This window comes from Netta rufina, assembly GCF_964035555.1.
Source record: "Netta rufina genome assembly, chromosome: 14".
NCBI lineage: Eukaryota > Metazoa > Chordata > Aves > Anseriformes > Anatidae > Netta > Netta rufina.
In genome coordinates this window covers 3526846-3598934 of record NC_140137.1, presented here as the reverse complement: position 1 = coordinate 3598934, position 72089 = coordinate 3526846, and positions in this window count along the sequence as shown.

Here is a 72089-nt window from a genome sequence, read left to right as displayed (position 1 = left end):
CGGGAAACTACAGGCCTGGCCTGTCAGTTTGACCTCAGTGCCAGGGAAGCTCATGGAGCAGATCCTCCTGAGAGTCATCACGCAGCACTTGCAGGGGAAGCAGGCGATCAGGCCCAGTCAGCATGGGTTTATGAAAGGCAGGTCATGCCTGACGAACCTGATCTCCTTCTATGACAAAGTGACGTACTGGGTGGATGAGGGAAAGGCTGTGGATGTGGTCTACCTTGACTTCAGCAAGGCTTTTGACACCGTCTCCCACAGCATTCTCCTCAAGAAACTGGCTGCTCTTGGCTTGGACTGGCGCACGCTTCGTTGGGTTAGAAACTGGCTGGATAGCTGGGCCCAAAGAGTCGTGGTGAATGGAGCCAAGTCCAGTTGGAGGCCGGTCGCTAGTGGCGTCCCCCAGGGCTCGGTGCTGGGGCCAGTCCTCTTTAATATCTTTATCAATGATCTGGACGAGGGCATTGAGTGCACCCTCAGTAAGTTTGCAGATGACACCAAGTTAGGTGTGTGTGTCGATCTGCTCGAGGGTAGGAAAGCTCTGCAGGAGGATCTGGATAGGCTGCACCGATGGGCTGAGGTCAACTGCATGAAGTTCAAGGCCAAGTGCTGTGTCCTGCACCTGGGGCGCAATAACCCCAAGCAGAGCTACAGGCTGGGAGAGGAATGGTTGTAGAGCTGCCAGGCAGAGAAGGACCTGGGAGTGATGGTGGATAGTCGGCTGAATATGAGCCAGCAGTGTGCTCAGGTGGCCAAGAAGGCCAACAGCATCCTGGCTTGTATCAGGAACAGTGTGACCAGCAGGGCTAGGGAGGTGATCGTCCCCCTGTACTCGGCTCTGGTGAGGCCGCACCTCGAGTACTGTGTTCAGTTTTGGGCCCCTCGCTACAAGAAGGACATCGAGGTGCTTGAGCGGGTACAGAGAAGGGCAACGAAGCTGGTGAGGGGCCTGGAGAACAAGTCCTATGAGGAGCGGCTGAGGGAGCTGGGCTTGTTCAGCCTGGAGAAGAGGAGGCTCAGGGGCGACCTTATCGCTCTCTACAGGTACCTCAAAGGAGGCTGTAGTGAGGTGGGGGTTGGTCTGTTCTCCCACGTGCCTGGGGACAGGACGAGGGGGAATGGGCTTAAGTTGCGCCAGGGGAGTTTTAGGTTAGATGTTAGGAAGAACTTCTTCACTGAAAGGGTTGTGAGGCATTGGAACAGGCTGCCCAGGGAAGTGGTGGAGTCACCATCCCTGGAAGTCTTCAAAAGACGTTTAGATGTAGAGCTTAGGGATATGGTTTAGTGGGGACTGCTAGCGTTAGGTCAGAGGTTGGACTCGATGATCTTGAGGTCTCTTCCAACCTAGAAATTCTGTGATTCTGTGATTCTGTGATTCTGTAATGCATGTGCCCCTTTTGAAAACTGTCTTTTCAAGCAGCACATGTTTTGGCCCATGGGACTGCAGTATGTAGAGCCCTGTTAGGAGACTGGTGGAGGGCCATCTGTGCTCTGGTTGAGAAGACTTTAGTTAATGTGGAAAAAAAACAACATGTAATTGCTCTCTCCATGGCTTCTATTGTAATTTGGAGAGTACTATGTGAAAATAATGCAGTATTGAGAGCTGGCAACAGCCAAAAAGGTAACTTCATCCACCCCCATACTGGTACAAGATGGTTCTCAGCTACACGCTTGGGGCAACAGTGAAAGAAGTTAGACCAAATGCTCTTGCCAGGTATACTTCTCACATGTACAAATCCCTCTGCATCACATCCTCTCCTTCTGCCTTACATTCCTTCCTTCCTTCCTTCCTTCCTTCCTTCCTTCCTTCCTTCCTTCCTTCCTTCCTTCCTTCCTTCCTTCCTTCCTTCCTTCCTTCCTTCCTTCCTTCCTTCCTTCCTTCCTTCCTTCCTTCCTTTCCTTCCTTCCTTCCTTCCTTCCTTCCTTCCTTCCTTCCTTCCTTCCTTCCTTCCTTCCTTCCTTCCTTCCTTCCTTCCTTCCTTCCTTCCTTCCTTCTTTCCTCCCTCCCTCCCTCTCTCCCTCTTTCACCCCTTCCCTCCTGTCCTTCTAGAGTTTTGTTTATTTTATATGAAGTATAAATTCCTCATGATAACAGGTACCTATGATTGTCTCTGTTTGTACTATGCCTAAAAATGTAAGCTATCAAACAGGGTCTCAGGGAACTATAATAATAGCATTGAATACAATAGTCATATGGAATAGACCAGCTGAAACTAGCTGCAGAGGTCCCAAATGGTGAGGCATCCAACGTCTGTCTCTGCAGATTATTCCCTTCCCTTAATTTTACCTTCACAGAGTGCTTTGTTTCTCACTTTCATTTCATTAACTCTAATGAGTTAACTTATTAACTCCTTTTAACCATTTTCAGTAATCTTCTACCTTGTTTTGTTCTTTCGTTCTCTAAAGACTGCTAAACAGCCCATGCACAATATTGGAGTTAAACTGAATTTAATTTTTAAACAACTAATTGTAGAGCATCCCAATTGCAATCTGTAGCATGTAAAAGAAAGCCTCACCTATCTGTGACTTGATGTCTCCATGCATCTAAACAAACATTACACCCTTTCTCAGCCATGCAGTTTTATAAGATCCTTGTCCATTTTCACCAGAAGCTTTCAGCCTTCTACAGACTCTATGGATATGGAGCTCTTCTGGTTTACTTTGCTGCAATTTATGTTTCTCCTTCACGGATCATTATCACTATTGTGAAGCCTAGAATAATCTTACTATTATTGCCTAATGGCATATCAACCATACATCATAATGGTGTATCAACCATTCCTGTCCTAGCGAGGTGGTTGATGCCCCCTGCCTGTCAGTGTTCAGGAGGCATTTGGACAATGCTGTTGTTAATATGCTGTAACTTTTGGTTAGACCTGAAGAGGTCAGGCAGTTGGATTAGGTGACATTTGAAGGTCCCTTCCAACTGTACTGTTCTATTCTGTTCTGTTCCACTCCATTCCATTCCACTCCATTCCATTCCACTCCATTCCATTCCATTCCAGTTCTTGTTTAATAATGGAATATTTAGTAAATATTGAATTCGTCTTTAAGGAAAAATGCTCAGCAATTCTAGAAAAAGAACCAAAATGCCCATTAGGAGTTAAAATACGTATTCAAGATGCTAATTTTAAACATCAGTTTTGAAAACCTTGACTGAGATCCTTGTTTTATGAATATAGTTCATAAACTTGTTTTATGAATATGATTACAAGTATGGGAAAAATATACCTAGTAATGCTTGAAAAATTAAGATTATTTTTAACCTTTTAATAAATACCTCATGAATCTAAAGCAAAACTGTATCTAATTATTAGGTTGGTTTGTTGGAAAAAAAAAAAAAAGCAGACAGTTCAAAGAGGGTTATACATGTAGTTCATCCTTCAGATAAAGTTTGCTATTATTACAAATGTTATGAAATAGGATTTTGTTTGTAATTTCTTGCTCCATGCATACTTGAAAAATACAAATATAGTTAAATTTAAAAGAGGAAAAAAAAAAAGATGGGAAACCTGTACACAAAACCCTGAGATGAAGTGGTTGACTCTTCTCAGCTGTGTGATCTGCCCCTTTTCTTCACAGATGTTTCAACAAGTAAAAAATGTCAACTTTGCAGTTATATCTATCATGTCACCTTGTGGAACACAGGATACAATTCTAATTATCCTATACTGGGATGTCTGAGAGATTTGTTCCTTTTTTAATATTGATGAGTATCATTATAGTTTTGGCCCAATAACTTTGCCCATGGGGACATTCCAGAAGCAGCCCATGTCTTTGATGAAAGGCAACGTAAATTCAGAAGCAAACTGTCCGCCATATGCACAATGGTCCTCTGCTTTTCATTCTCCTGTAACAATATGGCTCATGTGTATTCAGGAGACTTCAAAAGTGTAGCCCAAAAGACTGAGACTCGGAGTGGTCCTTTTATGCCTTTGATGTACAAAGCAAATTAGCCTGAACTCATCAGAGACTCCTGATGACAGGGGCTGGGCCAATCTTGGAATGATCAAAGCATTCAAAGTCAGTGACATTTGCAAGGAAATTAATGATTCCTCCATAAAGGTTTTAACCATCCTATAAACAGGATAAATGTAGAAATCCTTAGATGGATGGTACCATTAAGTACAGCAAATGTTACTGAAAATAATCACAATGGTGGCTCATTTATTAAGAAACTGTTCCCTATGTTCATTTACATTCCACTGAACAGATTGTACAAAAGCTTTTTTTTCTGAGTCTGGTTAACGTTCTCTGAAATGAGAAATTACACACTGAAAAGAAGTACTTTGTGTGTGTCATGTCACAGAATTACAAGCGATCATTATCCAATCTTTGGGACACAGAATTATTACAGATTTATCAATTGTTTCTACTGATGTAAAAGGTCTGATAATGGCACAATGTGCCTGACTAACAAGAACTACTATAATGAAGTTAAATGCTTTAACTTGTTTAACGATTCTAGTAACAATTATTACTTATCTGGGACCGGAGAAGAAATCGTAAAGTATGCTGTTATCCCAGATATGATTGGAGGTTAAAGACTGAACTGTAAATTCAAGGTTGGCATTTGCTTTTTAGAAAAGATTTGTTAACACTGTTAAATATGCTGAAGTCATATTCGTTCTGGCACAAGATAAAGCAACCAATCAAGTTTTTTCAGCAGAGGATCTCTCCATGCCTTTGTACTCCGCTGCTTTATTTAATAACAGCTACAAGGTGTGTAAATGATTAGGTTCACTATGTAGTTCGAAGAGTGTTTTACCTTTTACTCTGTAGCCTCAAGAAATTCTCCTATCAAAGAAAGATATAGGAGAACAGTTGTTCTCACTGTAATTAAATATGATTTTGACATATGGGCAAAAGAAGGAGGAATAATGGAGAAACACTTTTCCCACATCTAGTAAGTGCTGATGTTGCTTTTACTGGTGAAATGTCTTGTTTTCAAATCTGTGTGCATGCAACCATCAAAAGCAGACCAGAAACACTTGTTATATTACAGGAGCATCAGGGCAATGAATCATGTGGTGCTTTTTGGTACTCAGTGTAACATAAAACTATAGGTTTAGTAAAGTGCCCACCATTAGTAAGGGAGTAGTCACCACAGACCACCTCCATTTTATTTTTTTTGTTTTTCAACTGGGTATATCATTCAGCAATTTTTTTAAATACTTCTGTTACAGGCTGTTCAACTATTTAGGCTCTGTCCCAGGAAAACAACAGTTGTGCCACTCATAAGATAGCTTTTCTGGAGGTTTTCAAATTAGGTTAATTTCCAATGTGCATTTTAATACTCTAAGAGAGCACTGGATGGATGCACTGTAAGAGCACCCTGCTTAGTCAGCAAGCTTGTCTTTGGACTGGTAAGCAGGTTTTATTTACCCTATCTTCTTGTGTCTGCATGAGATATATTGTTATTTACATGGAACATACACAACTCAAAATCCCCCTACAATGCAGAATTCATCCTGAATGGTCGCATTTCTGTCTATTACATCAACTTATACTTGTCGTACCAGAATTCAATAATTGAATTGATTTAAGACCATGTTAAGCATAACATAACATGATATTCTGCCTAAAGTGTCTGAAATTTTCTCAGTTGTTCAACACCAGAATTCTCTAAGTAGACTCTTCAAATGAGATTATTAGATGATTTTATGTCTCATCACTGGTGTTAAGAAAAAAGCCCTTAATAGTTTCGCTTGCACTCAAATACCCTGCTCTAGTTTCAGGTCAGTTAGACTGATGAGTTTTGTGCCCCTACGTGGTCAAAATCAGAGGATGGCAAGATATTTCAGGCTGGAAGGGACCTTAGGAAGTTTCTAGTCCAACCTCTTGCTTAATGCTGGGGCAGCTCTGAGGTCAGACCAGGTTGCTCAGTGTTTATTCAGTCTCCTCCTAATAACCTCCCAAGGACAGAGACTACAGAACCTCTGCAGCATAACCTAACCTGTTCCCGTGCCTGACCATCCTCATTGTCTCCCACTACACCACTGTGAAGATGACATATTCCTGATGACCTCCTCACAGGTACCACCAGGCTGCTACCTGGTCCCCCCCCGAAGCTCTATTTTCTCCCAGATCCCTCAGCCCTTCCTTGCAGGGCAAGTGCTCCAGCCCTCTGATGAACTTACCTAGTTTATCACCACCTTTCCTCTACTGAGAGAACCCAAAATAGTAGTCAGGATTCTGAGTGGCCTAATGAGCTCTCAGCAGAGGAGCACAATCACTTCCCTTGACCTCTGGCTGTGCCCCTGCTCCTACAGCCCAGGATGGTGCTGGCCCCTTCTGCTGCCAGGGCACAAGGCTGCCTGGTGCTCACCATGCTGCCTGCTGGCAGCCCTGGGGCTGGTTCTGCACAGCTGTTCTCCTGCTTGGATTGATGGCAAAGGGCTCTTCCTTCCCAGGTGATGCATGTGGCATTGTCCTTGCTAAATTCCCTGAGGTCTCGGCTGCCCATTCCTCCAGCCTGTTTAGGTCCATCTGCATCATAAACCTGTCCTCAAGCATTATCTACCAGTCCCCCCATTTTGGTGCCACCTAGAAACTTGAGAGGGCACTCTATCATCTCCATCTCCTCCAAGTCAATGAAAAGAAAGTGACAAAAGCCAGTTTAAAGAAGAATTAATAGTAGAGGATTTTTATTTTTTTTTTAAACACAGGTCTTTTTGTCGGGCTCAGTTTAACAAATTACATCAGATCTGACAGTATCCACTAGTAGTATCCACTAGCATCCACTACAGGGCAGAAACAAGTGGAGGGAAGCAACCTTTTTCTGTACTCAACTGTAGCCACAGATTTGTCTTTGAAAGTATCTGTCTCCTCTTCCTTAGTATAAGGCAGCACAAAATAAGAGGGTTGCAAGACATAATAAGAACACGGGTATGATTCATAGGCAGATTCCTCAACCTGTGACCCTCATGATATAGAACAGTCTTTTCACAACTTTGTATGCACCTGCCAGAACCTCTCCTCCACTGGACCCGTGGCTCTTCTTTTTCACTTTGCTGTTTTTCTTCAAAGGTTGATTAGTGAAAAACACATTATTTTCAAATGCCATACTGACCCTAACTGTGCATGTTATTTTCAAATGTCATACTGACTCCAGCTATACATACACATATATTTGCAAGGCTCAGAAAACTCAGAAATATGATATTTAACTGAACTCTTAGATCTTCACTCAGCTTGCAGTGCCTTCTTGGTGGAGTTCTGCTTCAGCTGCTGTAGTTCCAGATTGTTTCATTTTAAATTGGAGTGAAAGGTTCCACTGCCCTGTTCTTCCTGCACTCAAAAAATCAAATAGATGTTTTTCTAACCCTACTGAGGAAAAAAAGTTAACCTTGGAAGAAATGTTTGCCTCCAATTAGAAAAACTGGTATGCAAGTGAAAAGGAGCAATAGAAGGGAATGCGTAAGAAATTTTAAGTGTGAATGATGCTGAAGCTCTAGGTGTAGCAATCAGGGTTAAGAAAAACAAAAAACAAAAACTGAGAAATGATGACCACTTTCATAGCTGGCACCACTGTAGGAAAGCCAGCATGGCAGTATCAAATCTGATCAGCGTTACACACTGCCGTCAGTGTGATTTCATGCTGTTTACAAATTGAGATGTAAAATTTGCAACTACATGCTTTATATTACTCTTTCCTGGGGGGATACCTAAAATAAACAAGTAACCATACTGCCATCAGTGAAAAGGATACAATCTGTTATGAGATCATTTGCTGCTTCTGCCCCAGAAAGACAAGCATGGCCATGAACCTATTTCACTACTATTTCTCTCTCTGCCTCAGTTCTTGCCCATTAGATTTGTCATTTCATCATAGATATATATATTTTTTTTAATTTCAAAGATACCGATTCTCCTCTGTTGAGTTTTAACTCTGCTCTTGTACAATCACAAGACTCCTTTCCCTTGTTTTTGGAAATATGGGAAATATGTCTATAATACTCATTCTGTGTGGTGTGACTGATACGTTGATCATAAGTTATCAAAAAAAACTGTCATCCTTAAATTTATGAAATAAATATGTTTGATATTATGTTTAGAATAAGAATGAGAAATGAGGAATTCATAGCACTTGTGATTTTCTCTTAGTCAATCTCACTTGGGTAATATTGCCAGAAAGCAATCTGCATGACCACAGCCACGTATACAGTTCCAGTGGTTTTGCTGGTTGTGTTTTGTTTTCCAATTGGACCATACAGAAAATTAAGATTAAGCTAAATTAGTTGCAGTAAGCTAATTTACAAGTGCAACTATATTTGTTTGCCACATACTTAATTTACACTATTTTGGTTATTTGTATATGTCACTGAATTGGAAAAAAAAGGGGGGGGATATGTAATGTAATTAATCACACTAAGCTACCAACTGCAATATTCTCAATAATCAGCAAGCAAAAAAAATTACTTGCTGAAGAAATCCATAGAAAATTCAAACCAATTATATGTGAGGATTCTGCATCCATTCACATTTGGAAGTATAAACAGAAAACAAAGTAAACGAAATTAAATTATTTGTGGAAATTATTCATTCAGCTGTCACCTCACTGTTTGCCTCACCTTAAATCTTAAATACAGTTGATTTCATCCTAGAAATAGAATTAACATTATAGCCATTCAGAAAATATTCTCCATGACAACTAAAAGAAAAGCAATCACCTTTCTATGGCTTCACAAGAGTGAAGGCCTCTTTTGTTCTCATGTCAAGCGTTGCACGAAGACAGAAAAAAATCTGTGTGCAACTGGAAAGTTAACAGTTCAACTATTCTTATAGCACTCGCTCATCATATTGAGAGAAAATAATTTTTAAACTCTATTTTCCTCTTTAAGTTTCTTTTACATCTCTTCAAGAAGCAAATTTGAGACCAATGCCTTTCCACATGCAGCTAACAGAGGCTAATGTGTGCCCACCAAAAAAAACTGCTCTGATTTCAGACAAATGTGTTTGGCAATGCTTTGGCCACAGCAAAAAGTTAACTGAAAACTATTGTTTTGTATTCTATATTTTACTACAAGAAGTTCCAGGACCAGTGCCAGTAACCTTAGCAGGGTTCTGGGCATGACTTGTGAACTACCCCATGCACCTATTGCAGCGCATGCGAATAGGTGATCACCATCGACCAACCAGCCTTCCAATGAGATGAGGATTAAAGATGTTTTCATTTATTTTGAAGTGGTTTATATCCTGAATGGCAACACAGGTGAACCGAATGGCAATTCTGACTGAACCAAAACTGCTTATGAATTTTGATTTAATTTACTGTGTTGTTTAAAGAAAGGAAGATGACATAAAAATGTCCTAAAACTATATTTGCATATTTAAATATAAAGTTACTACTAAGTGACCTCCAATGAAACAAGATATTTGCAAGCTATTTTTCAAAGCAAACAAAGCAACAAAAAAAGTTATTTACATCACTGCCTGTTCTAGTTTAGCCTCAGAATTCAAAAATGTATAAGCACATTTAAGATGCAAGACATTGCTCCTCATTCTGTATTTGGACTGCATTCTCCAGTTTTATAACATTAAGCACTTAATCACTAAATCAAACTTTTTTTTTTCTTTTTTTTCTTTTCCCAGAAAATAGGGGCCTCTAATAGTTTAGTTAGAATTCTTTTAAATGTCATTCCTGTATGAAACTTCCCTGCCCATTGAAAAGTCATTGAGACTGCTTATCAGGTAAGGGAAACAGAGACTTTCAATCTGGCTGCTCCTTTCACAAGGGAGATTGTCATATGTCATACTTTTATTAAAAGTTCTTTGATGTTTATACTTGGAGGAAATTCTTCTTTCAGGAGGACTTTCTTTATTCCTGATTTAAAAATCCATCACTGACTGTGATGTTCAGTGATGTATCCGTCCTATGTTCTACTTCATTTAAAATCTCCAGAAACAAGTTTGGGATGCCCCCTTTATTTAGTTAGCATGGCAGGAAATCTTTACTAAGGTTAAGAATGAACTGTGGCTTGTCCTGTTATTGGATACATGTATTTGCAGATAAACTTCATGTGTATGAAAACAGTATAACATTATCAGTGACTTTCTCTATTTTTTGAAGACTTCAGAAAGGCTTCTGCTATTTTCCTAAACAAGTAAGCTCATATGTCTATCCTTTTTGAAATCAAATCACATAGAACAATGAAGTAAATGATAATGTTGAATTTTACATGGAAAATTACCTTTTCTCCCCCTGATATTCCTCTTAGCATAATGAGCTTACATATTTAAGCTTAGAGAGTTTTGAGTTTTAGGATCTTAGTATTAGCCATGAACACCTCAGTTCCCCAGCTTTTGACATCCACCACGTCAATTAATTTGTTTATGAAATGAGATCCTGTTCTGCAGAATGAGAAAGTATTTTCCCTTCATCATAAAAGAAAAAATGTGAAGACAGACCAATAATGTGATGCTCTCAGTTTAAACTGGTAAGCACCTAAGACATCACTACTCACTTTGTGTCTCCCACTCCCTTATTTTTTTTTTCCATCTCAGTTTTCCTGTCATCCACACTGTTCCTTCCTTTTTTAATGCATCCATACTCTGCCTCCCATCAGCTTTTTCCCATCTACCTTCACACACACATCAGAGTAAGGACTAATGTACTGGCCAAATCTAGGTATTGACATTTCCCATTACAAACAAAACAGCCATGAGTCCTTCCCATCCCATTCCCTCCCTTGTTGCTAATTTATAATTCACCTTTTGGTATTAAACAATGAGCTAGAAGGTGCTGCATGAGGACTGCAGTGCTAACTCCAAACTCAAGCCATTTGGTCATGGCCTGGCCCACCAGATCTTATGACATAGACCTGGTGACCCATTCATCTGCAGCAAGGCCTGGGTACCAAGTTGCCATGGTGCTTATACAATCCGTGAGTACAAGCATGCCAGAGAGAAGCATAATTTTGTTTGTATCCAAATAAAAAATCCTTTATACATACCAGTTTCTTTTTGTTTTGATTCTCTCATTAACCCCACTAATTAGTCTGTGATCCTGGTTATCAAGGCTGCTAGGTATGCAACATTTCATGTATGCCCCTGTTTGGTTTTCACAATTAGCTGAAGACCTGACCCATGACGGGATCATCGAAGTCCTTGCTGCTGAACCCTCCTGAGACAGCTGCAGGTAACACTGCAGCCGTGGAAGTTACCAAATCCTACATGTGTGCTCATGCTTGCACCTCAAAAGTGTAATTTGGAATACAAACCCTAAACTCCATAGGTCTATGAACCTCACCGTCTGAAGGACAAATGCATGCCCCGTTTTGCCTTCGTCATATGCAGGCAGCGAGCTCAGGCAAAGCATCACAACTGCCATTTCAAGCAAGATTTGGCAGGCAGAGTCATTTGCTGCAGTTCAAATAATCGCTCAAACAGAATGATATGGATCAAGACTGACAGGTAGAAAAATTCTGGGGAAAAAAAAAAATATATTTTTTTCTCAATTTTTACAAAATGAAACTCCAGAAATTTGCTTTTATTTAAAGAACACTTTTTCTGCAGCTTATTCATTTTTGTTTTGTTTCTTTGATGTCTTCCTTATCTCAAGCATTTTGTAGATAAATTATAAGGATATATATCATCAGCTTCTATAGATTTATTTGATCTTTGCTATTTCATCGCAAACTTCACAGAAGATAAAAATAAAAGCCAGGTTTTACAACTGACTTACTGCTGCCTAATTATATGGAAACACTATTTTTTTTTTTTATAATAATAGTATGTTAGCAGCTTGATTTACTAATCAGATTCTGCATCTAGGGATAAGAATGGGTGTACGTGCACATACGCACATGTATATTTGTTCCAAAATTTGCATTTTATCTGTTAGCATCGATTAGTAACTAAATTTTCAACAGTACTTATAAAGAATAATTTGCCTGAATTGTTAAATACCACACAATACCTTTGCAAGCAGAAATCTACAGTTCTATCTGTAAAAGGTAATACTGGTACAATACACATATATTGAAAACCAACAGTATGAGTTACCTATTCCCCTGAATAAGTAAGTCCAATCAGAGAACAGAAATAATAAAACTATGCAATTCACTAATCACGCAATGATATTGAATAATCAAAATAATTTGCAAAATGCAGACTGAAAACCATTTGTTTAACAAGTTGTTTAGCCAGTCCATCTAAACTTAAGAGTCTCTGCCAAAAGATTTGTCTGTAACAAATACAATTTACAGCAAATGTTCAAACTGCTACACTCAGAAAAATACGACGGCAATCATTTCATTTTTATGCATCAGTTTGACTTCAAAACCATCTTAGTGATAACTAGAATTTGCGCCAGTTATTGGCAAATATGGGTGTGCTTTCTAGCAGACAAATGCACATATCCGTCCAGGCACTGGATCCTTGTACTGCTGAAGCCCATGACTGCTGAAGGATGCTGCATGAACTGCCCATTTATACATGCATGAATTTGGACACTGCAAGGATGAAAAAGCTTAAAATAGGAATTTTTGTTCTGTTGCTGCCAGGTATTGTACTTGATGAATGGATGGAGAACTTCAGTCTCCACTGAGGACAGTAAAGCTTTCTTTTCAAAGCCGTCTCAGCAATCCTAGGCAGAACTTGTTAGTTTGGTAATGACCCCAGCTTGAACAGAAGTGCATAGGCTTTTTGTTAGACCACAGACACACTGATTTCTTTTACTCTACTGACCTCTTCTGAAATGCGGCTGAATTTGTTTGGTGTGACATCTGCACAGTTTGTCCTACTAATTGAAAGACTAAATGTGACTTATTTCCCCGAAGACTGCCTGTAGTCAGCAAGCAGGAACAAACTTCAGTCATTTTTGATTGGCTACATTTCAAAATTGTGTCCCAGATGTACCTGGGTTGTGTTTTCTACGTGTCACTCATTTCTTTTAAGCTGACATTTTCATTTAGCTATCCCTGATCAGCTAAGACAGGTCAAGAGATCTCTCTGGTTTCAAGCCAGCTGCACTTGTGCCTGATGTGTCCCTCCCCTAAAGGGAGAATGTACTGGTGAAACTCTTACTTACTCACAAGTTGAGCTATAGAGCAAGGAAAGTATAGAATCGTTGTCAACTTTAACAAGAAATGGGAAAAAAAAATGTTCCTAGTAAGGACTGAACTAACCTGAGATGTGGAATTTGTGTCTTCACAGATCTTAACGAAGAACCAGGCTGGTTCTTTAAAATATAGACTAGGTATCCTGAATTTTAGGGTTGTTGTGCACCAGCTAATCATCTAAAAAATGATGCAATCAAAAAACACTGAAGGAAATATCATCATTAAGAGGAAATTGAGACAAATCAAGAGGAATGACCTTCTCCCACATTCTCCAATGACTGGTCCAAGAACAGAACTATTTGAGTTTCAAAATCCCACTGTACATCTTTGGAGATCTGAAACTCCCCAGGAACATACCTAATGGAATGGAGGACATACCTAATTTGAAAATTGTCCTGGTGATCAAAGATAAGGTTGTCATGAGTCATTCTAGCAGATGAGCTTTTCTTCTTAACACGGAAGACTGACAAAGCTACTGGCAACCTTGAGCAGGATTTGCATACCTCTGCAGTTATCTCCATGAAAATGCAGTACAGAGGGGACACAGAATCTATTGTGATATTTTGGAAGCAGTGTTACACCCATATTTTAGCTGAACAAAAAAATGGCTGTTTAAGACAGATGGTAGTGGAGAATTGGCAGGAACAATTAAGAGCTGAAGAAGGCAGCTCTTTTTTTCCCCTTTTGTTAAAACGTTTCTCTGTAATTAAGCAATATGCATCTCTTGACATCATTTCAGTACAATGACATGTTTTAAGACCTCAGAAGGTAGGACACATCAAGAAGTTGTTGGGTTTTAAGTCAGCTGCACTTGAAAAAAGCTCAGTAGATCATCTGTCAGAATAGCAGCTTCCGCCTCGTGAATTGCAGGAAAATGAAAATTCACAAAAACATTTTTAAATAGTAATGACATACTTAAAATAACTTCTTCTGTCTTACACAGTTCATCCTAAGCCCTGATATATTTGTGAAACTTATAGGAACAGTACATATTTTTGCTAACTAAATACATTTTGAAAATCACAGATCTTTTCCGCAAGAATACTTTCAATAGCTTGTAAGACAAAAGCAGGGCAGAAATATCCAGTGATTTACAAAGAGCAATTCCTTAGTCATTTTCAATGACTAACCCTAGCAAGCATATTTGATGTGAAGATTAATGCCCAGTTCTGAGTGACACGGATTCACACTTCACCACTTTCTCAGAAATTACTCACTACTGAAAACAGATGAGGCTGAATTGGTGGTGTTGAACGTGGCTCAGCTGGAAGTACGGTGAAAGAAAAAACACAGTCAGGCCCATTTCAGGGACAAGTTTGAAGCTGCTGTTTTTGAACATCCTTTTTTGTCCTTGGCCATATACCCAGCGGCCACTGCACTGTTGAGACATAAAATTCAGGCTTCAACCATGTCCTGATAAGGACAATCAGCAAGGATGCTAATTGGTGTCAGATGTGATTAGGCCACTGTTCTGCAGTAAGACTACTGATTCATTTTCCTCTACTTTTCTACTGCTGAGAATCCAGGAACAGGTGATTCACCTGAAGTAAGACTCAAAGGAATAAAGACACCACAGCTTAAAACCAGACCTTCGAGTACTACCAAGGCTTTGTTTCTACTAAGAGCTTATTTCTAAATTGAATTAGCTGTTTGGTTTATTATTTAATGGTGACAAAAAATTTAAACATTTTTTATTGTAATTTTATAGACAGCTGTACTTTATATCAACAGAATTTATATCAACATTTAAATCAACAGCTGTACTTTATATCAACAGAAGTTTTATTATATAAAACAACAGAATCGTGATGCATTCTTGATGATGCAACAGCAGAACATTGACCCCAACACTTTGCCTTTTATAAGCCCAGCAAAACAGAAACGCTGTTGTTTTGCAGTGACTGCTTTTGCGTTGGTTTTCTTACCAAAACACATTTGTATGTGAATAAGACATCTCTCCCCACACACCTTAAAAGCAAGTGCAAAAACTGTGGATTACAGAGCTCTGTAGGTAAATATTTCAATTCTTCAGACTTCTCTCCTGCTCCCCTCATCTTTAGGCACTTCTGTTGGCACACCAAAATCACAAGCCTCTTCTTATAAATGTGCTTTGCAGAATATTCAAAAACAACTTAAGATTTGAAAACTCTGAAAACAATAGAGAGCAGGTTATAACTACTGTTGACTTGGTTTTGCTGATCTAAGCAAACTGTATCCAAAAGCAACATCAGATTTGTTCCAAGGAAATCTAGATTTAAGATTTCTCCCAGAAGACAAATATGGAGCTCAAGTTGATCCCCAGTTCTGGAAATAAATAGATAAATAGATAAATAAATAAGTAAATCTACTGAATAAGAGCTAAAATGAAACCACAAAATGGGAGCACAGGAGAAAAATCTACCTAGTGTGATGGTGACACAAGCAAGGTGACAGAGACTGGTTAAGAAGGTAAACATGGAGGTTAAGGGAAGAAGCACGCAGGAAAAGGCTTGGGAGTAAAGGATGGCATCAGTAAAGTAGTAAGGAGAAAAAAGGGATATAGAAAAAAAAAAAAGAAAGAAAAAAAAAAAAGAGGACAACCCTGGAAAACAATTCAGAGTTGAGTTAGACCTTGTACTATACTGTGCTCTGCTTCATAGCCCATTTGATGAGTTCCCTTTGCTTTTTATTAAAGGCAAAACAATGATTCAGGCTGACACCCTGACATATGGGGAAGGGAGGTGCAATGGAAAAGCAGTTTTTATCTCTGTCCATTATGCTGTGTATACAGAACCCGACATTGTTTAAACAAAACTTTAAAATACATTTCTGACTTGGCAAATGTAAATATTGTACCAGTGAAGACAAAACTTCAGCTTCAAAAAAATGGATGACAAGGCTGAACTGTAAGTTCTGCTTCTCTCAGAACTGCTTTGTAGTTTGACTGAGAGGAATGGCAGGACAAGGGCAGCAGGAGTGGGAAACCAGCACCTCACTGCCTCTGCTGTCCCACCAGCCATAACACAACTTTGGTATCTGGGCAGGAGAAAGGATCAGTGCAAATGTGCTGACGACAACCCCTCAGTATTTTATGTTTCAGCAACTTTGATTTCAAGGACAAAGTCTAAAGGCTGCTCACTGCACTCTCAATATATGCAGCTTAAATGCCTACTGGCCACTGTTCTCGAGTCATTGAAAAATAGCCGATACAGTAGAAAGACATCATGAGCCCAATTCTCAAGCAGAGCAGAAGGTTTCCAAGCCCGAGGCCCAGTTCCAAAGCCTTCCTGCCGGTAGAGCCCACCCAGTGACTTCAGCAAGTTGGAGGCCGGCACACCGCGCACAGGCCGGTTCCGGCTGTCAGAGAGAGGCCTTCGGCTGCCGCTCTGCTCTCCGCTGCTGCAGCACATCAGGCAGCCTTTTCTGGCAGGCTGAGACGACAGTGCTTAAGGGGACTTGCAAGTTGGACAAAAAAGTTGGCAAAATTGATTGGTATTTAGAGTTTAGCGGTCTCCTATGAGTATTCCTGTGCTTCTCTGACTGATTTTGATGAAGTGCTTTTATTTGTCTTTCTACCGAGAGACTGCAGATGAATTTGCAATAGAGCAGCATGGCTCCTGTTTAGCTTTGTCAGGCACCACTTAGCCATGTTATAATTTATTTTCCAGGAAAAAATATTTCTCATGAGAGCTTTGGGCTAACACAGTTATAAAGCACCTGGCTACTGTTCAGCTCCATGTCTGAAAGCAGGTTCATTTCTATGCATAAACAGAAAAAAAAAGGTACTGAAGAGAAGAGCCACAAGTTCCTCCACGTGCACAGGACTTGTTTAGAGTGGCATTTGCTCACATCAAATGCTACCTCAGTACTGTTATATATGGAGTGGTAATTCGTGTCGAGAAAATGGTTGATATTAATAAAGAAGGGGGAGATTTGGGAATGTGGCCATGGGGGTTGGAAAGCCCCATGGCTGAGATAACATTAGACTCTTTAACGACCAGGCCATCAGGAATATAAAAGAGTTTAGAGGGAACAAAGAAGGGTGATTCAGGAGACTCCATGCAGTCTGGGGTTTCTTGTTCTCCAGCCATTAAGGCATGGAAGTTTCTGGGTGTTTGCTGTTGTTTTTATATTCAAAGTTGTCTGACCAATGAAAAGTAGTTTGGAAAAGAACTGCTGTGGAGAGAAGGGCAGCACGATGAAGTTACATCAATAAAGAAGCAGGAAAAAGAAGTGAAGAGGAACAGGCTGGCAGAATGGAGACCAGGAAGGGAACAGGCACTTTGATTGCCTCATGAAGATAGGTTCGGCCAAACTCAGTAAACTGCTCAGAGAAGCTCGTACAGAAAGTCGCTGAAAACGGGCGCACTGGAGCTGGAGAGAAGCTCGAGCTGAGAGAAGCGGACCCGTGCACACAACTGCCTCTTGCTGGTCAGCTGTTGCGCATTATGGGGAATCATACGTCCTTAGGAACAAAGACTGTCCTGCTAACCTTACAGCTTATTCTCCTTATTAACGATTGGACAGTCCATGAGCCTGAAATATGGGACCAAACTGAGGTCAAGGTCTGGGACTCTGCAACTAAAAATGACAAGGTTGCAGTGGGATTGCTCGTCACCTGGCGAGCAGTCTCTGAGGCCTTAAAGAGCCGTGTGGAGCCACAATCATACACGTGTGGCTTGCCAGATAGTGAGGGAGCTGCAGGCTCCTTTACTGATCCGACTGCTACGCCGTGGGCCCCTCTGCTGCTACAGCCATCGAATGCTTTTGCTGTTACGCCCCCTGATGACCTGAACGTGCCTTTTGACCCAGGCCTATTGGCCTTGAAAAGGAGATGCGTATGCTTTTCTGTGATCTGGGAAGAATGGGATACATAAGGCCTGAAGGCCGAGTTGCTTGACAACTTAAAGCAAGACATACACGTATTGTTCAAAAGGAATGGAAAATGGAGACTGTTATGTCACGGAATGTAAAGGACTGTTTGTTACCTTTTCTGATTTTACATATGTTTAGGTGTATTCGAGTTTAGTATGTAAAAGCCATGTTCTATATGTTTAGAATGTTTGATGTTCGTGTGTGCATGTTGGTGGAGCGTAGACTCCCTGCACACCCAGCGCTGTTTACTTGCCTTTTATACCTTTTATAGCTTTTATACCTTTTAGAAATATTTGTTTTATAAATATTACAAAATTAAGTTTGAGTTGAGACCTCATTTATAACAGTACCAGAGCTGGCAGAGCCCAGGTTAAAACAGGCCTAATAGGAAGCAGACTGCTGTCAGCAGCAGCGATGCCATGGTAGGCTCTGGGAAGGGATGCTTGCTTAACAAAGCAGCTGTGTCTGCTCACCACAGGGTTGGGAACTGACTCTCCTAAATTTTTGAATGGATTTTAGACCTGTATTTAACTTTGACATACTGTGTAATAGAGCAATCTTTACCTTGCTTCAGCTTTATTTGGTGAGAGTCCCTTTTACTCAGAGTGCAATGATTGTGGTGTTTGTTGGGGTAGTTTTGTCCCTATTTTCTTCTGAATTACAGTGATTAGTGAGCAGTTTGAAAGCACCAAGCCCAAAGATCATTTCTGCTTTGATCACCATTACTGTTATTCAAGAAGAAGCACAAGCATGGTTACACGATGAATGTAAGTATCAATTCAATTTCATCCCACTTTTGGAGGGCCTGCAGTACTTTTTTCCTGCACCTTCTTCCTACTCTTTACCTCATTGGAATTCAGAGGAAGGAATGTGGTGACGTACATGCAATTAAGACAGTCTCTCTTGAACATGTCACCAATCATAATATGTGATTTCTAGCATGATTTTTAATTAAACGAATATTTTTGTTTGTCCTACTGGTATTTTGCATTTTAAGAAACAGAAATGAAAAGATGTGAAGATCCAATGAGAAGGAGCCTGTTCATAGGTACTGCTCTTTCTGCCAGTTTAATCAGCTGTGATGTTTCATTAGCAATGACTTAACCAAAGCAGACAATGCTCATCGCAGCACCTAGCCCCATAATCATTGCACATTACTACTGCTGGGTGTTCTTATAAAATTGTTCATTGAATACATCGCAAGATTTACAAGTAACCAATAACTGCAGGCTCAGAATCAGATCAACCTGCAGCCTCTGTAATAACAATGGGACAGCTTGGCAAAGAAAACCACCCCAATTTTGCAAACTTTAGTACAAAGATGAAAAATGAATTTTAAATTCAAAGCCAGACGATTCACTTGTCCAAGAATACGCTGAGCACTCCCATCCATCCATCCAGAGTAACTACATTCGTCCTTTCTGTTATACCTTTCAGAAATTTTCAGTAGTATTTACTCAGCTGAACTAAAATTGCATTTGTTTATTGCCACAAAAATGTCACCCTTTATTTAGCATTAGCCCTGGAAAGATATTAGTAAATACAAATCTGTGAGAGAACCACAAGAAAAATCAAACTAGCTGATGCTTTCCACCCATGTGGTAAGGTGTGGTAACGATATATGCCCAGATGCTCTAAAGACTTCTTTTTTTGCTGCTATGGAGTAAGTAGGGATTTTTTTTTTTTTAATAAATGTCACCAAAATTATTGCTCGCTTACTGTGAGCAATAGTTGTGCTTCCCCACAGCACACAATGTTGCCTACCTGCTTTGAGAGAGTGACAAGGGAGGGGAATTCTGACATAGGATGCTGATGGGCAAGACAATAGGGCTGGATTTGAAATCCTGTTTCATAACAAATTTCTGATGAAATCTAAAGCAGATCGCTTTTGCTCTGTGCAACTCATCTGTACGATGACAATAATAGCACTTCTTTATCTTTAAGAACAAAAATGAAAAGCTTGGAAAGTAGTCAGATATCATCACCTGGAGGACAGGGTAACACAGCAACAGTAGCACAAGGAAATGTTTATATTTTTTCAAGTATATTTGAAACAAACTGGCAAAATGCTTTCGACATCTCTGGGATTAAAATGGAAATGGAAAGAAGATATTCGGATATATTTTCCCCTCAGAAAATAGTACTGATATCATTTTGCTCTGACTTTATAATTCCCGTAGCTTATTATAATGTAGCTGTCCTCTTTGATTTGTGTGTTGGAACATACAGTGCAACTGCATAGATTTGTAGAAATAGGCTTATTATTGTAACAACTCAAGGGAATCTTCTGAATTGAGTGAAAACATTTACATTGGAACAAATTACATTTTACTGAAAAACTAATTGTTACACTGAGAGCTGTATACTGTTGTAATTGCATCGTCCTAATTACACACATTGCATTATTTAAAAAGAATGGCATTGTTTATTTGCAATATCCTCTGCTTATTTACAGTTGCATATTTGAACAAGGAGCAAGGAGTTATTCCTACAATGCAGCAGAGAGATTGTTATCTTCACAAAACACAAAATTAATTCAGTAGAGGAAATCTACTCTCAAACAGAGCAAAAAAGAAATTCCTCCTGAGGCAAGACATTCTACAATTGTTTCTAAATTTCTGTATAATTAACAAAGCACTTGCCATCTGCAGTGATTGACCTGTCAGATCTGCTCCTCTGAGATAATTTCAGTGACATTTAAAAAAAAAATCTATGAATATCAAAAAGCCATATTCAACTTGTAGAGAATGGTGTTATCCTGTAAATAGAAATTACAAACACTTGAGATGGAATTAGTTTATGAAGACTGCTGATTAACACCAGCAGCCCTGATCAGATGAGTTCAGCTCAGGTATTAGTGGGATATCCTTTGCTGGTTATTGCAACAGTGACCTCATTTTGTCTCAAATTTTTTTGTTATGTAAATGACTCTCTAACATATAAGAAGGCATTTCAGAAAATTCACTTACCTATTTAGACTAATGTACTAAACAATGTTTACACTCTATGTTAAATGGAATATAGGGACACTTCATTTTAAACAAAGAAGAGGTAGAGTCTGTGTTGCTTTGCACCTTTATTGCATTTATTCTGACCCAACTAATGAGTGTATCAAGTTACATAAACTAGCAATCAACAGTGATACCCTTTTCACCTCAATTGTGTGAATATCTGAATTTGTTTCAAGACACCACAAAATCCAGCCTGATACTCCTTACTTTTTGAGAAAACACATTCTATCTTTTGTTTGTTGTTTTTAATAGAATCTATTCATCCCAAACAGCACAATTTGTGGATCAGTTCCATCTCCTTTACTACTCATCTTTCTCTTCTGTGTTACATTAAGTATGTATAGGTCTTGCAAAAACACTTCTCCATTAACAGTTTAAAATATTTCTTTCTTCACAAACCTGAGTTTCTGCAAAATGTTGATTACAGACATGCAAAATACAGTTTTATCCAAACCAATACACACTTTTCTCCCATCAGGTTTTGTAAGCGATCTTTTTAAAAGTAACAGAAAAAGAGCTGGATGTTGTGTGGCATGAGAGATGAATGCATCTTTAGTTCTAAGGAACAACTATTGAAGTTTCAGATTGGTAACGATCACAGTCAAAATGATATTTTAATCTTAGTACACAGTAGGGAATAGACAGTTACTGTACAGTTCACTAGAATTTTACCCCCCTTGACACATGAAAGAGCAAGTAGTCTGACTTTTCATCTTATTTCAGAAGAGATCCCCTTCTGGAGGTGGTCTAGTCAAGTCCAGCCAGTGCTCCTAATACAGAAACTTTCAGTTCTACAGTAAATGCGACTGATCTTTTACCTTTGATTTAAGTTCATTGCCACAAAATCAAGACGAATTTGTTAAAGTGTACGGGTAAAAAAATAAAGCATAAAGGAGCAGAACTCCTAGAGTAAAAGTTGTTTGTAAATTTTTGATCAATGGCTTTTTATAATATAAATTGTAAAAGGGCTATCAAACTTCCCTAAAGTACCTTTGACAATAAATAGAAAGTTTAATCTTTTTTTCTTCATTGCAGATATTTTTGAAGATTTTTTTTATTCCATATTACTAGATGCACCTTGCTATTTCCTCTTCATTCAGAGATAAGGAAGAGAAATAAATAAAAGGTTATTTTTCTGCTTTTGCTATGATCCTCGTTCTTTGAAAGTGTGTGGTTTGGGTGGGTGGTATATTCATTAGAATTGAATAGCAGAAGTTAAAGGGGAAGCAGTGAGTGCAATTTCTTGTTGTTTGCAGGTAATGGATAACAAAAGAAGTGAGAATAAACTCATATAGTCTTTCAACAAACAGCAAGTACTAGTACAGACCGAGATGTTAGCTTTCAAATAAAAAAGGCATAGAAAGAAATTCTGAAGGTAGATGCCCTCAGAATTTTAACTACAGGAGCCTGTTGGGGAAAAGCCAGCTTTGGAAGCTGAAATTTTTTAATTTAGACAGGTCCTCAAGAAAGCTTCCAAATCCATTAAGACTTGCACTAACCATGGAGATGTTCCTTGTAAACAAAAGCATGGTGGAATCAAGACCACAAAGTACTCCACACCCTCAAAAAAGGAGGAAAAAAAAGACTGAATCCTACTAAAATGGATATCAGATGAATTAGAGGACCTGTAAAAATGAGGAGCCATTCTTACAAGTTATTAATCTCACACTGTAATTGTACTGTTCCTACATGGACAACTTGAATCTGGTGAACTGGATTGCCAAGGAGCTCGTACCTTACTGGAACCATCACATTTTTAGAGCCCTGCTACAGGCTCCCCCAAGAAAGAACTCCTCAACTACTCACAGTTCCCAAAGAAGGGGATAGTTTAAAATATGTCACAGCGTTGAGGATTTTTAAAAAAGGAAGAAAAAAGAGAGGAATCAAACAAAAGAACCTTGCCTCAACCAACTGTGACTTCTGAACAAGGACAGTGTACATTAAAAAACTTTGGCAAGTACTTTACAGACATACTATATGTATAGATAAATCTATTTTATATCATGCTCTGAGTGTTAATCTTACTGCAGAACACAGTGATTACAGCTTACATTGAGTTACTACTTTTCATAGTTCATTGTAGTCAGGTATTACTGTGGGACATCTCCAAGCCAGTGAGCACTTTATTATTTTTAAACAGAAATATTTAAAGGAAATCACTTTGAACTGAATGTTGAGCTATTTCTTTCTATGTTAGAAGAGCAAAGCCAATCATTACTATAAACAACAAGCAACAATTCAAGCTACAATAAACTAGGACTTCCTAGAATCCAGCTGGTTTAGTAACCAGCTTTATACACACCTACTAGTATATTAAAAGTCCTTTAAAATGCTCATGTAGGATAACATCATCTATACAGCACACAGAATAAACTATACATGGCCATACACTACACTACTTCCACCACAAACATTTTCCTTTTGAGAGGTTCATATGTATGAATACATGTATGCATACAAATGATATACATCTGTATACATGCAGACAAGCTGTTAAAATTGGCAATGATTTATGTTTGTTTTCAAGACAACAATGACAACTTCTGGTTGCAGCATAGCAAGGACAATGGTAAAACACTGCTTGAAATTGTGCACATTATTTCAACTTTTAGGACATAGCCTATGAAGGAAAATGAATTACTTTCCAAGGGACTTTACAACGATTTTTCATTTGTGCTCAGAGAGAGAAATATCCAACATGATGACACATTTTTAATTCTCTATTTAAAAAGCTTTTGGTGTCACCTTGGAGACTCCCAGAGTGCACTTACTAAAGTACGCTTAAGAAGAAGGTGTGACAGCTGTGGTTTTTCACATGAAAACACCTCTCACTGTAGGCACAATAACATTTTATTTATCCTATTTTGATGAGTATGTGCTGACATTTAAAAGACCAGAGAGGGAGAAGAAAAGAAAAAAAAATACACTAGCCACTATTTTACTTGAGGAAAGTAAAGTCTTTCTTTGTTTTGGTTTGTTTTTGCTTTTTCTTGAAGATTCTCACATATCGTCACTGTTTTAAATGTTAACAGATGTTCAGCAGACTTGAGCACAGTTAAAAGAAAAAATCACATAATTCTCTGGTAAAAATCTGGCAAACAAATATATATTTATGGGTTTTTTAAGGGATAAAAATAAATGTATTTGTATATATATTTTATTTCCATGCTCACATAAAAAAAAAAAAAGAATCTTAAACACTTGAATATTAATACTTTATCTTGATCATTTCTTTCTGAATTTACATATGCAACAGTAACTTACAGAGGTTGTTTTATAACATGTAAATAATAATGTACTGACATTTACTGCTGGATAGCTGCTCAATGACCTATATGAAATTAGTTGTTTGTCTAGCTGCTAATGAATCAGTATTTCAAATCACAAAACACACGACCTCAATTGACAGTATGGATGGCAATATCAGTTAAAGAAATTAAAGCTTGCCTGATTGTGGCGAAATGTCTAGTGGTCCATCACCTGAAACACTTGGGAGGGATATAGGAAGTTCACACTACTAATTTTAATGTCAGAAGCCATCAGACACAGAACTTCTCCACTGAAGTACACACATAAGTAATAATGTAATAAAAGCTTTTATGGACGCTTGTTCTGTAAGCACAAAACAAATGAGGGAATCTGCAACCTCAGAAAATGACTGTAACATTTTATTTTGCTTAGTTCCTAAAGTGCATACACAAGTTCCAACTATATTCAGCACCAATCTAACAGGAAGCAGCTGACCATGGTTTTAAATATGAGGAAAGATGTTGTTTGGCTAAATAGCTCACCTCATCAAGGAAACATATTAAACAGTATTTCCAGACTGCATTTGTCTTACTGAAATTGTATGCTGGATAGCATAAAAGATATTTAAGAGAGTTTGGAGAAATGCTGAAGTGAGGACTCTTGACTGCAATTAGCTTCATGGACTACATAGTTAAAAGCTTTTCTAACTCCCAACTGTGATTAGAGGGAGTGTTAATATCTCTCAAACAAAATTCTGGATTAAAAAGGTTAGGCCTAAATATATGCTTTAGTGCATTACTTTCAGCATATCTGGAAGTCACTAGATGTGTGTGACACGGCTTTTTTTTAAAGAACAAACAAAACCACAATGATAGGATATCCAGGCATAGTGAGTGTTCCCCTGAATTGTGCTGAAAACTAACAATCCGTATCCACCCAGGCAAAAGCAGAGAGAACTGCCCTCCAAGCAATAGAGGATGGGAGCAGAGGTATGGAGAGCCCTTTGATGTGCAGCAGGAGGCTGGACTGTCCTGAGGGTGACTATGAGATCAAGTAACTTTTCCTTTGCTCAAGCAGATATTGTGCAAGCTGATAAGACTTTATCAATTATATTTAATTGCATTTGATACATGTTGTCAAAATGTTATATTCAACCATAAGAGCTGAAAACATTGCTTTATCATGGGATAAAGCAATGCATGGGATCCTTTTTATGCATGGGATCCTAATAAAATCATGTTGTTCTAGAAACTATGCTACGATAATCTCAGTACTGTATTCTGGCATAGAGCTACTGTACTTCAGTCAACACTAAGGTATGTTTTATAAACATTTTGTCTCAGACACTAAAAATCCAGAGACTATGAAATCCTAGCATGAATCATAGTATGGAAATAGTTCACCTAAAATTATGTACCTACAGCAACACAACATGCAGAAGTAGATGGGCCCCTACCATCATAATATGCTGCAAATGCATTAGGAGGATCTGTATAGTATGCAGAGAGCAACACAGGCTTAGCACTGTACAAGAAGTCTCAGTATTACAGAATTTGTCTTTCTGCTTCAGTTAAGAACTTGGGAATTTGAGAGACATTTTATAAGCAACAAAGGCATAAAGCAGCCAAACTCTTCTGGAGATTTTATATTGAGTCTTCCCTTTATTATCTGAATTATTTCTTAATTTGAATGAAGAAAAGAAATCCTCAGCATCTTCTCTCAAACCTACCCCAACTCTGCTCAGAAAACATAGAATCACAGAATCACAGAATTTTCTAGGTTGGAAGAGACCTCAAGATCATCGAGTCCAACCTCTGACCTAACGCTAACAGTCCCCACTAAACCATTTCCCTAAGCTCTACATCTAAACGTCTTTTGAAGACTTCCAGGGATGGTGACTCCACCACTTTCCTGGGCAGCCTGTTCCAGTGCCTCACAACCCTTTCAGTGAAGAAGTTCTTCCTAACATCTAACCTAAAACTCCCCTGGCTCAACTTAAGCCCATTCCCCCTCGTCCTGTCACCAGGCACATGGGAGAACAGGCCAACCCCCATACCTGTTTACATACCTGTTTAGAAAAGAGCTTCACTTATATTGATGTATATTTGCTGCAACCACTGTCTAATTAAATCATGACTCTGTCATTTTCTCATGAACCGTAAGCAGAAGTGGAATTCGTTAAGAGAACTATTCTAAACTGAATGCCAGAAAATGTGCCTGAGGAAAATGAGATTCCTCTATTATCTTTGCAGATTAAAAAGTTTGTGATAGCAATGGAGAAGTTGGGGAAGTACCCATCTTTCCCACTTGACTCTTATTCTTCCCTCCAATATGAATTCAGTAAGTAACTTACCTTGGCTTTCTTTTCAATCCTTTAATTTCCTGTCTCATTTGTCTTTGTAAATCTTCATATAGGAGAAGCTAAGAGAAGTTCCCATTATGAATCTATATTGAAAAGGGAGCTCGGTATATTTTAAAAGGGCAAATCTAAAAATGATTGCTCACCCTTTCCTCTGCAGAATCCTATGTCATACCCCTATTCTGAAGCCCAAGTTACAAATTTAATGCTAAAATATCACCGTCCTTTCTCTAAAATTCTGCCAACTGATTATTTCACCATAACCACTCTCTTTCGTTTGATCTGTAATTGGGAACATACCTTTGTAGAAGCAGTCATCCCTTAGTTTTCTCTCACTCTGCTCCACACTCCAACCTCTAACCTTCTGATTATCTATACAATTAATAAAATTAGTAATAAACATTCCTCTCTCCATACTTCCCCTGTGTTCTTGATACACGTGGTGTTTGAAGATAATTAATACGTGTGTTTACCATGGAAACCTCTGAACTTTAATCTGTTCTTTCCCCCCTCCCATCTGTTACAAAATACAGTTTACTAGTTGGAGTGTTAAAATATCATCATATATAATACAATTCCTCTCTTTTATCTTGAAAATCTTTATGGTCAGAAAAAAGGAAATAAGAGATAAAGAAAAATCTGGAATGTTTTTTCATATATATTTTTTTCATTTTATATATTCAAAATTCATCAGCACTTACGATTTAGCAAAATGAGAAAACTACACTGCAGACAGAAGGAACAATAAGAATGGTGTTACCAAATCACTCATCCTAAGCAGCTGGGCATAATAGGTAGTGTTTAGCTACTGGACATTTTTAAATCATAACTGAGATAATAGAAACCATACTGGGCTTGGGAAGAACAGAGCGATCACAGTTTTAAATGCTGATGCAAGGGCATCCTTTAGTCTTGTAGCATGACAGCCATTAGGATTTTCATTCTCCAGAACTCCTCCAATGTGAAAGAATTTGAATGAGTGTAATTAATGCCAAGAGACAAATATAACAGAATGCTACAGAACGACTAGTTCCTGTGGCAGAGGAGACAGGACTGAGAGTCGTCACACCTCATGGGCTCTAGGAGGTGTTGCAGTCAGGTGCAAAAATAGTGAATGGGCACTCTTGTTTGTAAATTACATTGAAACTGCTCATTCCCTCTCCTCCCCTTGCTGAGGGAATGCAAAATACTTCCCTATTTCAGACAGCTGGAGATCCTGTGAAGATAGAAGGAGGGCAAGGTACCCAGCAGGAGGGAGAGGGTGGAAGGAGGCACAGCCAGCCAGCACATGTGAGGATGAAGGTTTGGGTCATGGCAACCTGGGGCTGCTGGCAGCTGAAAAAGGCTTGCAGCTGGACTCACGAAAAATGTTTCCAGACGGTTGGTTTGTATATATAATTTCCAAATAAGCCTATTCTGATTTAAAAGACTGCAAGACATCCAATTCTATTGGTAGTTTTTCCTAACCACAACAATGCACAATGTATTTCTGACCATTCACTTGACTCAAAAAAAGGCTATGTTTTCCTCTTTTTTTTTTTTTTTTTTTTTAGTAGCACATTGCCATTAATAAATAACATAACCTAAAGGATTATTTCAGGCTATCTATACATTTTGTAGATGATTTGCATCATCTCATTTTATGTTAGATTTGCTCTGCATTTTTCCTGTATTTTTTCTCCCTTTCTGGGAGATGGATGATGTAAAATGGTTGCTGACTTCATGTTGACCTCTTTTTCTCTGGCTCTTCACCATATACTTAACTCAGTGAGTAGCCTGTGAAGTTTACTGAAGTAGATACCATCAAACTTGACAGCATGAGAAAAAACTCTGCCTTGTATAAGCAAACAATGGTACTAGTATATGGAGGGCCTAGAGGACAAAAGAATATGACTATTGCAATTCTGTTATTTACAGCTTTGTATTACAGCTCTTATTTCTTTTCCTTCTTGAGATTGAATGGAGCTGGGTTATCCCCAGGCTCCTTTAGGTATTTCTTTCAGAATACACATCAATCTGTGGTCCCTCCGTGGCCTCCATTACTCTAATACCTCAGCATCTCATAATCTTTCCCTATCTTTACTCTCACAACACCTCAGATGCAGGCAATTTTTGTGATATCAATTTACGAAGAAAGAATTCAAAGTGCACTGAGATTTTTAGGTGTCTGGTGTCCAGACTGAAATCTAAATTTCTCCCTCTCTACATTTTACAGTGCCTGGGATCATCATTCAGCTCCTCAGAATGGAATTCAGGACAATCCAAACACTGAGCAAGTCACACAAAGTTAAACTTGAAAAAATGAGACTAACTTGGACCACAGTAACTGGCTACATCTGTACTTCTTCTCTTAAGCTGATGATACCATACCACTGTGTATTCAGAAACTGTCTCTGCAAGCCCTATGTAGAAGAGAGATGCTTCTACCTCACAGCTGAGCACAGATCTTTCTTTCTTTAAGACAGTTAAAGAACAGCCTAGAGGCTCATCTCCTCTCATTTTTATGTAAGTTACCCACAATAGGGAGATTCTGGTACAGTTCCTTGTTCTGCCTGAAGGGATTCAAAATTCACATTTCTCTCTTCACAGCAAAGGGCCACAACCACCAAAATACAGCACAGGCTGGGGTGGGGAGGCACCATGCATTTCATCAGCCTTAAAAGAGCTGTGAGGAAAGAATTTCAGGGTCAGTGGTCTGGACAGAGTGAAGGAAAGTGACTTATGTCTAAGGCAGTGAAAGCACAGCCTCATCTTAACCTGGATTTTACTGTAGTAGTCTAAGTCTGGGCTGCACATTTTTTCTGTAGTAGGGTGTTCTGTTTTCAGCTGGGATGGAGTTCATTTTCTTCCTAGTAGCTGGTACGACGTCATGTTTTGGATTTAGGAGAAACATAATGCTGATAACACATGGATGTTTCAGTTGTCACAGAGCAGTGTTCCCCAGAGCCAAGGCTGCGGCAGCTCCTCATGCTGCCTGACAGCGAGGAGGCCGGGGTGCTCCAAGAGCAGGGAGGGGATAGGACCAGGACAGCTGGCCCAGGGTGGCCTCAGGGACATCCCGCACCACGGGGTGCCTTTCTGGCAGTAATGGCTAGGGGGGTGCCCAGGGAGGCATTGGTCAGTGGGTGGTGAGCAACTGTGTGTTCCATCACTTGCTTTGTATATTCCTTTATCATAATTGTTATCATTGCTTTCCTTTCCTTTCCTTTTCTGTCCTATTAAACTGTCCTTATCTCAACCCACAAGTTTTTCTCTTTTTTCCCCTGATTCTCTTCCCTGTCCCTGCAGTGCAGGAAGTGAGCCAGCAGCTGCATGGTGCTCAGCTGCCTGCCGGCGACACCGCAACGCAGCGCTGGCTCAGACACACTGGGACGCAGAGGCCTGAGTTAGGAGATATCTGAAACAAATTCAATATAGGTCTGTGCAGCTGGGAATTTCTATCTGAAGAACACCGAATTAGAGCCAGAAATAATTCTGTTTTCTCATTCTGTGACAGAAAAGTTAATTTATTTAGAACAATATCATATAACCCTCCTATGCTCGTGATAAAATGCCAGCATCATTTTTTTACCCACTGCTGGAGGAGAAACTGCTATAACAAACTTTTGCTAGCTTTTATCTATTCTATTATATTCCATTGAATATTAATAAATTACCATCTGTCAGTTTCGCAGGAGTAGCTGAAGCTATGCTTGCATTAAACTTGAAAATAACTCCTTTCCTTTCCACAGTCTTCAAGAGAACACAAATTTTAAAATAATGAGTATTGCCTGTACTATTTCAGTGGTGTTTCTCTTCAGCAAACAATATTGAAATTTATGCGATACAGTCAGCTTTGGGATTGATAATTAATTGTCACTTAATTACACACTTTAATAATAGTTATTCTAAAGTTGTAACAACTCTGTCTTAGAAAATGACCCTGAATCCCTTTAATTTATAAATTCACTTAATTAAAATACTTAATCTTGAAAAGAGCTTTTAGGCTGTTCCAATAAAAGTAAACAAATCTTCAAATTAAATCAACACCTTTTTCTTTTGATATATGTAATTAATTTTCACTCGACTCAACAAATAAACCTCATGTAAGGTTGTTCATGTGACAACAGAAAATGCCTTCCTGTCAGCTTAATCTTCTTTAACACTGTAAAGCATTTTTAGTTATGCTGACAGACCTGCTGAAAACCTTTTGCTGGAAAGCAATAAATATTAGCATTTTTCCCACTGGCACTGAAGGCAAAACATTTATTTGTAAATGATGATCATTAATCAGCATTTTTGTATAAGCGATCAGAAAACCTCCCAGGCTACAGAAGACTTGATGGAAATGAAACTTACTTGCAATCTTATTTAACTAAAGCACACTTTGTTGTTAGATAACTGAAATATCTGGTGTCTTGTTTTGCTGAATGTTGGTAGATGAGCTGTATGTGCAAAGGATTGCACTATATATCCATATATCCCTCACGTATGAGAAAGGAAAGTTCAGTAATGAACATTAGGACTTAATTATGGAGCTCACAGCAGTGCCACCATTTTCACATACTGAATTTTACCACTGCAATTAACTGCCTTAAAATCAATAGCAGAAAAATTAACCAAATGCATGAGATGTCACGATGGATGTTTCACGATGAAAGCTGTCACTCTAAAATGCACTGGAGTAACTTTACAAGTGCAAGATCTCCTGTCAGATTCAGCATATTCACCTATCTGTGTAGCGCTGCTTGCATTTATCCCACTGCAGAAAGAGGATCTTTTATTTTGAAAAACTGCTTTCTATTGAACACAAATTTCAATTGTTCAGCAAAATTAATCTGGAGATCACATTACAACATATGTTTGACTGCACCTTCCCCCCTAAATTTTGAATATTTTAGTCTGTATCTTGAGAACTGCTACAGAAGGATTCCTCCTTCCCTTCTATTCTGTATTTCATAACAACAAGAATGATAAACAGTCCATGTTTTTTCTCAATTTAACATCTCCTTCCTGCATGCTCAGACTTTGAACTGATCTAACTCTAGTTGTTTATCTCTATCAGCTGCATTTGAATAAGAAAATGATTCCAAAATTTGGGTTCCATATTTACAGCCTAAGCCTCCCTCTCTCAGTCCTACCACAGCCCTGAAAAGTTCAAGCTAATTAACAACAGACTACTAAGGAACTACTGTTGTCAAGATGATAATTAGATGTGACTAGATATGAAAAACAGAGCCCTTATCTAATGATGGAAGGTAGCCTTCCATCACTCCTCAAAGGTTGTTTATAGTACGGGTATTTCTATCTGACTGCTGTGATTTTTAATAATACTGCAATTCATGAACTGAAACCACCATAAAATTCCTACAGGAGCACAGCCTGCCATGATTTTTCCAGCTGTTTCCAGTATTCAAGAGAGAAGAAATGAAGAGAGGAATTCCACATTTTTTAAGGGCAGGAATTTTTAAGACATCTTGCAGTTTGTAGGTGAAAGCAGAGCAGTAAGAAATGACTGATAATGAGAAAATGGACTTCCATATTTTCAGCTGCCAATCAGAGTTTGGTCTGAGTTGTTGATAAATGCTGGGACGGATTTGTCATTTACCTAAATCATTATTCTAGTTGTTGTTTATGAACAAATTCATAAAAATATATCTGGGAAGACTTCATTTTGTTTATTTGTTTTTGTTTTCATCCTGAGTGTGCAAATATGCCCCTTGTTTAGAAAACAGCTTAAAAAATGTATCATTTTCACACTATAAATAAAAATAGTCAAAATTTGTATGCATTTTTGGAGAAATACAGACTGCTCTGATTATCATCATGGTTACCCTGCAAGTGATTCAAAGCAATACAAATCAATTCTTGGGCTTAAAATGTAAGCAGCGTACCTCCTGCACGGGAAGACCGGCTGGTGGCATCATTGTTAACTGGAGTAATATTCTGCATATTCAGCTGTGCAATGGGGGAGACAGCAAAGTGCAGTAGTAAAAATTATGTACCTGTTTAAAACAACTTCCTCTGTAAGATAATGCAGGAAACACCAGTCACAAATAGTAGCCTCGGGAGATTTTGGTGTCTGTGATAAGATTTAGTGCTCAACTACCATTTCAGACAGCTGGATTCCAGCTGCTGTGCCACAAGGGCACAGGTCTCTTCTTCATGACCAGTCTTTGAAGGTTATTCAGGTGCCTACAGTGGTGCTAAGAGACATTTCACAATAGCATAGACTATTTTTAGGATCCTAAAATACTTTTTAAAATTTCGTCCTGTGGGATTAAGCTCCTCCCTAGAGTACAATAGCTGAAAATTGTTTTGCAGGTGGATTTATTCCTTTCCTGCTCTGATTTAAAAGGGTTCACAACCCCAATCCCAAAGGGTAGACCAGTGACCTTATTACACAGCTATACTTTAGCCATAAACAAGCTGGTTTATAGCTTGTGTTGGAGCTCACACAGACTACAGCACTGCTTGCAAGCAGCTTGTTATGTTCAGCAGTAACACACCACTTATGTATCCTAAATGAACCCATTTGTATTAAACTGCCAGGTTTTCTGTCACCTGCTTCTGAAACTGGACAAAAATAAAATGTTGTCAGGTTAAAAATCTGCATTTTAACATTAAAAATAAGAAGAAAATCATCTAAGTTAAAGCTGGATTGGGATCAGTTCTGTAAAGGCATTATTTTATAGGTAAAACATAATATAAAAATATATAATCTACATTCTGATTTCATGTGTGTATTATAGTTTAATCATACAGAATATGATAATAAAATAAGTGGTATACGATTTACCTAACCATACTTTCATTTTAAATAAATTTAAGTTGCATCCATGTAAATCTTAACGGCATTTTCATTGGTGTGATTGGTTCTTGGTGACTCACAGACAAGTATTTTAGGAAATGAGAAGAGTGGGAATATTTCCTTCTGGAGACACCTAACAGTTTCCTATTCATCTTAATTACCGTCCAGCATCCCTCTCTGGCAAGGCGCTGATTCTGGCCTCAGCTGCCGAACACCACCTGCAGTGTGCGCAGGGTGAGGAGCACACACAGCAGCAGCATGATGCGGAGGACACGAGGGGCTGGGGATAAGCCGTGGGTATGATGTGGATGTGCTGGTGCCCCTGCTGCAGGGACACAGAAAGCAGCCCAAACCAGAAAGGTGCCAGGAGCTCAGGGAGCCGCAGGAAAGCCGGAGAGCAAAAAGAGCCGCGGGGGAAAAGGAGAAAGGGTCAGTGAAAGAACGCAGTGAGCTGAGAAATCAGAGCAGAAGAGCACAAAGGAAAACTGAGCGAGTGCAGCAGAGGGGAGCGGGAGGCAGGCAGGGCCCTGAGCTCATAGAGGGTGGCAGGATGAGCCCCAGTGCTGCAGCCCCCGTCCCCGTCCCACACAGCTGCAGCACAGCCAGAGGGGCTGCTGGCCTCGCGGCCACTGCACCACAGGTCACAGGCAGGAGTGAGCAACTCTCATTCCCCCCTTTTAATGCAATAAGGCTTATTAATGCAGTCTTTTTGACAAGGGGATTTTGGCAGCCCATTTAGATCTGCCCAGGCTAAACTGTCTCATCGTGGCTAGGATTTGCCTGCACTCATCTAGACAACAATTCAAGCTTTGATCTGTTCCTGGGTAATTAATGAAAGGTATCAATGTAAAGATTCAAGCTGGAAAAAGAGCAATGGCACATCACTGACAAGGGACAAACCACCACATAAAACAACTGGCAGGCAGATAAAGGCACTTCCTTCACTCTCTTCTAGGTAGTGAAACGTGGTGATTGCATCAGTGTGCCCAGTTACCAGCAACTCCAGGCAGTGAGGTGTGCAGGAGCTAAGCCAGATGCCACGGAGGCTGCGATGCACTCCCAACCCCCTTGCATCCATGTTTCTGAACTAATGCCAGGCTGGCACTGAGGATCTGAAATAACTGAGTTTCCTGAAAAGGAGTTCACAAGCAGGTAAGTTCAAGCCAGATGCTTGAAAAATAAAACAAATAACGAGTACCCAGGCTCAAAAACTCCTCAACTTCAGGCATCCATTGGTGTTTTTAGTATTCTGCAGATACCAGGGGTTTAGGCCAGTTGTCCACAAACCCCTTCCCCTTTTTTTGGTTATTATAGTGTCATGGTGATGTGCTGGGAACAGCAAGGTATTAGTTTTTCAATGATTTAACCACCATACTGTAGTAGTTCTGCTGCAATAACCCCACTGATGATGGCTGTAAAATGACACAGACGCTTGCCTAGCAGAGGGAGCGACTGACTCCTCATGTATAGCAACGTTGTATCACAAGCACAGAGACCTTTCAGTCCTTGGCTCACATTGCACACAGCAGCGACACGAGAATACTCAGCCTTTATTGATTTCAGCTGTCAAGTGCTGGTACTGCCATGCTAACAACCCAGCTTCTGCTCAGAACTGAAGAGATCTTCGATTCTGAACCACACCACAAACTAACAAACAAACCTTCAGCAAGGTGCTTAAATATCTCTCTGTCTCAGATTTCAATACACAGAAAAAAGGTCGTGTTTAAGCAAGGGGATGTGGGCCTATCTTCAGTCCCTGTGAGGTACTTGTTCATATGGTACCAGACAAACTGTACCCCTCAGAGAAGTGCTTCCATAAGAAAAAACAAATCCTTTTCGGAGGCAGTGATCACAATTTGGGTGTCTGCAACTTAGCTGCCTAAATGGAGCAAACGTTGTTTTATGAGTGCTAAGTACCTGCAGCACCTATTTCCTGGGCATGAGCAGGACTGCATTAGGAACTGAACCCAAGATGAGTGCATTAAGGGAAGGAATGCCTGCTGGTTAAATAATACACAAAAATGTGTGTGTGTGGTGGGGGGGGGGGGGGGGGGAGAGAGAGAGAATAATGGTGGACATTTCAAAGTTATGTTGCACACACTTCATTTAGTTTTGCAATTCATTACTATTTACTGCACACGCTGCTCCCAGAACAATGACTAATGCCTGTGTGGAAGGCACTTCTCTGCATGCAAAGCAGAACCTTGTGCCAAATGACCTTTCACATTCCATGTGAACAGGTAGATTTGAGATGTAGCTATGCTGTTAGGGTACGCAAGCAAAAGGCGCAAATTTGCTGAAAATTGGTAGACATAGGGCTTTCCATTGCTTAAGAGTAAATCCAGCTCTCTGAGCAATGCACACCGCCTGCCTGTGCTCCAGCAGCCTGCAATGTCAGCTGCTGTGACTGGAACTTCTGTCAGCAAACCTCAGGTTTTCACAGAATCAAAGTAGTCTTGGGAGGAGTTCTTGGGAGAATTACAGAAGATCTGTGGTTTATCCAGGCATGATTCAGATAATACATTGTCTGTAAAAGCACTTCAATTTGTATAGCCTGTAACACACCAATGAATCAACAGATCAGTGAGGATGGTCTGCTTAGTTCTGTGGAGCCACAGAAACAACCTGATATTTCAGATCTTGAAGATGATTCTGGCTGCTCTGACACCCACATAATTTAGGTCTGCCTCTAATGAAGCAGTCACAGCACAGCAGCATAAAGCCACTGCGTGATAATGCAGACTCTCAGCTACCCAGTTTCCTAGAAATTATCTTGTCTAAATTGCATTTGGAAGAAAAAAAAAAAAAAACAGACACACCTCTCTCTGCCAATTCCTAGAAGTCACAAGCCACTTTAAAACCCCACTTCAGCCAATAACCTAGACATTCTTCCAGATGTTTACTGAACTAGCCTAAAAACATGGGATTTCTTAAGACCGGGACTTTGGAACCCTTGCTTTAGACAGAATTTTTTCATAATCAAGAAGGCTTTCTTTTTGTTTTGTGTGAGAATCTCAAGTTTAAATAGTATTTCATATTGAGAAGCTTTATTTCCATTGTCAAATCACAAGATCAACAATAAAAATCACAAGATACTGAATCAGTTTCCCCAATTTTCTGTATCTGAGTGTGTCAGGAATCAGAGCCAGACAATTCTTGAGACATACAGCTATGACCAGAGGCAAAAATTCTGGGAATCTAGTGTAAAACATTGTTCTTGTGCGATTTCAGGCTTTGCAGACTTTTCTTGTCAATGTAACTCTTTTGATTTCAATGCAGTCACTCCTGATTTACCTCAGGGGCAGTAAGACAGAAACTGGAGACATGGCAGTACAGCTTTGTTTTTGTTTTTGTTTAGGAGCTCATGTGTTACTGTATGGAAGTTAACTGCCCACTCTGATTTTTGAATTTGCAGATCTGCTGCTGTAAAGAAATCTCCCCCTCCTTTCCCAGATTCTAAATTTTCTTTTCCCCAAGTAATTAGGTTTGAAAATTAAATAATATTGTTGCTATTTGTAAGTAAGTATTAAGATAAGTACCTTGAAAGGGAGGATGTGTTAAAAAAATAATGTCCAGTTCCATTGCTTGACTTTTTTTCCTTGCTAGAATTTAATGAATTCTTCATTTGCTATTATAAACTAAATATTTCCTTTGAGTCCAATTAGCATAGCTGAAAGAAAAAGCAAAGCAAGGCACTGTTCAGCATGCATCAATGTAATGGAAAATCAGTTCTTTTATTCTGGCTTTAATAACTGCAGCTTGATTAGAGAGAAAGAAAAAGCTGTGAGAGAGAGAGAGGTGGGGGGGATGAGAAGGCCTGCCAAATTAGTTCTATAAGAATTCTCAACCTGTCTGCTCTCTGGCTTGCTATTCAAATGCTAATTGAGCCTTTTTGTAAACAGAATGGGTAATCATGGAAGACAAAAACAGACACAGAAAACAAATGAAATATCACACCTTATCAAAGCCATAAAATGTTATGTTCTTTGGTCTCTTTAAAGAATATAGAAAAGCACATAATTAATATAATAAAATAAAATATAACATAATAAAATAATAAATAATAAAAAACGGTTCCTTTTGAACAATGAAACCAGCCATGTTATAATTAGATAAGAGGATTTATATTCACAGCTATAAACATGAAAGTGGACCATGAGACCGGATAAAGGCAAGGTTTTAATTCTTAAAAATTAATTACATGGCATTATTGTTATCAGTACACAGGATGCATTAATTATACAATTAATAATAAGATGAAAGGATCTTTTTTTTTTTCAACTTTAAATCACTTGGGGACACTTGGTTTTACACCAGAATTGTCCTTCAGGCATTTCTATAATCTTGTTACTATGCAAAGTCAAGGCCTTAAACCTGTTAGTGGAATTGGTGGATGGAATGGATCTCTCTTAATTTAGACTTGGTGCTTTCATATACTCCAGTAAATTTTAGATTTCCCCCTGTAACTGGGATCTAAGGTGTAACAGATTTATTGCAACTTCTCTTCTGAAGACTGATGTCATTAGAAGCACAGTATATCCAAACACACAACCACCTAATGGTGTCTTTTACTGCATGTACCCTACGTGTTCTCTTCCACAAAACCTTCACCTAACACCAGCGTTGCACTTGGACTTCCAAATGAAGCTTTCTGTTCCTTCAGAGAGCCAGATCAGGGCTTCGTGCTCAGCAGCAGAGGAATATTTTCACCGTAACAGAAGTATCAGCTAATGTTTTATCTCCGAGCTCCTAGCATGTGCCTTCTAACCCTATAACCAGGCCAATGGCTAATCTCAGCCTTGCTCAAACCAGATTCCAACTACTTGAAAGCATATCACATGAAGAATACTTGCCAAATTACATTTAAATTGTTCACCTTTTATATACAGTTATATACAGTACATCACAAAGAGACCCTCCTCCCCAACAGATGAAGTCTTGCCCAAGAAGGGCCAAGTTTAGCTGTCAGTAGGCCATCAGGAGAATATCAGCCAGGCTGGATGTCACCAGAAGTACTCAGATGGGCTAAGTGTGGACACTGCACAAATCAGTGGGTGTATCTGGGAAGACTCCTTGCATTTTTACACAGTTGTATTGCATCACAGTTGCATTTTCTTACAATTATGTTTCCTGCTACACCTGGAACAGGACTCTCATGTTCTTGAAAAGGCTGTAAACAAGCAGAACTGAAGCTACAAAAGAAAGTAACCTTGCTAGAAAGTTAGGAAATACAGTCTATGCTGTCTCTTTTGCAGTTGGTTGTACTGCAAATGAAGTAAAACCCTTAGCATCCATTTTCAACAAGAATTGTTTGGCAAATACCAGTGATCAGAAAAATGAATATTCAGCATTCAGTATAGGGTTGGTTAATGCATTTAGCAGTATTTGACTCCATTTAACTGCCACAAAAAGCTTACATGATTTCAAAATGGATGCGAAGGTCTTGCTCGATGTCATGAAAACTCTTGTAAAGGTCATCTTTCAGCTTCAATATTTGAAAATGAAGAACCTTTAAGAATACAGTCCTGTGGTACTACCATTAAGTGTTTCCTTCCAAATGCCATATGGCTTTTCTGTAGTGTTTTTTGTTTTTACTTCTTGCGTTTTGTTCCAAAAAAAAAAATATGGCCATGTGGGAGAAATGAACAGTATCCGCCTGTCTCTCTGATTTCAGGTCTGTTCACTGTGATCGCCCACTTTCTGCAGGAAAGAGCTCACCTTCTTTTTATTTTTACCCTCCTCCTCCATATCCTGTCAGAGTTAGTTCTGTAGCAAAGGTACAGCAATCTGATAGGCACCTATTGTGAGACTGTTCATTTTTGGTTTGTGTTTTAATATAAGCTGCGATTTTGATTTGTTATTATTTGTACCATCACAGTTCCTTGAAAGCCCTAGGAAGGGACAAGGTACCTCATTGTCCTCAGCAATGTTATCTAGGAACAAAGTAACTTCAACACTTTATAATCTCCATTGAAGAAGACAAAGATTTTGCTTCCCCCCGAGGGCTGTTATTTCATTAGATTTGGACAGTCTTTCTTTAGAACAGCAACATCAATTTAGAGACTGAAAAAAAAAAAAACAAAAAACAACCATGTCCTTTTCGAAAATCCAAGCTTTATTTAGACTAGCTGTCCAAATGTCCAGTGTTCAAATAGGAAACCAAATAAGAATCAACTTTTTTGGGGCAAAATTTTGTCCTGTGTTGATTAAAAAAAAAAAAAAAAAAAAGAGAGAAAGAAAGAGAGAGAGTAAAATGTCTATATTTAAGCTAGCTCTACCAGTTATAATTGTATTAGAGTTGCACCTACCAATGATATTCAGTATCAAAAGCTCATTTTAAGTATTGATTAACAAGAATGATCTGTTTTGGTCTTAAGGAGATTACAGAACATATTAAAACAAACCAAAAAAAATAATAATCGGCAAGTAAGTATTACTAACCAAGGACTGAACTCCAGGAGGTTCAGCCTTTCTGGCCACAGACTGGCGAGGTACATGACCACGAGCGTAACTCAAGTCTCATAGCTGAAGTCAATAACCCCAACGACACTCTGCACTTTGTGCAGAGTCCACATGTCCACACCAAACATGTGGACATGCCCACATGTCCACATGTCCACATCAAAGTTGGAATGAAAACAAAGGTGACACCAGGCAGTTAAAATTGCTATCTTAAAAATTTTGAATTTATAATGCAGTCTGGAGCTATGGCAAGTTACCTGGAGTTACACGGACAGAGAGAGCTCTTGCTGGGCCCATGAAAGAGCTGCCCTCAGCTATGTGATTATTTTCTGTTTGCTTTTGTTCTTCATGTTAGATTTTTTTCCTGATTTGTTTCTGCCTATTGAGAGAACCACTTGGGGAACTGGGAATCACAGAATGCACCCCTAGGACCGTCCCAGACAGCACTGAACACCCATTTTGAGTGGAAGGGTAACACTGCACACTCCCGGTAACTTCTGTTTAAACAAGGCAGTGCCTGGAACATTTCTCAGAAAGCAGACCCTCTCTCTTTCAGAAACTGAATTTTCAAATGCAAAGAGCCTGAAGTTGCTGTGGTGTAGCCTATTTTCCTCTCACACCCCAGCCAATTTGCTTACAGTCAGTTGTTTGTAAACACAACAAAAGTCAGTCTTCTGAAAACTAAGGCTAGCTGTTACTTCTGCATGTCTTCAGTCCCAGAGGGAAATGGTTAAAGCCAAGCATATTACAAACAGACCAGAGAATTTAGTACAGACTTTTTCTTCAACTTTTCCCTCTTTTAACTATGACAACACAGTGCAAAGGTAAGACAAGAGGAGTATAAAGCCCTGGTTTGTGTTCCTATGTATGTGTTTGTGTTCTTGTATATCTACATGCAGTTTGAAATGTAGTCAGATATATTTACTGTAATATATTTACAGGTGGAAAAAGTGCAGCTAAATATTGGAAACTGTTCCACAAGATATAGAGTTCTTTAAATTCTTTAAAAGGCTTTAGGTCAGCAACAGTAACAGTCTAATCTTTACACAACACAATGCAGCACCATGTAAAAATGAGTCCAAAAGAAGAGATTTTTACTATTACATATTTCTGAAAATCTGCCTTGGTGCCGTCTTTGCAATGTTTTTAAAAACTCTCGTTTATTTTGTGTTAGTTTTTCTCCACCTGTTGTCAAAATCAAATACTTAAGTATAGCTGGTACACTATATTATCATTACCTAATAATTCTGTTTTATTTATTTTTTTATCAAATAAGTATAGGTTTACAAAACAAAGACTTAATCTATACAGTTCAGCTTTCTGATGAAAGGTAAATCTGAAAGGATTTTTATTTATGTTATGTCCCTTTTATAGAAAACAAATTTATAGGTAGGTCACTTAGGCATGTTGTAATTAAATGGGTTTAATGTTGCCCATGATCTTCATATTATTTTATTTATTCATTACCAGTTTGGGTATTTGGGAAAGAAAAAAAAAAAAGGAAGAAAAAAATACTAAAAATACAACTGTCAGCTAACAGTTAGATGATGTCAGCACAGAACAGATTTAGTTCAAAGGAATTTCATGTGAACATCTTCCTGGGCTTTACTAATTTTACACAAATAGTATATCCCCTTCAACAGATGATGTTGATTCGAATGAAACTACTGTCTCAAAATAGAGGACAACAAGAACAGCAAAATATCATTTGGGTTTGCTTTATACATGAGCAAAGGTCTTACCGGAGATCCTAACACACAAAGGATGACGACCAGTTTTCTTTCATTCTCCTTCACTCTGCAAAAGGAAACCCAGCAGTTGCACATAGAGGGGTTCAGATTTTTGCTCTGCCTTGTACCATAGGTGTTCAACTGACAGAGACAAAAATCATCATGTCAGACCAAGGCAGATGCAGATCAGGATATATCCAAGCTTAAATGAGCCTGTGTTTTTCTGTAGCTTTTAGACTTTAGATCCAAGAGATCCAAGGTCTGTGCTCACAGATGGTTTTACTGTCATCTTATCAAGCAGCCAGATACACCTGCAATATTTCTAAACATTACCATCTGAATCTTTAGGAGCAAGTTTCTATGAAAAGCTGGTATTCGTCCTTTTTTTTTTTTTCTTTTTTTTTTTTTTATTTCTTTTTGCAAGTTTAATTGGAAACATTTTGCATGTTACACTAATCACCCTTTGGGAGAAGAAAAGACAGAAACTCTGCCAGCAAAACTCATTCCTTTTTGAGATCTTGATTTGTCAGACACTGGTATTTACAAGCTACATCACAGTTCTGTCCCAGGCCAGAAACACTAATCTGTGAAGTTCATAAGAATTCCGTATTTCAGACACAACACTGGTATCATTTACAGTAGAATAAGCCTAAAATAGCTTTTCTGAAACCCATAAGGTTACAGCAAAATATGATTGATGGAAGTGTGACATAAATCAAATTTTAAGCATTTACTGAGAAGTTGAAACAGCCTCACTTCCTGAAGTAATTCATCTGAGCTCAGAAAACACAACATTATTTCTCTTACGACTGTCCTAGAAAGACAGGTACTCAGCATAGGTCACAGCCAATGAAGCATTCATTTCTCCTGCCATACTACTTTCAAGTTTTGCTTCAACTATTCATCATTCACTATTTGTTAATTGTCTGTGTGTCACCCAGTGTCCCATGCGATTGAGGTGGCTAATTACAGTCTCAGTAATGAGCAGTTTGTGTGAATTGTACATGGCTACAGAAATCATCAATGTTGAGAGTCAAGGAAGTTTGACTGAGTATGACACAGTGCTTGACAGAATTGCAAACGTTCAGAACAGGAAGCAAACGGAGATGAATACCAAGTATTTTAAGCAAAATGCGCTAACAGACAATCTTATTCAGACAATAAGATCTCTGTTCCTGTGTGGAGGAACTAACAAAGGTAATAGACATTTTCTAAATATTCATTTAAAAAATCTATCCACATAGATTTTTCATTAAAAAAGAAAAAGGTTAGGGACATAAGATACAGGTGTCTTAGTTAATCAAAAGGTAACTGTGAACAAGGTAGCTGTGGCAAGAAATGTGCTTTCAAAAGGTACTTACAGTAGGGATAAAGCAAGATACGCATGATCTCATTTGAAATACTCTGCACAGTTCTGATCATTTCTATTCCAGCAGGAAAAATTCAATCTTAAATAAACTTGACTATCATTATTATAATAACAAGGGAACAGCAGCTGCATGGTACAGGAGAGAAAGGTAAAAACTCAATGAAAAGATGACTAGAAGTAAAACAGAAAAGATCAGTGTAAGAGAAGCCAATACTGAAGAGTATGAATACATACCGGGCAAACAGCCTATTAACTTAAAACAGCTTTGTAACTAGCAAGTGGATTGAAACTATTGAAGAGAAAGGCTCCAAAATAAACAGAGTTTTTTGTTGTTTGCTTGTGGTTGGTTTTGTTTCTTTGTTTTGTGGTTTTGAGTTTTGTTGGTTTTTTTTTGGTTGGGGGGCAGGAATTTTAAAAGGAACTTTGCTCCATTTAAAATAAAACATCAATTCCTAGCTTTAAGATCTTAACTAAGCTGAGTAATCAGAACTCAGTTTAATAGACCTGAATATTACTTAGTACATCCAAATCTTATTTTATTTACACTTTTAAAAAAAAGAAAAACAAAAACAAAACTTCCTTGAAAGTAAAAACAGTTACTTAAGGAGCTATGGCTGGGAACAACAGATGAAGGTTCAGAAATAGCACTCTCTGTTCTGCTATTTTCTCCTGTTCACTGACAGAATCGCTTCCAATTGCTGACCCTGATCCCGGTATTTGACTGGTATATCACCCAGTGGGGGTGAAGAGATGGTTCATTTCTCCCCTGAATCCCTATTTTTTACCTCTTTTCCTCCTGTTCTCTGCACAGTCTAATTTTGGACTCTCGTGCAGTAGCAGGCAGCTTTCTCCCAAATTGTTCCATTTTTCTCAGTTACCACTAGTGAGCCAAACAAGATTCAAACTTGTCCTCAGCCCTATTCATCCCCTTAAGACAGAGTTTTTATACCAAAATAGTAGGTTTGGGTAAACACCAGAGAGCAGTCTATCTTCTTGTGCTCTTTATAAATTGAAACCTTGTCAGCCTGCGTGGAAACATTTCCTTGAAACACTTTGTAGCGTCGATAAATATCTGTAAGGGATTATATAAATACAGCAAACTTCATCGAGGTTCTGAGTGGATAGAGAAGAGGCAGCTAACACAGTGTTAACATTTCCAATGTATTTTCCCACTTTGCACACAGTAGCTTCGTGTTCTTAGAAAAGGACAGCTTGCTCACGCTCTCGTCATAAAATAGACAAACCTTTCACATACTTCACAGGAGAAGACAAGGACGACAGAGCGCTGTAGGGAGCCTGTTCTGCTTTTGTGTGTCCTTACATAACGGGGAGTTCAATGTGCCCGAAGTGACTGCAATGACCTAAAGGAGCTTTTAACATTCCATTCTTCCAAAAGTTACACATTCATAACCACAGTAAAATAATTCACATTACCAGTAATTGCTAGCAAAAGAGGTCTGAACAATGCATAAGCCCTCTCTGAAAGCCTCCACTGTCATGATTGGTGTCAAGGGCCGGCCTTGTACTTACTTCTGCAAGAAAATCATGTTTTCAGAAGACAGGATTTTCTAGCAAATGCCATGGGCAACAGAGCTAGTAATAGAGAGAACAGCTGCTCCAGCTCGTGCGACATGGAGATGGACTGGAAATAGCATAGCAACCCGAGATGTGACCACAGCTGTGACTGTGGACTGACTTCAGCATCCGATATTACCAGAGGGAACAATTACCAGAGAGGATGAAGAAGATTGGGGTCACCCTGACCTCCAGGACCCCACCAGAATCCAGGTGTTGTTACATGCTGAGCCTGGGACCCAGGAAGGGTACTTCTTTTCAGAGACTGAATGTGTACAGTCAGATGTGATCGCAAAAAAAAGTAGAAAGGCAGAAAAGAGATGCACAAAAATGATAGCATTGTTGTGGTTTCAAAGCCATATTATGGCCTACCACTGATCCAGGTATTTATAGGAGTCCCTGGGAAGGCAGGAAGACACACAATTGTGACACTGAACAAGAACACAGCTCTTCTTTGGCACAGAATCAATGAAGCTGATTTTTTGGTCAAGAGTTTGTCACACATAAAAAACGGAGCTTCATCTCAATGCAGACTCTAAAGTCTGTGCTGAAATCCAGATATATTTCCCTTTTGGGGAGGGTACAGGAAATGAAAGTGGTGCTTTTGGAAATACATTTCAAAACAAATAATGTTTCAAAGACTGGCTATGAAACTTTTTACAATATTAAATGTATTTATTTTTAAAAAACAAAGAGAAGAAAATGAAAGCTTTACTCAGTCAATAAAATTATCTCTATACAAGAAATTTCAAGCCCACTTTTGAGCAATTTATTTTGATGTGAAAGGAAAAAAAAAAGGCAAAATATCTCGGACTAATATGTGTTTATTTAAAAGAAGTTTTTAGCTCAGCCACTGATCTAAAAGTCAATATTCCCCTCAGCTCTAGGACCCAAAGAGAACTGTCTCAAGTATTAACTCAAAGGACTAAACAAAATCACTTCTTTAATTAATGTGATTTTCTAAGAAGAGGAGACTCAATACATTTGAGAATACCAATGTCTCTTAAGACAGGTTTCTTCACAAGCTCATCTTAAGAAGATTTCTCTGTACTTCTTTCCTATGCATATGTGTTCCTAGGAACATTTAATGAGCTTCGAAGTTACTAAAGAAAAAAGTAGTCTAACTACTTACTTTCTAGATCTCTATTGAATTTCTTATTAATTAACATATTAATGCTCTGTTTTCTTAAATTTAACTTTAAAGAAAGCAAAAGAACTTTTTAAATTAAGTCATGAGACAAGAATGCTAACAGCTTTTTTCACTCTACTAATTCGTATACTCATTAAAATTTCTGAGGTTTTTAAGAAGAAAGATAGCAATGACAATGTTTCTATTTTTAAAACAAAACCCACTTGACAAACTAAGCTCTTTCCTGGCTTCTTTGGATTTTTTAATCTGACACAAATTAAGTCAAACTCTTTGTTTTAATCATACAAATGGTTTAAAGCATACATTCAAACAAGTAAATCTTCATGGTTCTGAATCCACCTACGCGGGTTTTTTTTTGAAGCAGCAGCACTGATCCTGAAGGTGCCCGCTGGAATTCAGCTGTGTCACCAGTCCCCTGCATGAGGTGCTCCATTTCTTCTTTCCATGCCTCTCTCTCCCCTCACAACCTTGAGATATGCATGTTTGACTATTTAAGGAGGCTTGTTTGAAATAGTCTCTGGACATTCCTCCAGGAACACAATCGACAATGGGAGCACCAATGCTAGTACTTTAGTTTGGATCTGAAATAGTCTTTTGAAGCCGGTATTCCAGGCCTCCCACTGACTGAGCTCTGGCTGTGCTTCAGCCTGATCGCAGAGCACCAATGGGAGGATGGACTCCAGCTGCAGCTGGGATTTCAATATATGACACTAGAGTAAAGGTAGTCCAAACTGAAAATCAACCAGCCAACTCAGAAATACATACAGGTTGGATATCAGGTTCCCACCATCAACAATTTTGCCTCTACAAATTAAAGCCTACCAGCCCTCATCATTTGAAGCAGATGCAGTCTGTGTAGACATCTACTGATAAGCTGAGTGACCATAGCTTCTCTTCTGATGAATGGGCAGGGAGCATAAAGGGATGATATATTTTACCATCTGATTTATTTTACCTGCTTATTCTAGGTTGAGATGAGTTGTTGTCATGGTTTTGATTGGCACGGAGTTAGTTTTCTTCATAGAGGCTTGTATGATGCTCTGCTTTGGACTGTTGATGAAAACAGTGGCAATAATGCCAACATTTTGGTTGTTGCAGAGCAATGAGGACATTTTTCCTCACAAATCTCAAAAACCAAGTCAAACACACTTGGCTGTTCCTAAAACAGAAGCATTTTTAAGCCTTACAGCTTGGGGGATAGACTACTGAAGCAAATTCACTGGATTTGTGATAAACACAGAGAACAACCAAAAATAAACAACACACGTTGTGAAGATAGGATGTAGCTACTTCCCCAAATTGGGCACCAGGGGTATCTGCAGGCCTCCAAAGGCCATGCTACCAGTTGCTGGTTGGCCAAAGTGACTTCAAGCCTTTCCTGGCTCTCTGCCATCACAATGGACAAACATATTTTCTGTTATTCCCTTTGTCTATCACAAAAAAAATATGAATTTGGGAAGGCTTTATAGGTGTGTTTGTTATTCTTTCTTTTCATCAGTAATGGTCAATTTATGTTGCTAAAATGCAACGAGTACTTTAATAAAATTCTATACTGAAGAAGTTGTTAAAATATAACAGATTTGTCAAAAGGCAGTTCCTCTGTTAATCATGACTTTGTTCAGCTACCACCCAGTGAGGAGGTACCTGGAGTACCTGAACTGCAGGTTCCACAAAACAGAAACAAGTGTTCACTCTCACACCCATCTGAGTACCACTCCCTCCTTTGACTTTTTCTTCTTGTATACACCTGATTTAGCTTCTTCTTAAAGAATTAGTGCCTCTGTGGAGCAGAAACATCCTCAGAAACACAATTCTGCTTTATGTTAGCATGGAACTGGGGTTTCTTCCTCTAGCTGGGCTCTCTCTGAGCTCTGTTCCAGGTTATTCATTCAACATGCAATTTCTTTTACATGCAAGTAGACAGCAAATCTATCTCTGCTTGCAACATTGTTTTTTTAGAAGACAGCCATGATCCAACTCTACCACACAGAACTTCTCCTCCTGCCTGTTAGCCCCAGCTTGCACATCACTTTTCCCAAGCCCACATAAGCCTTTTTTCTTTCTTTCTTTCCCCTGTGATGTTTGTGATAAACTTGCCCTTTTCCTTGCTTCCACTGGCCAAGGAAAACTAAGATGTCTTTCTGAGATGAGGCAGCAACACAAGATTTAGTATAGGCTCACCCTACGTGCTATATTTCTCTTCAAAAATCAAGCCAAAAGGAGAAGAGGAATTTCAGAAGGTCGAAGTGGAAAAACAAAACAAAGCAACACAAAACAAAAAAAATTTTCCTTGTGATGCAAGCAACAGAATAAAAGACTGGGATCAGAACAATATTTCTACCACTATGTGCCGCCATGTGTGTGTAGTGTCCACAGAAAAACTCCACCAGTAGAACAAAGATAATCACTTGTACAGTCATGGTGATTTCAGATGTTGATATGAACTCCAGATTTATTGACCACATGTAGAGCTATTTAAGGGTAGATTTACATGAAGAAAGTTTCACTGGTAAGCTGTTCAAACAGATTCCTAATTCCATCTAGTACACCTCCAGTCAATGAGGCTGAAGCAAGGAAAGCTCTCTCAGTTATGAATGTACACACTTAGGAATAGGAGGCTTGTGGTGATGTTTTTCCTGCCAGTATGATGACTGGCTTCCTTTGCTTGAACTGAACATTCAAATCCACAACAATTTTAAGAGTATCACTTTCTACCAAGACTATCAAGACTTCTCTAAAATAGAAGAAACAAGTGCAGCTGTTGAAAGACTTCTCAAGTCAACAGATCATTCACTAATGATCAGTGAATCAAATAGAGAAAGCCTGATGCAGTTGTTGTGCTTCTCCCTTTGCTCCCCTTTTTTGTTTCACTTTGCTTGCACAATCCACAAACTGGAAATACATTGGTCTGCTGAAGAAATGTGATAGAAAAATAAATAAGGCTTTGAGACCTCAGAGAAAATGGAGAAGTCCACTGTGCTAAAGTAATGTCTTGCCCTGTGAGTATTCCAGACCTTATCACCATATACATTTTGTAGCTATCTGCATTGAGCATCTTTTCATGATTTTCTTCCTACTTGCTGCTTAGCTATGCCCTGCCCAACCTTATTTTCTCTCTGTTGGCTGACAAATACGGTATTACCCTCCAGTGGTAGAGACCATGTAGGTTAATAAATAAACATTAAACTTCAGTAGGCTCAACTACACAGAAATACGCGTTAGCAGTTCTACTATTGTTTGGCTACTTCAGAAAATACTACAGTGACTATCAAAATTTATCTGCACTTGCTGAAATTCTAAAAACAAGGACAAAGGATGGTGTTAACAAGAATCCTTATTTTGTTTTTACTTTCGTTTCTTCAACGGTTTACACTATTTCCTTTACTTCAATTATTTACCTGTGAAATCTTACTTGATGGAATAGTCAAGTTTGCTTCTGGAATATGATTTTAACTCCTTGTACCCCAACTGAATCCAGCTGCAGAATGTAGTGATCAAAATGTCTTAATGATCAGCTGTTTGAGTAGATAATAAAAACTGAACACAGTGGTCTTAATTTTCCATAGTGCTTGAGATTAAATTATACCTCCAGCATCCTCTCAGATTCAGCACAAATAATATCAAACAACACTTGCTTCTAGCATTAGAGTTTCCAGATGAAAGAAGATGGAAAAAAAAAAAAACAACACAGAAATAATCAGCTTAGACTAGAACACAAGACATGACTTCACCTATATGAAGCCCAGGAAAAAAAGGAGCAGGAAGACCAAGTAAAGCATTCAAGATACGCATGTGAATAACAACCATATATGAGAATTCTTTATGAAATGCACAAACTCTGACCAAAAAAAACCCCTTACAGATAACCATACAAGCTGTCTGATGTAAAGCTCATGTCTGTAGAAAAAAAAGTGTTTAGATTACACTAAAATGTGAAGAATATCATAAATACACTATAGTGCCTTGGTATAGGAAAAAAAAGAAAAAAACACACACAAAACAGATGGAGCTTTCTTTAGTCAAACCTCAACTTGAAAGACACACACTGTGTACAGCTGAAGCTTAGTTGGTGGTATACTTCATGTCCTTCATGTAAAATATTCTGTCACTTTTAATTTTGTATCTTGTTTACTTTCTCTGTTACAAAAGAACTGGGACTTGTTTTTAGCAGCTCTGATTAAGTTTCTATTGATTTTTGAGATAGGAAATGGAACTTTCAGATTTCCCACATGAATTTAAAGCAAGTCAGATATTAACCTCGAGGTAAAACATCTGCCATGACATTCAAATAGACAAGTACTATCTTACTGAAAACAGCATCTGTGCTCAAAGCTCAGTGCTTCAGATTTGGATTTTAAGAACAATGTAAGCAACAGGACTGTATTTTTACGTGTTTATACACATAAATGTATTCACTTCCACATTTATTCAAATTTACATTCACTTACATATTAATTATCTCATACACACACAGTTAAAGCACAGTTAAAGTAGCTAAAGAAGCGAGTTATGGATGATGTCAAGGGGATGATGTCAAGGATTAAGAAGAACGTGAAAGGAAGCACAAAACTGGGAAGAGCCTTATTTATTTAATTTTTGTACACCACAAGAGAATTCATTATTTTTGAGGACCAGCATCTCCTTCTGCATCCAGCAATGTGTCAGATATGTGCATACACTTTGCAGCTTTTAATTTTCACTAACAAATATATCATTGCTACAGGTAGTGGTAGATGGTATTTAGTAGACAAACATAAAACAAATATGTGTACAAAGTTGACATATATGCCGTAAGTAGCACTTACTGAGCAGAAAACCATTACTTTCAAATTGATGAACTACCATCACAGTAGTTTTCTTTAATCCAGTTGTTTGGCAATGTATGTAATATTGGTGAACATTTCCAGAATATACACCTTTTGGAAGATTCTGAAGTCCATCCAAAATGAAAGAAAAATTCAGATGAAAGCAAAAGAAAAAAAAATAAAGGGAAAAAATGTATCTTTAGAGATGGAGCTGAAACATGGCACTACTTTTCCGTTTTGTCAAGCAACCATGACTATCACAACTTGGTGGTGGTTAAAATGCCTGTCTGCCTAAAAAGCTAGAATGCACCAAGTATTTTATCCAACAGGCAAGTAGAGGGAACATTTTCAGGAATACTTAAGGACTTCAAAAAGTAAATTATGCCTGCTATCTTATCATTATAAGAGAGATCATACTGAACTTCACATCTGGCTGGTAACAAACATGGAACCTCCTTATATGTGCCCTTTGCAATAGAAGGAGTATTCTGCAGCTGGTTAAACCCAGGTCAATATCTTGAGTCCTATTAAAAAGATAGGTGGTTCGATGCATTCAAAAAACCCTTGTAAAATAGTTTTGATCAGCAGAGTAGAACTCCTTTGCAATGCATAAAGAAAAAAATATAAACATATGTATATATCTATAAATAACTTAATCTTCCATTGCTGCATTAACATTAGAGCTGTCACCAAAAAGGTGGAAAGATAAAAGACATTTGAGGGGTTTTAGGAAATGCTCTAATCCAAGAAAATCAGCTTCACAAGGGATCAAAACATTAACTAGACGTTGGAAAAGATGAAACCATTCAATAAATTTGCACCTAACTGAAATCTAAACTTAAACACAACTACTGCAGACCAGGTAAATCATCTCGTAGAAGGCCTTTTAAATGGTACTTTTGAAAACATGAAAGTATACCAATATTTAAAAGTCCAGCTGTATTTAATAACAACCGTCCCAGGCCCCTAGTTATGAAAGATAACAAAGGTCAACTTCATGAACACGTTAAAATAAACAAATAAAGAACATTCAGCATCTTTTATTACTGCCTGTAAGTTTGCAGTACAAACATATTCTGTGTATCAATAAAGTGTGTAAAATCTTGCAAGACATTTTTACAACTCCAAGCTGCTGTTACATCTGCTGGAAAATTGGAGCTGTGCCGTCTTTTTCCTTAGCAGTGATTCAGGATGCCTCTGGTTCTCCTTGTTCAATGTAAGACACTGTTGTGCCCTGGATTTTCAGAAAACAATGAACACACCCTTAAAACGGAGCTTCATCCCACCAGTTACGCTAAATGCCCTGTGCATTTTCACATCAGACTACAAATGTTAGAAGGATGTGTGTGTGCATGTGTGTTTGTGAAAGACTGCACGGTTTCCAGAATAGTTAATAAAAAGGTAATAAATACGTAACATGAAAAATGGCACCACTAATTTCCCTATTGAAAAAAATTACAATACTATTGTGGAAAACTCTAATACATTTCTATTACTACTAAATTCTTTGTGAGAAATAAACATATATGATACCACCTTTTTCATTATCAACGTATTCCTATTTTATTTGGTGATTGCCTCTAGAAAGATCGCAAAGCAATTGTAGCTAGACTAGAGAGCTGCTTACACTGCAAAACTATTTCAGGAATATTTCAGGTGGTTTCCACCTGAACAACTTTGGACTACTGACATTTATAAAAAGCATTCTACCTTATTTCCCTTTGTATACCTAAAGATATCAGCCTCTGAGTACTGAAACAGTCATTTTGAATTTCAGAAGACTGGCAACTCCTCTGAATTTGCCAAATAAGGTAATCAGCATTTTCTCCTCTACATTTTTCTCCCCTGCAATGGAAAATGATCCCTGGGTCCCCGTGCACAGAAATCCATACGGCATCACTCTGTCACATATTCTGCAGGTTTAGGAGCCTTTGTTAAAGCCTTCATTGTTAAATGATAGATTTGTTAAATGTATCATTTAACAAATGATACATTGACCCAGTCACAGGTAATCCAGATTTTTTTTTGTGAAGATCATTAAATAGGAAATCATCACCTGTTCCTTCAACTGTTTTTTGTTATCGGTGTCTATTTCTGCCTATAGGAGTGTCTTACCACCAGCCTTCTCCAGCTGCTGTGAAACCTTCTCACTGGCTTTACGTATGCACCAGAAACTGAGGCAGCTCGGTACAGAAGTTATTACTAGGATCTATTGAAATTGAATAAATACAGCCAAAAGAGGAAAGACCCAAATTCTGGTTCAGATCTTCAACTGAACTAGACTTAGCCACATTTGAAATGCATATCTGAATAGGGCATTTATAGTCACTTCTCATGAGCATTTCGTTTACAGGCACAGATGTTCAGAGAAAATATATTTTCATCTCAGGAAGAGATCATTTAAATTTAGCCTTCTGTGAACAGTCATACCAGTCAGGGAACAAGAAAAACACCAGTCAAATTATATGACTAATCATTTTAAAGTTGTGCATAGATATATATTTGAATTTCAGATGCCAATCTGAAAAAAATGCTTTTGAGCTATAAGGAACATTCAAGAAAAGTGCTACATGTTCATGAGAACTTTGGTAATGGTAAAAGAGACACCAATCTTCAGATGAATTTCTCAAAACAAATTATTAAAAAAAAATATTTCTGAAAAACATATTTAAAACCTATCTAGAAAGAAACCTGTCCTCAATTTTATTGAAGCTCTAGTGACAACTCAATACTTCAGTCTTCGATGACTTTTCTATAAAAAGTAGAGATTCAAACATTAATGAATGAAAATTTGTTTGAATGAAAATTAAAAATGGGAACCACTGGAAAGACATCTTCCACACATGTTCTTCAGGCTGGAATGATTCAGAGGCTTTGAATTCCTAGTCTAATGAATCTCACTGAAATCTTGTAGTTGACAACTAACCCTTTTCAACAAAGAGTTTCATACAGAATTATCCTTTTCAGGGTAGTTCCCCTGTTCCCTTGTTCTCAGCAGGCTGAGGTTACGGGTGTCTGCAGTAAAAATGTGCTGTTTCAGAACTGCTACCACTTTCTATTTCTCCACTGGGAGTAAAGCCAAACTACTCTGAGACCACTGTCTTTCCCACATACTGTCAGTCTTAAATCTGTAGGACACACTGGAGTCATTTTAGATAAATGTCAAAAAGAGACAGAGGGCGTAAAAGCAGAAAGAAGACAGCGGCTTTTCTTTGCAGGAAACAATATTCCATGACAGAAGACAAATATTTATTTCAAGTGAAAATAAGTTGGAAAATATTTTTTAAAGCTCAGCATAAAGAAGAAAAACATATTGAATCTTTTGAGAAATGCATTACAATAGAAACCAGTGGAAAAAATAAAAACGTTTCTATTGAAGGTGATTTAGCTACTTTCTTGAAGCCTCACTGTGAATGCAAAGCCACCCTAGCAATAATAGTTCATGTGACTCTTCTTTCAGTTCTGTAAATAGGCATGGCATTAGTACATGAGGATATTGTTATGCCTAAGTTTTGATCTTCAGAGTGTGAGTTCTAGAAATGGAAAAAAACATTGTTATTGTTTTACCTTGTCTTCACAAAAGATTAACATTCACTATCATGTAATATACATCATTACATTAATTAGATGGAGATTTGATTCTGATCAAAGCTAATTTTAACCACAGCCTTTCATACACTCTTTGAACATCTTCTGACAACTACTTTCAGTGAATATGGCAATATTCCTACAAATTCATATTTAAGATAATTCTTTTGTTGTTAGGCAAGTGTAGAGGAGAAAGTCCTCAAATATTGAGACACATTCAACTGGTTTAAATCAATATAATTACTGGAACTATGCAAATTTTAAATCCAGGTATCATTCTGTGTTTATAAAGTACTTTACCTACAAATGACTTGGAGGAATGACAGAACCCTATATACCTGGGACAAAGTCTAATCCATTAGAGGCATCAAGTAGTAGATTAATACACAGGTATTTTCCAATCTGTGTTTGTTGTTTTGCTATGACGACGGTTACTCAAGTAAATGATCAGGTACTATATTGTTACCTAAAGCATGAACAAGGTGTGTCTACTGAAAAATAAACAAAATGAAATAAACATGTTAATAAGGGAAGCCAATGATTTTATTCTAAATTCCATAAAGAATAATATAGGCTTATTTTTCTAAATGGTCCCACCCTGAATTAATCAGCCAAAATAACTTGGTGAAATAAGAAATCTTCATTTCCTGCTGCGTATGGCTCACTTTTGGGATTCACACCCCAGAGTTACATACAATAACTGAAGCCTCAGAAAAATCTGAGACATTATTTCAGGTCTTGTGTATGAATAAGAAAAAATACACTGGATTTTGTTCCTTTAGTTCTTCCCAGAATACTGTTACTTAATTTCATGCAAAGGAGGCATAAAACCCTGTTCTTAATTAGTTCTTGATACAGTTTATCTGCTTTTATGAGGGTTTGTCAGCACAGCATGAACCAGAATCATAGGAGACCACTACTTAGCTTGAGTTTATGCATGATTTGTCTTTAAGAACAGATTGGTTTGAATTGATAGATCTCACAGTAATTGCAGACACCATTGACTTTATCTATATAACAGGTCAGATGTGATTGGGATGCTCCCTTTTCAAGTGGTGTATTTATCTTTAGGATGACAAAATTCTGCATGTATTTAAGACCATAAATGGCATGTATTTGCAGGGATTTATGTTAGTTAGCTTATAAGTCATTTATCAGCTGAAAAGCAGAAATAGTTCCCCGCAAATGAGGAAAAAAATCCAAATGTTTCCATTTCTATATTGTTTTGTGGATTATAGATACTGCTGGCAGTAAATGCAAACTCTCAAACTGCTTCCTCAAAGTACCAACTAACTCTCAAAATGCCCTTGAGAAGAGAGTAAATATTATCACAACACTTTACAGGTGAGGCTGCTGGTGTACTAAAAGGCAAACCTGCCGCCACTAGCACAAAGTGATGCTTGATAATACAAGAAGAGAGTTTATGACTCTTCAGGTACATTTTTCATTCTTAACTAGGAAAACAAAGACTTTACTGAAAACATTCAGGTGGTGTCACTGAAGCAGGTATGTTACTTATCTTTGGCCATGGCAGGGAGAGGTTCTCAAGGTGATGAATTTGTTTCAAAGCCACTGGATCCTACATAGCATGGGAATTGAAGATCTTGCAGCTACTCTGAGGAAAATGCAATGGTTTCTACATCAGCTCCAGCTTTCTGAAGTTGCAGAAATATTTGAGTCAGCTGGAATTCACTCAGACAGTTGAAGGCAACTAGAGACATGAAGGTTAGAAATAATCATTAAAACATTTTTTAATGGGATAAAGAAACTTATACCACTTCCCTGCAGTTAGGTGTATCACACATGACAAGTGTGCTCACTCAGGGTGGCCTTACTTCTTTTATTAGTCTTTGCACTGCCCACAGGCCTTTGACTAAGATGCTCTGCTACGGGGTATGCTTTGTACTCAGACAGCTTACGATCAAGAAGAGGCTAAGCAGTCTTAGAGTATCTGTGCCTGCCTGACTTAGGTGTGTTGTTACTCTTTGGCCACTAACCAGAATCTGGACAGGGAAGTTCGGGGCTGCCAAGTATCTGCTGCTCTTCTGGGAAGGGAGGAGTGCAAGGAGTTGGCTACAGCGCACCCAGCCTGCACCCAGCACTTCCATCACTGCCTCAGGCATTCTGCCCACTGCTGCACAAGGCTAACAGGATCTGTCCAGGATCAGAAAGGATTTTGCTTATTAACTGTACACCCAATCTAAAAAAAAAAAAGGAAAAACAACTTTTTTCCATTTATATTTCCCCTGAAATATTTTGTAAACTGCAACCATACGTATGGTTTTTGAATATTAATGTGAAACCCTTCTGAGGGTTATGGTTTCTTCCCGGGGAATCCTAAAATGCTTTACATTCATGGGCATGATCCTACAAGTGCTGGCCATGAAGAATTCCCCACGGCTCCAGTGGGGGTTCTGCTTGAGAGGTTTCAAAGCTTTTAACAATATTAGACTGTAACAGCACCCCGAGGAGCTTGTGAACATGCCAGGCAGGATGAAGCAGAGCTAACTGCTACTCTTAAAAACATGTCGCAGGATCTTTCATCGACAGACTAGACAGATTATTTGAGAATGAGTCGAACTGCTCACACCCACAGCTCCTGCCACATGCTAACCCCAAGCACTTCAGTTACTGGAGAGTGTGAGCCCTGCTGCACAAGGACACGAACCACTGTGGCCTTGTTCAGACACAAGGCAATGGGGACAGGAAATCTGGCATACTGCTAGGTGTCACTGTTTGGTTTTAAGAAATTCAAGAGACCTCCTGACATATGACAAGGGTAAACCCTTAGTATGAAGCTGGTGTAAGTCTGGGGCTCGCTTGCACCATATGAAGTGACTGAGATGGGTTGCAAACTTGAGGAGGGAGAGGTAGGCAGTGTGTTTCTCAAAATATTACCTTAAGCTTGAAGTCAGTTACCGTATTTTAAATACCAAAAATTAAACAGCTTTAATTTAAGATCTACAATACTCTATATAATTATTAATTTTGCCTCTCTATTCTCAAGCACACCATGAGACTGTATGGAAAAAGGCCATGGCATGTGGGAATCAGATGGTGTTATGTAATTTTGATATATTAATAATACACGATAATCCTATTTGTTATGCAATTAAAGGTTGTATAAATATTGAAGAACATGACAGATGAACCTCACTTGCATGAGTAACATCTATTTTTCTAACTTATACTGCATGATTTTGTAAACCAAATAATTTTCTTTAAAAGTTATTTATGTGCATATAAAATGTAATGCAGCAAGAAAGTATGAGAGCTTAATGTGCTAAGGATGAAAGGATATTTTGTCTTTTAATTATGGAAAGCTTTTTTTTCATTTAATTTGCTACTGCAATACTGGCTTTACTTTTTAGTACTAGTTCCATTGCTAATATTATTACTTGTACTTTGGTGTTGTGTTTTTTTTCTCTCCATCAAGAAAATATGTGGATTCATAAAATTCATAAAACACTGGCAAGCTAGAACAAAAGAAAAAAAAAACAACAGTACAAACTTTCACAAAAACTCTCCCCCCCTTTGGTTTAGAGGTGACTTATGAAAGTTGGTGAAAAGAAGATGAAGAGAATAACTGTCTGCTGAGTTTCTCAGTGCAGTTTTGTAACAAGTGTAGTAAATGTTACACCAATCACCATTTCCAGTTAGTGGAGAACAGTGAATTTGGCACACCTATCATTTTTAATAAGAGCCAATCCCCAAATTAAGGAGCCTCACAACATCTACCAGAAGCATTTATGTGCTCACTGATGGTCACATCTTCAGAGCACACCGTTACATATATTATTATTATTAATTTTTTTTTAATTAAAAGCAGCATCTTTATGTAAGAGCTTTTTGCCATCAGGCGCTTGGCAGGAAATCCCAAGGTAAGCTGTAATAGAAATTAATGATAATCTGTGATGGAAAAATAATAGAAAAACTTGAAAGCTGCAGCACAAGCACTTGCTTGTAAAAGGTACAGCCAACTGTCAACCATGTATGTTCAAGATAAGGTACCTGTTTTGATAGCCTAGATCCTACAAGCCATACATGAGCGCTTGGAAAAATGGGCATTTCATTTTGGAAGCTCACACAGAAACCAGCTGCCTCTGCCTAGGCAGAGCCATTTTGCAATTTCATCCTAAGGATGTGTGGTGTTTGTCAGGGCACTATATTGATGAATACCTTTATATTGAAGAAATCTGGCAGAATTCACAATCTGCTCTTTAATTTCTGAAATGAATGCTAATTTCAATAGGATCATTGCCTAATAGAAAAGCAACTTGTATTTTCAGTAGCATACTAGCCTTCCCTGCTGTAACATATGGTGCTATGCTGCAATGCATAAAGGAATTATCATTTCTGAAGGACACAGAGGGACAGCAACTTTGAGAAGCCACATGTATTTCAAAGTGACGTAGGTCTGGAGTTTAAGCTACTCATTTGGATTAATTGTCCAACTTTAGCCCAACTTGTATTATACTGCCTGATTTTCAACTACTGGAGAGCCTTATGAAGCACGGCACAATTCTGTCTTTCTGACTACAGTCTGTAGTCTGTTTGTACTTGTTACCAATACACGGTGTGGCTCATGGCATTAGTGGTTTGTTACATTTAGCTGCAAATGACTTTGGGCATGGGGTTTCCTACACAGTGCTGTAATTTGGTCAATACAACTATCTGAAATCCCTGCAAACTGCTATACTCGTATATAGTTTTTGTCAAAATCTGCAATCAATGCACATTTTCTTAGAACTCGTAAAATTGACTAATAAAGCTAAAGCAAAATAGCTTTCTTATTATATGACATCTGACTGAAGACTTATCTATTTGAACAATGCTCGACATAGTTCTTTATTTCTCCTAGAAAGCGAAAGAAAGCACTAAACTGAAGTTACAGTTTAGAAGGGACATTTTTTGTCAAAATGAAAGAGGAGGGAAAAGTTCTAACACAAGACAGATTTGACCACTGAGGCTTGATGCTACAATGCATAGTTTTGTTTGTTCCATGATAAAGAAGGAATCTGGTTATGTGTATTTCTAACATAATTTGATAAAATTCTGCATTTTGTGTAGCCAATGAGAGTTTTTCCATCAACTTACAGCCAAGGTCTCACCAGTTGTCTCTGGCTATGCTGGTAACTTCAGCCTATGTAATGCTTGTCCTTTCTAAGCAAAAATATTTTAAGTACTTCATTCCTGGTATGCCAGCCTGTCACATATCTGCCACAGATGTAGCAAGTACATATATTATTTACATTTTTGTCATTGAAATTGTGCAAGTACTGTTACTGTCAAACTTTGACTGCAGAATGAAGTGCAGGGAGACAAATAATATACCTTCATTCTCCCTGACAACAAACTGCAAGAAAATACGCACTAAAAAATAAACTATATCATTAAAATATTTGATACATAATTAAACCACTTGACTCAGTATTAAAACAGTTAATGATGAGTGACTGCTGACTTGCATGGTTTTTATCAACTGGTCTCTCTCTAGTGTTATTATATAATGGTCCTTCAATGCTGCAATGTACAGTAATTTAGTATCATGACAACATCATATACACTCTCTGTATTTCTGCTGTGTTCAAAAGATTGGCCTTTCCTAGTTGTTAGTCTTTAACTAGGTTAAAATTCTCAATAGTTTAGTAACATGCATAGAAAATTTCCTTATAAACACCTATGTGAGAAGAGGATAAGTAACCATCAGCCAAATGAAAGCTTTATAACGCTAAGCACTTGAAAACCGACCACCACGTTCAATGTGACAGCATGATCCCTGTAGTCAGAATCAACATATTTTTGCATGGACACCACTATGTGGTGAACTGGTGATTACAGCATTTTCCTATACCTAAAATCAAAGCTCTTGTTAAAGGTTAAGGTCTGCCACCTACTGAAATTATTGCAAGGAATACAGGAAAATTCTGCTGATGTCCTTCTTGAAGAACAGAAAATAGCACAGTAACTCAAGTGAATGCATATATGCTCTTTTATGTAATTCTATTTCTACACGGTATATGAAAAGTCAGTATTAATGTACTAGAGTATATTCCTCCTTTGATAGACAGAAATTCCATCTGTTACTTCTTATATATATGGTTGTCTCCAACTCTCCCACTTTGTTTTAACATGGTTTGCTCACAGGACTGGTAGTTAGACCATCTGGCTACATGTTCTTCTACATCAGACACCATCTTCAACTTCAAACATTAATTTCTCTGTGTTCCATGTTTCTTCTAAATTAGACTCCTTTTTGTCTGCTTTATTTACTGTGATTACAAATGTGTACTTAGTACAACAGTCATGGTGCAGCTGTTATCTATGGCCTGAGAACATCAACAGGATGCAGGATCACAGAAATGCACTGTCAGTGACGTTCCCCATTGGAAGTCTCCTGAGAAAAGTTCTTTTTTCATCCGCTGTAGAGCCTAACCGTAACAGCTTTCCACAGCCTGTGCCAGATATTTCTGTGCTCTGATTCCTGGCATCCAATTTAGATATCCAATGGATCATATTATTTTCTCTGGCAAGCTGAGGAATATCATAGGTGAAAGGTCCAGATTCAGCTGTCATTTGATAACACATGATTATACAGGACTTAAGACAGAAGTTTGTGAAAGACCATTTCTTATCAACTTACACAAAGAGCACAAAGGTAAGAAGCCTTCCCTTGTGCTTGAAACCAGTTAGCTGAGGATATCTAGAATTCAATTTGTGGAATGTCACATCACCTAATTTTCTAATGCAACTTCAGTGAAAACTGAAAACCAGATATCAGTACATATTATCAAGTTAGCTGAGAGAAAAATTTTAAAAAATACGCTTGTTTTACAGTAAGAATGTTTTGCTGCTGGGAGCCATCCTTTATTATTGCTAGAATATCCTTTGTTGTACGTGAATAAATGCCTTCTAAACATATCATTAATACTGACACAACTTTTCCTTTCAACATACTGTAAGCTTCCTTCTAGAACATGGCACGAAGAAAAATGAAAGCTTTGTGCAGTATAATAAACATTTCCATAGAATTCTATATAGTATTTCTGTTTTACATCATGTTTCATTTATCAACCTGAATTAGGCTTTTGAAAGAGAGGGAAATGCAGCTTTGCACTTCAGTACCTTTTCTAGTCTTTTCTTGCAATAACAAAATTGCTTAATGTCATTTCAAGTTCATCTTCTTCCATACGCACATGGACACAGAGCTATGGGTAATTCACTTATACAGTTCAACATCTCCTTTGTCACAGATGGTAAATGTGCTGATTTTTCCCTCAAGGAAAGAAACTCTTTTATAAAATAATTGTATATTCTGCTCCTTTTTTCCTTCACTGATGCTCTTCTATTGTTATTATACTCTGTCAGGCTGGTAATTAGCATTCAGGCTCCATCTGACACAAATGCAGTTCTCAATCCTCCTTAAAAATCCCTTAGGACACACATGATAAGTAAAATAATGTGAGCCGGTAAAGGGGCAAAAGTGCTAAAAAATTTTTAAAAAGAATGAATGACTGAAAAACATGAGACAGTGAATAACCACAGACTGCTTTTGTCATGCAGTCAATGCATGGCTCTTGTTCAGCGAGCGGCATGGAGCTAATCCTACTGTGTGGAAAAAGCTTTCAGAATGCTACAGTTGTCTTCCTGTGGTTCTCCTTTGCTTTTCCTACACAAAGATCTGTATCCTTTTCCCGTTCTCACCTTGCTCCCAGCCTTCTAAGGCACCCATTGTAGCTGGGTTTCCCTCTTGTTACTCACAGTGATTGCACCTCCTCCTTTCTCAGGTCTCGCCTTGGAATACGCATTTCTTCTTTTGGGTCAAACATGTTTTCAAATTTTTGTCATGAATTACTTAAGGTATCATATTGCTCTGAACTATTTTATCTAGATATTATCATTCTTGGTAAGACAATAACGTTTCCTTAAGGTTACGTACACACACAGAATTCCTCCCTATTCAATGACAGCGCTGTCACTAGAAATTAGAAGTAGAAGAATTGTTCTTGCAGTTCATCCGACAACCTCCTTTCAGTAATTTCTCCTTTCAATGACTGGTGTGATCACAGATTAGGTCTAACCCAGAAATTACATAAAACTAGCACCACCCAATATTTCATGTTGACTGTAACACTGACCTCACACACAGTTGTGCATTCATGTAAGTCAGGCAGGAGGCACTGAGCATTCAGACTCACACAGCACTCACCCTCACATCAGCCCATCGTATTAATGACGTCTTGGTTTTCTGCCTTCGTATACATGCAGCAACAGGTGGGACAGGGCAGTAATTCACACTGAACCTATTGCTTGGATATTATATCCCAGTATCCTAAAGTCACTAAGGAAATGACATTAAAAAGGAACTTGAACCTTGATACCTAATTACTATGAAAGAACTGATAAGACAGAGACGTCAAAAGCCCCGTAGCTCTCAGAAAAGTCATGCAAGAAAGTAGAGAGACGGTAATCTCATAAAGGTCAGTGGCGTGCATAAACACAGAACATTGTAATTCCTAATTTTGTCATGTAAAAAGCCTGTACCCTAATATCAGCACAACAAACTAAACCTATCAAGTACAGTCAAAAGCATCACACAAACTCCTGCTTTGACAGAAAGGACAGCAATTTAATTTTTCTGAAAACTGACCTGAGATGCATCTACTGGCGTAAGACTAGCGAGCAAGAGATGTTCCATCAGTAGCATCACCAGATGTTGTGGCCTAGGCATGAGATCAGTGACTACAGAAGAATCTCAGACTTCATAGAAAGGTAAGTACAGCTGGAGTGCCGCGCCATACAGCTCACAGTCACACTGCTTCAAGTCCACCCACTGTGCTAAAGCTAAGGAGCTACTCTACACACAGAAAGCGTGGTACCAAACACAATACAAAGGTCTCAGATGTGACATCTTCAGATACGAACTACTGAGTTGTTAACAGACATGTAACCCCTAAGAACACCAAACTAACACTAATATTAACTACCGCTCTGACATGGCAGTATGTGCCTTGACATCAGCCTTACATCCTAGAAAAACTCCCTCGTTCACAGACAGGGAGAGACACAGAGGCTTATTCAGAGCAAAGAGTAAGAAGTTCACGAGATCAAAAGATCTACACTTGTCTAATTCCTCCACAGGTGAGGTAACAGCCAGCGTGTGTACCATGAATCATGCACAACCATGCAGTCCAAAGCCTCTCACCAGGTATCTGTTTATCTGTGGGAGACAATCAGCTGATATATATCATTTATAATTACATGTAATTTCTAATTGTAAAATGCAGTCCTAGAGTAAGCAAAATATTTAAGAAAACTTGTATGAGAATAGAGATTTAATTTGGAGTACCTGTATCAAATACTATGAAAGTGAGATTATGTGTAGAAACAACTACACCAGGTAATTCAGAACACACCCAGCATAAAGTACACTGTTTTCAGAAGTGGAACAGATTGAAAATAACCTGACTTTGCATATGCTTAATGGAGTCTTCTGTAGTTTCTCTTACTAAGTGGCTGGGGTTCTGTGTAAAACATTACATGTGTAACATTCACAGATCTTACACAACTGGCATCTGACACAACATTCTGAGAAAATAAACCATACATTCAGCTGAAAACACTGCCTTGCTCCTGTGCAAAAGAGTGGAAGAATAATCTTCAAAGCCTTTCTGTTTCTATACATGTATGTCACAGACCTGGAAATGTTTCGGATTGCTTTGTTCATCTGGGATGCTTCCTCCTATCACTGTAATAACCTCATCCTTTACTAGGTAAACCAAGAGGGATTAGGGTTTCTTTTAGTCTGGGATTTATGGCTACAATGGATTTAAACACTCGGGAACATCTGCCACAGTGCCCAAGAAGGAACGATGAAATACCCAATTCAGGAAAAAATGTTTGTGGTGCACTGCAGGCTTTCTGCAATAAGTTGTGCCTCCTCCTGACCTCTAACATAACTTCACCCTCCATACACTGCTCATTACCAATAAGAAGACCTTGCTCATATGTTCATACTTTTCCTGTAGCAGAATTCCCCTTCTGTGGGATCTCAAAAGTCCAGAGGTCCAAAAGGGGGAGTGCTGGGAAGGACAGAGAGGGACAAAAGTTCAGACTCTACATCACCAACTCAGCTTGGAGGCCAGATAGCTCCCAGTAGCCTCTGTGTAATTTTAAGTAGCAATATATCACAGGGTCAGGTGATACCTCAGTGACATTTCATCATGGACACCAGCTGTTTTTCCACAGGAGTACACTGTCTAAATGTACATGCATTTGAGTATAGAGCTGGGGAACTGGCCTGGTAGTACAGCACAGGTCTTTCCTGCAAGGGGCATTGGCTTTCAAGCCTTCTCCTAATGACCTGCGGCTAATACTTTACACCATCCTATGGTGAAGCAAGTGGAGGAACCCACAATAATGATGCTGTCCTGTCTGAAGGTACTACCTGAAAAAATGATAAAGAGAGAACCTCCTGGGATGTCCTCTCCTTTACACTTTATGTGGGTTTCCTGGAGAAGTGGGTGGTTAGGCTCAGGACTAACAGTAGTTTCATTATACCAAAATGTCTAAATCTTAGATATTTTAAAACTTACTTTCCCTTTTTGAATTTATTTGAGAAGTATTTTGAATTATATATTTAACATCCACCTATTGTTCTATCCCTAAAGTTCTGCAACATGAATGCACAGAAATATCCAACTACTTAAAATAAGAATCCATACCACGCATTTCCCATATTTCATCACACTTCTATTGTCATGTATTGAAAAAGCAGATCCAGATAATATCACATTTGACTGGCCAATGCACTGACCTGTGTAAAGCAACCTATGATAGAATAGGTTGAAATACTAATTCTTCTGATGCTTTCAAGGCAAAAGATGTAGGCATTTCAGTTCTCAGTATAGTAAGAGAAAATTATCTTCATAGATTTATTGAGGGAATAAATACATCTTTACTTATCTGATCACTTCCATTCATTCTAATGGCAACATGTTGCTCTGCAGCCATTAATAAAACAAACATGCCCCATACCAAGCAAAAATGCTGATCATACTAAAATAAGTGAGTCAATACATTGTCCAAGCATGTAAATACATTAAATGACAGCATAATTAATCCTCAGTCCATAATCAATGAGGAACAGTAAGGCCTTGTGAAAAATTGAAGACACCAAAATGAGACTGAATTTTCTCTGAGCTAAAATGTGGAGTCACTAGTCAATGAATCCTCCCTCAGGAGACTGTAACAAATACAAAGAACTAGCTCAAGGACGGCCAGAGTTGTAAATTGAGAACTATAAAAAAATAAAAATGTAACGATTGTGCCAGCATGTTTATAATTTATAGGTTGGAGTTACAGGTGAGAAATAGGGGTTAGCAGTGTGTTATAATCTGAACTAGAGTCAGTAAAGTACTGCAGAACCACTAAATCACCACTTCTCTCATTGCATGTAGTTTAAAAACATATAATAAAACTATCACACAAAGCTACTTTCTTTTGGGGTTTGACGTTGGAGCTGTGGATACCAATCTGTTCAAAGTTAGAACACTACTAGGGAGTCCAGCAAAGGGAAGCTCTTAATTTTTGCTATATTTTTTTTTCTTTGCATTGGGCACTTGGCATAAAAGTATAAAAAGCAGTGGGGTCTTTTTGTCATAACTAAGGCAGGCAAGAAAATGAGTTCTATTTCACATTAAATTTTGGTGTTCTCAAAGTTAATTCCATTTTGATAATCTAATTTAAGGTACAGAAGAAAGTTTGAGCATGTATTTAAATAAGCGGAAGCTGGAGTCTTTAATCCTGCGCAGAGCTGAGTAACTCAGAGTTCAAAATGCCCTTCCCTCAGCGGGTGTGGAGGCCAACACAGACTGGAGTCTGGCAGGACTGTTCTTCGTAAAAGGGGGAGGCTGCCCCTGGCCATGCTCTGTTGTGACTGAGCAGCTTCTGTATGGTTTTATATCACTGCTTTGGGTCGCCTCTTGGAAGTGACTCCCCATTTGAGACAAGTGAATTGAATGGAGTGACTCTGCGTGCCTTTGCTAATAACTGAAAAAAACAGCATTGTACCACATTTACATTTTGGGGGGTCATCCATCTCTCCAGGTGGGACAGTTTCCCATGCTTCCCATGTACACAGCAGCCATGAATGCCTACCAGTGTTATATCCTTTATAACGTATAGGAAGGTCCTGTAACACAGTATATAAAGACAGACGTGTATCCATCCAGATGTTTCCTTAATGATGCATGATAGCTATAAATACCTAAAATAAATTTATAAGCAACTTTCAAGATGTTTACTATTCATCTGGCAAATTAACCATTTGCGCTGAAATTCACTGAGGTACTGCATTATTCAGCCATCGTGAGCCGAAGGTTGGACTTCAGGCTTAGACTAGATGATCTTCGAGGTCTTTTCCAACCTGACTGATTCTATGACTCTGTGAATTTAACGCAAACACTGAAATACTATTTGGCACTCAGCACTGTTTGTCCTGAAAGGACTTGAATGTGAAAGATCTTCCTGATTACATTATTTTCTGATGGTCATACCTTTCATTTAAATTCCAACAATTTTAGATGTGCATTTTTTCACTGTTAAACACTCCCAGCGAGGACAACTGCAGCACTAATGGTAACAAAAAATTGCAACTAGGAAAAAAAAACTCTTGAGATTGAAGTGATGGTATTTCAGCAGTGAAACTGGTAGCTAATAAGAAGGCAACCAGCCTCTTAAACCGAACAAATCCAGTGGTGTGGTTTTCTTCCTGCATTTAGAGCTCTTTCTTTGAAACAAGCCTAACAAACACACTGACAGCTGTGTGACAGACAGAAATCCTACCAGGCAAGCTCACAAGCTATGTCTATGTGGGGGCTTGACAGTACTTTGACTTTTTGTGGGACTAACTAAGTAAACATAATTGAAATAGTAGTCCTCTGTTCTCAGGTTGTTCACTAAACACATTTCCCTTAGACTCAACTACCCACCAGTCAGTGAAACCTGAAGATGGTGTTAAACACTTACTCTGATCTGTCACAGGTTCCTGAGTATCTGTGAGAGAGTAACTGGGTAGAGTATGGCAGTGATGTTTCAGCAGTCAAAGCTTAACACTGAATTACCCAGCAATTTTTAAGGAAACACAGGGAATAGACCCTAGCACCAAAGGACTTTTAGCATTTTAGGTATATAAGGAAATGTATTAATTATTCAATGAATAGTTTCAGACCTTCTCAAGACACAGGTTAAATCTCCATCGCTTCACTGTTGCAAACTGAAGGTTGAAAATGAAAGGTACAGGATAACACAGAAGTCCACATCTGCAGAAGAGATACAATGCTTCCCATATTCCAAAGTAAATTTAAAAAAAAAAAAAAAAAAAAAAAGCATTCTGAGGTAATTTTTTGAGAGAGTTACCATTTGCTATAAAGCTAAGAGCAATCCGGCACCACAGGAGAACCCTCACATACCGCAGGAGAGAAAACAGCTAGCCAGAAAGATAGAAAGCTTCCCAGCCCACTTAGGCTCAGGGCTCATCCCATTTGCAGCATGCTGTAATCATCAGAAACTGCTGGAAAGTGTATAATGTATTTAAAATCTACTGCTGTAGTTTACATTTAGCTGTAAACTGGGTTTAAGGTAGCTAACTCAGGACCATAGCAGCAGAGGTCAGCACCAGCTGAAAAGCCCACACAAGAAGCACCTGCTGTTCTGAGATTGCTGCAGGCAAGGCAGCACAAAGCTTCTGCAGCTGCAAAAAGCCTCACAGATACCTAGGAAGGAAAGCTGAAGCCAAGTACAAGCTGTGTGAGAGACACTTTTTTGAGCAGCCCGCTTTGATCTCAAGGGAATCTCTGTAGACCACAGCTACTACAGGGTCATCTCAGGTAGAAAGGCTCGAGCCTTCTCAACTGTTGCCGTCTGAAGCAATGCTCCCAATGGTCTTGGGAAACTGGAACCCAGTAAATGAGAAGATAAGGCTAATGGCCATGGGAACTCCATGACAAGTCAGGTAACAAATTACCTGGTCTATTTTAGCCAAGCTTCAATAGCAGAACAGATTCACTGTACATAGAATCATAGAATCATAGAATATCCTGAGTTGGAAGGGACCCTTAAGGATCATCAAGTCCAACTCTTGACACCGCACAGGTCTACCCAAAAGTTCAGACCATGTGCCTAAGTGCACAGTCCAATCTCTTCTTAAATTCACACAGGCTCGGTGCAGTGACCACTTCCCTGGGGAGCCTGTTCCAGTGTGCAACCACCCTCTCTGTGAAGAACCCCCTCCTGATGTCAAGCCTAAATTTCCCCTGCCTCAGCTTAACCCCGTTCCCGCGGGTCCTGTCACTGGTGTTAATGGAGAAAAGGAGAAAAGGTCTCCTGCCTCTTGAACATGAATTGGTGCAGGCTGATCTGGGGTTGATCAAAGCATGGAGAAAAGAATAATGCAGTTTTAACTATGCTTCATGATATATTGGATATATTATGTAGGAGAGAATTTGCATGCACTATGCAGTATATTTTTCTGTTTTACTTTGTGAAAAATGGATGTGATGTATTTCGCTTGACATTATTAAACACAAAGAAATGCTTGATTTGCAAACTGTCTTGAAATATCTGCCTGGTCTAGTGAGAGTTGTCTCTGCCTGTGGCAGGGGGTTGGAATTATGTGATGAAATCCAAACCATTCTAGGATTTCAAGACGCCACTGTTTGACAACAGAGCCTACAAAGGAACTAGATTCCATGTGGTGGTGGTGTACAAAGTTACTTCTATCACAAATGTAAAGGCTTTGAGAATTCACATTCAAACCACACAGATGCCTCTCTTATGGGGAGCCCAAATTCTCAAGAGGCTTCAGGCCTTTAATAGAAAATGCATATGTCTACATGCCAGAGACAAAGCCACAGTTGTGGTTTAGCAGCATAAATCCACAGACTTGCTCAAATTCAGAAAAACTTACAACACTTAATGGACCTGGTATATCTTGAGTATATAGTTTTATTTTCTTCACAAGAAAAATATTTGACCTGTATGCATATTTGCATATGAATTTCCATTTGTCAATATTTGTATCTTCTGTCTAAAGAAGGAAAGTGCCAAGTACATCGTACAGAAAAACTTCCACCAGGTCAGCCCTAGCTAATTAATATTGGAAAGTTATAAAGTGGGACAATCAGGAAATACATTTTCAAGCTCGTCAGACTCCAGTTCAATAATCTCTTTAGTGAATTTACTGAATTTGTGTGTTTGTTTTTTTTTTTTCTCTCCTAATCTCATTCTACGTTCTTGAAAACAGGAAATTGCCTCCATTCTAAGCGATCAATTTGCCCGCATATAGCACGATGCTTCTCTGTGGTCACAGTTGCAGGAATAAATATCAGATGAGAAAGGTTTCCATTTTGCCAATGAATTTAGACAGAACGCAGCCTACAAACAAAAGTCATGACATGCACACACCTTAGGCACTTGGCGTGGGCTAGCCAGGATCGAAACGTAGTACTGTTGCAGGGCGTGGGGCACAGAAATACAGCATGTCCTGGGCAGGCAGTGCCATCACAGAGCACCTCTTCAGAATGACAGAGGCTGCAGGACTCTGATGAGGCAGTTCCACATAGCATCGTGTTGTCCCTGTACTTGTCCGCAGCTCTTTTGCAATAAATTAGTGTTGACGCTGTCAGAATTGATTTGCCCTACTCTCCCTCTGTTATTCAAGAGTCCCTCAAAGAGAAATCCCAGCAGAAGGACTCAGAGCAATGCTCACGCTGAAATTTGGAGCTCAGTAGCTTCAAGCCAGAGAAGACTTGAGCAAATGTGAAGGTATAGAGATAACAGACAAAGAAATGCAGTGGGGAAAGGATGGGAGTGCACCAGTGCAACCAACTACACAGCTGTTCCTGGTTTCTCTTAGCAGTATGGAGGGGAAAAAGGCCTTCTTTTATATATGGTTTCCTATATAGGAATTCATTTGTTATATAATAACATAACTAAAAAAGCCCTGCTTTTAGTCAAGATAAAATCAGTTTGGGGGACAAATTTTCAGGAAATGCCAAGAATTTTCATGTAATTTATTTTAAAAGGGGACCTGTAAAGGGAATTATCTGATATCCATAAAAATTTCATCATATTCATTCAAAACTTACATTTTTTAACTAACTTGAAAGTAATTTGAAAGTACTTGCATTTATCAATATTTTCATCTTGAACACATTTTTAAGAAAATAGCTTCTTTATTAAGCCACGTTTGCTCAGTTCTCTTTTTATCTTAGGTTGACAAGAAATCTCTCACCTACTTTCACAGAATGAATGGTATTTCTTTCCATGAGTATTTTTTATTTTCTGTATAGAAGCGAAATCTTTCTGTCCACTATTCCCCTGCCAAATGGCCTCAGGTCAAAAATAGCTTTTTAATGAATAAATTTCCTGTTCTAAAATGTTTTCAATAAATTAATGATTTTTCAACAAATTTTGATTTAGTCCAAAATAGTTCTTTCGTTACAAAAATGTCTGGAGGAGAATATCACTGTAGAATACTACTTTATAATTTTGACTACTACCTATACATCTATATAGACTGCCCATACTCTTGTATCTAGCACATGCTCTTCTCTGAGAATTTATCACCTTGTTTTTTTCACCAAGTCTTATCTATAAAACCTTAACACTGAGGAATACAATTCCACACCAAAAGAATAGATCTGCAAAAGATGCCAGCTGCATTTTCTCTCTGATGCCAATAATTCCTGGCTTATTTTTTTGTATATACAGCTGGAGAAAAGGGGTTCCTTGCACTATCTGTCCTTCCTGCAACGTGCAATGACCTGGCCCACAGTTTGCAGTGAAGAAGGCAGCGGTGAATCCCACAATATGCAGAGCTTGAGGCTGTCCTTTCAATGCTGCCTGCAGGCCTTGGCCACTGCTGTTCTCCAGGCAGGTCTGAAATTTCCTGCTTACCTCTGGCTGTAACACCTCGTTTAGTGTTTCCAGCGCCTGCTCACCCTGAAGAAGGAAGCTGCCTTCCCTCTGAGCCTTTTGTGAGCGCCACAGTCCCCAAAGGCCGCACTGTTCGACTAGCTGTGGCTTGTCTTGGTTCTGAGGGGGCTCCACGCATACCAAGGCCACACACCGGCTTTCTGGACTGAGAAGCTTTTAATAATTGAGGTGACACACAGACACGGGTCTGAATACTTAGTACCACATAGTGGCAGCAGGAGGAAGAACATCAATGACTTTACACTCCCTTATCAACTCAGTTCACAGTGTGCTTCCTGTACATACACACTTCTCTTGCAACTCCAAAGGAAGAAGTGTCAATTAAATAAACTTTTGGTTCTCCTGGTTTGGGTTACATACTGGAGAGAATACGAAACGAACAGAACGGATGCTGTGGTAACTTTGAAAACAAACATCATTACTTCTGATGGGGAACAGTTAATTGGTACCACCGAATGTGTCTGAAATATTGATTTAGTTTGTGTGGATAGGGAAGTAAGTCCCAGCATACTTTCATCTGTTCTTAAAAATAAATGAAAAAACGATGCATTTACTGTAAGGTCACAGTGGGAACAAACAGGACCAGCTGAAGCATACGCAGCTTGTGATTGATATTCTGAACCCACAGGCAGTAAGAAAAGAAAGACTGATAGCAGAATCTTACAATCAGCTTTAGGATCATGTTGCACATCTGAGAATGCCAGCAGAGTCCGTGGCTGCTTCCTTCTCTGCGTTCTGCAAACAAGCCTTGTTCACAAGCTAACATTTGCCTTTTCCATCCTTCAGTGCACGGAGCCATATATAAATTCTATTTTACGCAGTAGTTACAAGTTTGCACACACATCATTTTCACATTTTGGTTATCTTTTGAATGTCAGTTAAAAAAATAAAATTAAATTAAAAGCCTATAAGAAAAGAAGATGTACACATCTACTGAATTCTCATCTTAAGTTCTCCAGGACTGTAATCATTCTTAAGCACATGAAGAGATAATTGAGAGTTTAGCTGTCTATTTGGGGAACAGGAAGGGCACAAAATTGCAACAGCCATTGACAGGATGGAAGAATATTTTCATATAGTGCAGT